The sequence below is a fragment of the Cololabis saira genome, chromosome 14 (genome assembly GCF_033807715.1).
Source record: "Cololabis saira isolate AMF1-May2022 chromosome 14, fColSai1.1, whole genome shotgun sequence".
NCBI lineage: Eukaryota > Metazoa > Chordata > Actinopteri > Beloniformes > Belonidae > Cololabis > Cololabis saira.
This window is the reverse complement of record NC_084600.1, coordinates 36,441,545-36,502,492: the sequence shown is the minus strand read 5'-3', so window position 1 is coordinate 36,502,492 and position 60,948 is coordinate 36,441,545. Positions and strand designations below refer to the sequence as shown.

The 60,948-nt window shown below is 42.9% G+C and overlaps 1 protein-coding gene and 1 non-coding gene across 2 annotated transcripts; both read right to left on the bottom strand.

Annotated features, from left to right (window-relative positions):
• Positions 1-958: 958 nt before the first annotated feature.
• On the bottom strand, positions 959-49,681 carry nsd1b (nuclear receptor binding SET domain protein 1b). The gene is made up of 25 exons (XM_061739268.1): positions 49,526-49,681; positions 47,745-48,634; positions 41,723-41,867; positions 40,324-40,493; positions 37,095-40,146; positions 35,210-35,322; positions 34,816-35,071; positions 32,394-32,494; positions 24,869-24,911; positions 23,688-23,938; positions 23,475-23,612; positions 22,170-22,293; positions 20,507-20,707; positions 20,245-20,424; positions 18,236-18,392; positions 16,012-16,217; positions 15,818-15,930; positions 13,747-13,893; positions 9,423-9,545; positions 9,217-9,333; positions 7,312-7,453; positions 6,500-6,606; positions 6,216-6,417; positions 2,624-3,172; positions 959-975 (listed from the first exon to the last, which is right to left on the bottom strand). The coding sequence occupies exons 2-25, from the start codon at positions 48,615-48,617 to the stop codon at positions 959-961; spliced, it is 7,527 nt and encodes a 2,508-aa protein (XP_061595252.1). The 5' UTR covers positions 48,618-48,634; positions 49,526-49,681.
• Positions 49,682-58,874: 9,193 nt separating this feature from the next.
• Positions 58,875-58,947, bottom strand: trnav-uac (transfer RNA valine (anticodon UAC)). The gene has a single exon. It is a non-coding gene; the product is annotated as a tRNA-Val (tRNA).
• Between the last annotated feature and the right edge of the window lie 2,001 nt (positions 58,948-60,948).

Here is a 60,948-nt window from a genome sequence, read left to right as displayed (position 1 = left end):
GCGAGAATAAAGTTGTAATATTATGAGAATAAAGTCGTAATATTCCGAGAATAAAGTTGTAACATTACGAGAATAAAATCGTAATATTACGAGAATAAAGTCGTAATATTACGAGAATAAAGTCATAGCCTAATGTTGCGAGAATAAAGTCGTAATATTATGAGAATAAAGTCGTAATATTACGAGAATAAAGTCGTAATATTACGAGAATAAAGTCATATTGTTGCGAGAATAAAGTCGTAATATTACGACTTTTACTCTCGTAGTATTACAACTTTATTCTCGTAACATTAGGCTATGACTTTATTCTCGTAATTTTATGACTTTATTCTCGTAATTTTACGACTTTATTCTCGTAATTTCCAATTTTTTTTGTCTTAGTTTGGCCATAATACTCCGTCGTACATTTTAAAACCATGCCTACTGAAAAAAACCCACTCCTTTCCAAGCAGTAAGGTGTTAATGAATTACATCTAGTCTGCTGAGTGATGTGATTTATTTTAACTAATTCAATTTGAATCCAAATTGTTTAATTTATATTGCAATTGACTTTAATTTGACCAGATCATGGAAGTGTGCTCATAGAATTCTAAGTAGCTTTATGTTGGACGTATACATAGAAAAACAGATCCCAGTACAAGGTGCTTATTTCTTTAGTTCCTCTTCTTATATATTTATAGAGCAGATGTTTCAACAGGTCAGTGGCAGAGATCTAACATGTCATAATTACACTGAAATTACTTGTCGGGGGAATTGTAAAAAGGCATTTGTAGGGAAATGTGGCTCTTACAGACGCCAAACCATTTAAAAAATATCTCAGAAGAAATACAGTCTAAGGCATTGGCAGATAACACACACAGAATATTAAGCTTTAAGACAGAACGAAAAAAAAAAACATGTGGGAAGAACATAAGTGCAAGCATCACAGCAGGAGTCCGTTGTTTCAAGCTTCTCACGCTCAGACTTTAGTTTCCCCTGGATACGGGGTCAAGAACAAGAGGAAGGAGCACCCACACCTCTCCCCCGTCACCTGTTGTGCGTCACATAATAGCATATAAATAATTATCATCAAACACTGTATACACACTGGATCCAACCTCCTGCTTTCAGTCCAGCCGCTGGATCACGAGGGGCAAAGGGTTCATTTTGTTTTGCCCTCAGTCACATCGGTCTGTGAAATGTGCAGTCCAACTAAACACAGCCCACCCTACGGAGCTGATTAATCACGCGTGAGATTTGTGTCTTTGCCACCCTAACACGAGGAACAATGTCATTCACTGAATCCACATCTTTTTTTTTTTGGCCTTGAAATTATGAAACAAGAGTCTGATGGATGAAATCCAAAACTACCGTCTATCAAAAACTGAATTGATTGAACTTGATGCATGATTTATTTTTTTTTTTTTTTCATAGGAAACCAAAAAATGACAAAAACCATCATTGTTGGACAAGTTTCTAGCAATTCCAAGTAAGTGGAATAATTATCCCTGACGGTTTTATCTTGATGGCATCAAGAAGGGCTGGCAGCAAGACATGGTTTCATGTAAATGACAACTCCCCTGTTTCAGACTGAAAGGTCCTGGATTTAAGTCGACTCGGGAGGTTTTTGTTGGCAGACGTCTGCTCTGTCAGTCCGCTGCATTTGAGTCCGGTAGAAATGTGGCGTGATGTTGGGGGTTTGAAAAGCACAACCAAAACTCACCAAGGAGACAGAAAACTCCAACTGATTTAATTATGCACAGATACAACAATGTTTTTTCTAATGTTTTTTTGTTTGTTTTGTTACAGCCACTCTTGATCTAGACAGATGTAAACACAGTATGAATCTAACTGAATCGTAACCTAGTAGAAGTCACAAACTGAGCACCGCTGTGTTTTTCTTTCGGCCCTCAAATCCTGAACTTTGTCCACTGGATATCAAAAACTGAATGTAAGATGAAATCAGTCTCAAAGCTTTTTTGCAGGCCAACCTTTCCAGACATGATGTATGATATCTAAAATATTCAGCAGCAGGTGAAGTTGGTCAACATGACACCAAACATGCTGAGGTGGAACGCGGTTAGAAGTTCCAGGTTCTACGTAGCCGTCTCCCTTATAAAGGTGCAAGTGTACAATGAGGTGATTATTAGGATAAAACTACACAATGGAAACATAAATAAACTGTGAAATTGTTGGATATTCTTTATAAATCTATAAAGTATTTTATTCTGTTTATGTTTTCATTTATAAGCTTCACAATTTATTTATGTATTTACGATTACATTTTTCCTAAAAATCCCTCCATACATCCAACTATTGGTTAAATACAGCAACAGTCTGTGATTCGTTAACTTCAAGTGCTCTTTTACTGTAGTGACTCTGAGTTTTGTTATAAATAAAAATCCTGTGCATCATTCTTCCTCCTCCTCCTCCTCCTCATCATCATCCTCCTCCTCCTCCTCCTCCTCCTCTTCTTCTTCTTCATCTTCATCCGCTTCTTCAAGCTCCAGGTATTCAAGCCCCACCTTTTCCAGTGATGCTTCTCCATCTTCCCCACTATAGTCAGATTTCTGAGTCTCCTCCTCCTCCTCCTCCTCATCTTCCTCCTCGTCCTCCTCCTCCTCCTCCTCCTCCTCCCCCTCCTCCTCCTCCTCCTCTTCCGCCAGCAGCTCCTCTTCGTCTTCTTCATCTAAAACATCCCTCTCCTCCTCGTAGGAAGAGATGGGCGAGTAGTGCGGGAGGTCGAACACGTGCGGGCTGCTGGGGGCGTCAGAGCTGCTGTGCTGAGGGGAGGCGGCGGGAGCAGCGACAGGAATGGTGATGGGTACGGGGATGGAAAAAGCAGGAAACGACTCCGACGCACACACGCCTCCCCCGCCGCCGCCCTCCGGCACGCTCCTGCCGGCCTGGGTGAGGCCGCTGGGAGCGCTGGAGGCGGCAGAGGGGATCACAGCCATGCCCAGCCCCGAGGTGAGGGTTCTGGGCTCGGGCGCGTACTCTCGGATCTCTCCCGGTTCCAGCGGGTCGGGCCCGCAGGGGTCGTGCTCGCTGCAGGACAACTTGCCGTCCAGTTTGGAGATGAAGAGCAGGCCTTCGCGGTGCTGAGCGCAGTAGGAGCTGGGGCACATCTCGCAGAAGGACTTGGCCTCCTTCCCGCAGACGTCACACTGATGCCACGGACATTCCCAGCGACCTGCGACGAAGACACACAAATTTAGAATTTATTAAAGGATAGCCCCTTGAGATGTAACATCTCATTTTCATAAAACATACAACATTACAATATATCACATTACAGTACAGACATAAATGACATAAAACAAACACTGACATCTTGCTCAGCCTCCCACACACAACCCCTACACACTAGGGATGGGCGGTATGGACTAAAAAATGTATCACGATAATTTCTGGCATTTATCCCAATAACGATAAAAATGACGATAAAAAAAATACCAATTCGACTCCACCTTTGTAACTATAAATCTATCTCACTCTCAGATCCGGCAAGTTTGTTACACAAAAACATCATCAATTTATCCTTTTTTCTTTCTTTCTTTCTTTCTTTCTTTCTTTCTTTCTTTCTTTCTTTCTTTCTTTCTTTCTTTCTTTCTTTCTTTCTTTCTTTCTTTCTTTCTTTCTGGCTCATTTCTTTCTTTCTTTCTTTCTTTCTTTCTTTCTTTCTTTCTTTCTTTCTTTCTTTCTTTCTTTCTTTCTTTCTGGCTCATTTCTTTCTTTCTTTCTTTCAGGCTCATTTCCTTCCTTCCTTCCTTCCTTCCTTCCTTCCTTCCTTCCTTCCTTCCTTCCTTCCTTCCTTCCTTCCTTCCTTCCTTCCTTCCTTCCTTCCTTCCTTCCTTCCTTCTTTTTTCCCTTCCTTCCTTCTTTCCTCCTGCTTTCTCCTTCCTTCTTCCCTTCCTCTTTTCTCCCTTCCTTCCTTCCTTCCTTCCTTCCTTCCTTCCTTCCTTCCTTCCTTCCTTCCTTCCTTCCTTCCTTCTATCCTTCCTTCCTTCCTTCCTTCCTTCCTTCCTTCCTTCCTTCCTTCCTTCCTTCCTTCCTTCCTTCCTTCCTTCCTTCCTTCCTTCACATACGTTGTGCGTCGATTTAACGCAGAACCATAAATCAGCTTCATACAAAAACATCATCAATAGGAATTTATCGTTTTTACCGCGAGATGACAAATTCTTATCGTGAGGAATTTTTTTGACGGTATATCGTGAACGGTAAAATATCGCCCATTCCTACTACCCACATAAAGTTACAAAGTAGGCTAATTGAAGAACCGAGACAATGAGATAAATATAACAGAGAGAAAATAAAATAAATGAATAAATAAAATAAATAAAAATAAATAAATAGAAAAAAGGACACAAAAAAATGGACTTTATTTCCGTCATACAACAGAAGAGCATCTCGCTTCATGACACCGTGTCCTAACTGCATGCGACGCAAGCGAGCGTCAGCGTCAAAAACAATTCCATTGCTTTATTTTCTATTGGACTGTCCTAACTGGCCGCGAGCGACGCAGCGCGCCATTTTGAGCTGAACGTTTTGTCGGACGCCCTGCTTCTATTTTCTTCCTGTCGCTCGCGGTGAAAGCCGGTTGAAAGCGCTGTAGGAAACAGTCATTTCAATAAAAGAACCTCAATAAAGTGGCAGCTGCTGGAGGGAGATCGCCAGGGAGCTGGAAGATTCTGATAAGATAATAAGATATAATAATAAGATAATATATAATAATAAGATAATAATAGGATAATATTTCTTTCTGACACTTTATTGAGGTTTTTGTAGTGAAATGAGGAGGAATCATAGAGATAACTTCTCATTTCAACTAACTGGATCAGCCTCATCCATGACTGTTTCCTACAGCGCTTTCAACCGGCTTTCAATGCGAGCGACAGGAAGAAAATAGAAGAACATTTAAATATCACAATATCAAGCTTGTTTTCTGTTTAGAACAGGGGTGTCAAATGTGCGGCCCGCGGGCCGCGTGCGGCCCGAGAGAGATTTTCATGCGGCCCGCGAGAAGTTTACAACGCAAAAAAACAAAATGTTAATTTACTAAAAAGGAAGGCATAAATAATTGCCATGAATCGCAGCATATCCGATAATATATTTCTTCTACAAATCTATCGTTATTCCACAAAGAGAGCAGTTTTCGAAATTTTTTTAGTCTTCTAGAATGCATTTGCCGATTTTATTTATATTAACTGACTACTATTATATATTTTCGCAGGAAAAATATCACTGCTAAAAAAGATGATAGAAGATATTTATTCTGAGAATTTCAGTTTTGAATACGAGGATAGTGACAAAGTAAAACAGTTAAAAGAGAGAAGTGCTGACTTTTTCGGCACACTGGCGTAAATATCCGCGCCAATTTTTAAAAATAAATACACTTAATTGTACTGGAAAAATCTCTAAATCACAAAGAAACACTCTCGGATGTAATAAGAAAGATTTTGCTTTTAATTAAATTTCCTATAAAAAAGCGAAATATAAAAAAAACATACTTGTTTCTGTTTATCTTTGTAAAATTATATTAAAAGTATCTTACATAATTTGAAAAAAAACAAGAAATTTCAAGAAAAGATCCTGAAGAAATATATTTTACATAATTAGAGTGTAAACAAATTGCATATTTACTTTAAAATTAACTAAACTGATATTGGATTAGATAACAATAGTAAAAAAAAAGAATTAGAAAAAAAAAGGTTTTGCACCGTTTTTGTTATTTTGAGCGTGCGGCCCGCGAGAAAAAAATTGGTCAAATCCGGCCCGCCAAGCAAAATGAGTTTGACACCCCTGGTTTAGAAAGTACAAACGTAGGAAGATTACAAGTACTCACCCATCTTTTACTTGTCTCTTTACTCTTTTAGGAGTTATTTTAGGAGTTTCTTTCAGGAGTGCACGGGCGGGTAGTGCGGTGAATAAAGGCTGATTTATGGTTCCGCGTAAAATCGACGGCGTAGCCTACGGCGTAGCCTATGGCGTAGCCTACGGCGTATCCTACGCCATAGGGTCTGCGTTGGTGTAACGCGGAACCATAAATCAGCCTTTTAAAAAGCGAGTTTCAGCTGTCAATCAAAATAACGCAGGGGCCCATAACGGTTTCAGTGTGGACAGAGAGCGTCCGATGCCACGCAGTGCGATGCGATAGTCGGACGCTCGCGTGCAGTTAGGACAGGCTGTAACGTGTCCTCATAAATACACACTACCCGGCGGGTAAAGCCACTAACCAGCGGGCCTCTTGGTGAGGTTCAGGCAGTCTGCGTGGTAAACTTTGGGACATCCGGGTCGCTTGCAGGAAACCATCTGTCCTCCATCTCCGCAGCTGAAACACTCGTCTTCCCTTTCTTTGGTCAACACCACCTTTTTCTTCTTCTTGCCGTGGCCTCTCCGCTTGAGCTTGCGGCCTTTTTCGTCAGACGGAGGGTTGTTCTGTTTGGGGGGGGAGCAGTCTTTGTTAGCGGTCTCTGCTGTACGTTAGAAAAGCCACCACGCGCCGGCACGAGGGCCTCACCTTTGGCCGGACACCCAGAAAGCCGCTGCAGTTTGGCGCTCCACATTTACACACGGTCTTCCCGTTCCCCAAGCACTCCAGGTTGTAGTTGAAGGTCAGCTCTGTGCCTGGACAACAAACGCAAGCCGACAGGTAAAGCCGGGGGTGTAAAGTTAGCCATTTGAACAGGGTTAGTACTACCATATTTTCCGCACCATAAGGCGCATCGTATTATAAGGCGCACCTTCAGTAAAGGGCCTCTTTTAAAACACCCTTCATATATAAGGCGCACTCCATTATAAGGTGCACTAAATATATGGTAAAATACCGTACTATAGTGGCTGGGGTTGAGTTACGTATCTACCTGATGGAGCTGCGCTACGGGAAATGCTACAAAATCCTAAAGCAAATGCAAATGCAAAAAAAAAAACAAGAAGAAAAGTACCGTATGTCAAACTTTATTGACAAAATAAAAACCAGCTTTGCTCCGTCTCGTCAAAGTCGCCATTATGCGAGTCAGTGTCGCTGCTGTTGTCTTGAACCATGTATTTTGTGACGATTCCTGCTGTTTTTAGTGCCATTACTTTGGCGACACCAACTACATTACCCACAATCCCCCTGACTACAGTAACAGAAATTACCGTAATGATCATATATAAGGTGCACTGCATTATAAGACGCAGTGCCGGTTTTTGGAAAATCAAAGGCTTTTAGGTGCGCCTTATAGTGCGGAAAATACAGTAACTTACAGATTTAGTGACAACAGTTCATCACATAGCTGAAGAGTTTTTAAAAAGAATATTTTAATTTGTAAAATAAATGAAGCCACTGACCCGCGCTGACGTCCACCAGAGCGAACAGTCCCACCCGGGTGTCCCCACTCACTGTCCACTTTTGGGTCTCACAGTTTGGCTGACAGCAGTGGTTCATGAAGCGAGCTTCGTTCCCCTTCGGCCCGGCATCGATGATCCGGTCCTAACACACACACACACACACACACACACACACACACACACACACACACACACACACACACACACACACACACACACACACACACACACACACACACACACACACAAAAACGAACACACATGTAAAGACCCAGTGCTTCATTCAGCACACTTCTAAACCTGATGCGTCCATCCCTGACGAACAGGGAACATCTGTATTTCACAGAACCTCTTCTCCACTACCGCTCCCTTTACAATTGATACCTTTTTTTTTTAAGATAAGCCTTAACCACAAGTGGTTTTGTCAAGGCTACACAGCAGTTTAATCCAAATAGTTTCAATTTTCCTCAGTTTAGAGCAGGGGTCGGCAACCCAAAATGTTGAAAGAGCCATATTGGACCAAAAACACAAAAAACAAATATGTCTGGAGCTGCAAAAAATGAAAAGTCTTGTATGTATAAGTCTTAGAATGAAGGCAACACATGCTGCATGTAGCTATATTAGTTATAGCTGGGGGAAGATTTTTTTTTCATTATGCACTTCGAGAAAAAAGTCAAAATGTCGAGAAAAAAGTCGAAATGTTGAGAAAAAAGTTGAAATGTTGAGAAAAAAGTTGAAATGTCGAGATTAAAAAGAAAAGGAAAAAGGAAGAAAAAAAGAGAAAAAAAGGAAAAAAAAAGAAAAAAAGGAAAAAAAAGAAAAAAGAAGAAAAAATGAAAAAAGAGAAAAAAAGGAGAAAAAAAGGGGGAAAAAACAAGAAAAAAAGAGAAAAAAGAAAAAAGGAAAAAAGAAGAAAAAAAGGAAAAAAAAGAAGAAAAAAAGGAAAAAAAAGGTCAAACATTTTTGAAAAAGCTCCAGGGAGCCACTAGGGCGGCGCTAAAGAGCTGCATGCGGCTCTAGAGCCGCGGGTTGCTGATCCCTGGTTTAGAGGAAAGACTTCATTTATTACACTATTGACCCTTCTGAAAAAGAGCAACATCTTTCCCACAACCCCAGCATGTTTCTTCTGCCGTGGGTGTTTACAGAATGAGAATCTGCTCCCTGCATCAGTAAGATCACATTCTGCTAAAGCTGACACAAACTAATTACTGGAGTACCTTCCCAGTGGGAGGCTCTTAACTATTTGCTTAGTTAAACCCAGGTGGTTCCTTTTTTTGCAAAGCAGGATGCATTAATTTTAGGATTTTGTGGCACTAGAGGCTTTTATTTTGGAAAGCACAGAGGAGAAAATGGGACAGAGCGCAAGAACTAACACAGTCCCAGGACTGGCTGCATGAGGACTTCAAACCTCCACCCAACCAGTTGAACTGCCTGAATAGAAAATTACTAAAATATCAATTAAAATTTGAGTAAGAAAATTAGAATATTGTGATAAAGTTCTTTATTTTCTGTAATGCAATTAAAAAAACAAAAATGTCATACATTCTGGATTCATTACAAATCAACTGAAATATTGCAAGCCTTTTATTAATTTAATATTGCTGATCATGGCTTACAGCTTAAGAAAACTCAAATATCCTATCTCAAAAAATTTGAATATTCTGGGAATCTTAATCTTAATCTGTAAACCATAATCAGGTAGGATATTTGAGTTTTCTTAAGCTGTAAACCATGATCAGCAATATTAAAATAATAAAAGGCTTGCAATATTTCAGTTGATTTTTGTAATGAATCCAGAATGTATGACATTTTTGTTTTTGTAATTGCATTACAGAAAATCACAATATTCTAATTTTCTGAGACAGTCCTGTATTGTAATGTGAAACGCTGCTGCTGTGGCTTTACCTTGTCCAGAGTTAACATGTAGAAGTTACAGATGTCATGTTCTTGAGCGTGTCTGATCCTTGACCGGCACTCTTCCTCATCAATCACCTCCCCTACATACTCGCTGACAAACTGGCCCTGATAGAAACAGAGGGGAAAAACATCTGCAGTTAATTTCTAGCTCAGCTCCAACAGTCAGAAGCAGCAGCAGAGACAGGATTTTCCACCTTCTTGATGTCGTGGACACAGCGGAGTCCCCACCCTCGAGACAGCGTCCTGAAGATCTCCACCTGGCTGTACTGGCGCTTAGAGAACGCCTGGTTGAGGCATCGCTCTCCCGCCGGGCAAACCTGTCATTTCAGAACCATTTGTTTGTTTACAAAAGAGGAGCATCAGTCATATCGATAAGATACAAAACACCAAGCTGTTACAGGACACAATTCTCACCAGGGAATATAGCCAGCAAACATGACACTTTAAAATCATACTGACAGAAATGATATGTTAGATTAAATCTTTAGAATGACCATTTAATTAAAATATACTTCTGTTGATCAAAGACATTTACAGATCACTTAAAATGGACATGAACAAAAACATGTGTATTAAAGCAGCACAATGTAACTTTCAGCTTTTGTTGAGTTTGGCGGCTCCTTTGGACAAAAGTGGTAGTGCTTTACCAGAGAGAACACCACATTTCCCATGAGCACCAGCGCGTACTGCCGGAAAACTCCTGTCCCCATCGTGCATTTGTTTTGATGAGAAGACGGGACGGACTTTCAAAACTACTTTTCTGTTTTCAGCGGTCGTTTTTAGGATGGATAGCGAAGAGGTAATGTATCTATTTTTGGATAAACAATATAATATGACGATGTTGAAAAACACTAAGTTCAACTTGGTTTTATTAAGTTGTTTCAGCGAGATTATGCGCCCTACAAACTCATACGCTCTGCACCTTTTTCCTGTCACGTTTTTTAGAGGGACTTCGTCATAAATTAGTAGTCCAACATACTTGCTGACAAAATAAAAAAATACTTTATAACCTGTGAATAACTGAATGCCCATTCCTTATATTTTGCAGATCAGCCCTGTACAATTTTACAGTTCTCAGGAAAAATACTAGAACCCAAGACGAATCCCCTGTATGTGAAAACATTCTAATTTTGATTCTTATTGAACATAGAACTCTACATTTACATTTGTATCATAACAATTCTGTCTCTTGTTTTATCCCCATAAATCCCCATCAGTCGGATATCCCTCCTCGTCTTTCAGCTCACGCCAGCGAGTGAACGCCGGGCCAATGTTTATTCTTGTCCGGGCATTTTTTTTTTGTCCGGGCATTTAGCTTGTTACTCTCCCGCTTTCTTTTTTTGCCTCCTCCGATAAAACTTTTATTTTCTTCGTTTTTTTCGCTGCTTCGGCCATGATACCAGCTTCTGCTGAGCTCTGCGCTCCACGCCCAGCCCAGCTTTGGTCTGGACTACGAATCGGGAAGGAGGGGGAAGTGACGTATGCCGTAAAGCAGTCAAAGCCGTAAAAATATGTAGTTTTTTAGTGTGGCAGGGTTCCTACCATGCTCCTCAAAGTTACATAGTGCCAGTGAAGGCGATACAGACCCCTCAGACCATGACAGAGGTTCATTAAACCTGTTGGAAGTTGATGTACCATCACAATGACTCTGGAAATATCATATTAAGGTGGAAAAGTTACATTGTGCTGCTTTAAGCAAGTGGCTTTTGGCCACACCACAGCACTGAGTTTGTCCTAGTGAAGTCTTCAATGACGTCCGTTTGAACACAGATAGTGGCAACATCTTAGTCCTGGATCAACAATAATATCAGTCAACCAAAATATCTAAATAGTGGTTGAAATAACTGGGTAAGACTCCCAGGAACAGTACTTAACTGGCACGAGTCCTATTTAAAAGTTGGACTTCTTTGTGTCTATTGCGGCGACTCAGCACGCTGAGTCCGAGATAAGTTTTATGGCGTTTAATGACAGATGCTCAGCCACAACGGCTTTCGGATTACACTCGCTTAATAGGTTTTAAATGTGTACACTGCAAAGTGTAATCGGGGTGATCAGTAAAAGGCGGTCAACAAAAATTACGGCTACCTAACTCTCCTCTCTCCCAGACAGTGCAGGTGATTGGATACTTATATAACCTACGGGGATTACCTATGTGACCCAAACTTCCTTCATCACCGTGGCAACCAGATCAAACAAATGAAGAAGGAATAATCAATATATGGCTCCTACAGTGTCTATAGGCAACTATAAATCTGAGCCAAAAAAAACTGTGGAGTTCCCCAAGGCGCCATCGTGGGGCTTCTGCTGTTTAACATCTACCTGCTAACACTTGGTCAAATTCGAATAAAATGTGTAACCATATTAATACAGATGACACACAAATCTCCCCGGGAGACAACAGTCCAATTCAAACAACGGAAAAAATACACCTATCAAATCAGAGACTGGATATCCTAGAACTTCCCCTCAGTTAAACAAAGACAAAACTAAAATGACAGTTTTTGGAGCCAAGAAAAAGATTGATTCAACCCACGGTTTAAAGCACTGATCTTAAAACCCAACAACCAGGCCAGACATTTGGGGGTTGTCACGGACCTGAATTTCAACAGTTACATTGAGCAACTGGAACTGTAAATTTTAATAACACAATATAATACTGGACCCGCTACAGGATCTGCATTTTTTTCTTTAAAAAATAAAATAAAATGAGGTGCTCTTGATTTATTATCGCCTTGAGATTGTATAAACAGCCAACACAAGTGTTGATATGTTAATGTCCCATTACGCATATAGTCTATTGATGTCCGTCCCAGATTTGACCACATGTGCAAGTCATTACATCTTGTATCAGAATTATTATGGCTGCAGCCTACTGCCCAGACTTAAAATGGGCTTTCCCATCTGTGACCACTTCTCTGTATCTGAAACATATTGTTGCTATTATCCATAAATAAAATCAGCCATTGTTGAGGAACTTCTTTATTAATCAGAACCTTCAAACACAGATTCATTCCAACAAATGAAACATGAATCATAGCTGAAATAATAATAATAATAATAATAATAATAATAATAATAATAATAATAATAATAATAATAATAATAATAATAATAAAAAATATTAAAACAAAAGACTATGTAGGACAGTTGGCTAAATTAAATCTGCGAGGGGACCTGGCATTTGACTTAAAAAGAAAAGAAAAAAGTGATCTTGTTCCCTTGCGCTAGGAATAATCATGTTGCGTCTGAACCTGAACATTCAAACATTGATGATTCATCAGACCAACATATGAAATATAACTCATGCATCATCTTCATTTACCATTTCCTATTTTTCCCTAACTGTACTTTTTACGTCCGTGTATCTTAATGTTTTCAATTCCCCTGTCTTCAACTTTTCCCCGACTATCACCATCACCTGCCTTGTGTCAAGCACGCCTACAGGGAAAGCTCGCACTGCATCTTTGTGCCAATTACCCGTATTTATGACTTAAAGTTGCAATAATTATTCTCCCTGGCGAAGGAAACTCCAAAATATCCCCAACCATCTATGGGAATGCAGCTGTAGTGTTCCACAACCTGAATCTGATCTTTTCATGCATATAACACAGGGCTGGGCGATATATCGAGATTTTAATATATAGATATATTTTCAAACGCGATATGGTACGAGACAATATCGTTTATATCGATATAGCAAATTGACTGTACATCAACGCTGACCCCTCGCGCTGTCAAAAAAGTACCTTTGTGTGCTGAAACCTGACAGTGTTGACAGGTTAGTTTTCCTGGCACAATTCTTTAAAATTTGTAAAGTTACTTGTCCTTGTATGTATTTTCTTTTATATGAAACTGAATTTATTTTTCTGCTGCCATCCTGACCAGGACTCTCTGGCAGAAGAGATATTGTATCTCAATGGGACTTTCCTGGATAAATAAAGGATAAATAAAAAAAATAAAATGTACAGTAGTTGACTTGTTGAAAGAGATGCAATTTCTGTTTACATGTTTTATTTGAGATTTAAACAAATGTTTTATTTGCATTTGAACTGTCAACCTCAGTGGAAAAGTCTGCCTGTTACTGTCTACATTGTATTAATTGCACAGTGTATTTTAATTTAATTTTTATGCAGGAAAGGGATATTTGTTTTATTTTATTCAAGAAGCATTTTTATTCTATATATGCAGGCAGTTTATTTGGTATGGGGCTTTGTATTAAAACTGAAAAACAGAAAAAAATGAAGCCAACAGAGATGCTAACAGAGATGCTATGCTATAATGCTTTGGGGGAAACCCCAAGTATGTCACAGAAGAAATATCGATATATCGAGTATCGCCATTCAGCTAGAAAATATTGAGATATGACTTTTGGTCCATATCGCGCAGTCCTAATATAACATTGATTTTATATTCTTGGTGCAGCTATGTCAACTTTTATGAAACTGGACTAAAAACAACGGAACATCCATGGTTGTCACAATAAAAGAAGTGTGTGTGTTTGCTAGAGGAGGCCAGTACCTGCGGGTGGCATTCATACAGCAGCATGCGGTTGATGCACTCGGAGTCCATCCCACACGGACTCTCATCCGCCGCCTTGCAGTTACACCGGGGGATCTCTGACAGGTCAGCTGTGAAGATCTGAACCTTTCCTATTGGCCGGTTCACCTGAATGAATAAGAAAGATGTCCATCAATCCAGGAATGCTAAACTCTCAAGAGCATTGTACAGTTCCTACAGGTCTAGTTTTCTTTCTCATGCTGGGTGAACGAGGCTTTGGGTAGAGGTGCTCAAGGTTAAATGCAGCCAAGTGCGAGTAGGAAGTAAGGGGAGTAATCTAAAGTAATTTAAATCTTGGGATTCTGGGAAAAAAAATCTAGCTGTGTGAACCCGAGAACTGCAAAACATCATGTGAAGGGACGGCTCAAAGGGTTTTTTTTTTCCAGACCTGGGCATTTTCAGTCTCACCTCAAAAACTGAAGAGAATAAAAAGTTTCGCAATCAAAATGGCTTTCAAAAAAAATCAAGGATAGAGTTAGAGGACATTTTTACAGCAAAAGGGATGACGTGCCATAAGGCAACCAAAGTGCTGTACAAAATAAAACCATAAAACACAAATAAAAGCAGTAAGCAAAGTCGTGAAAAGACAATGACCGGACCGGCCCACTGATGATACTCACCGGAGTTATTAGCCAATGTAAAAAGATGAGTTTTTAAAAAGAGATTTAAGATCCTTTTTACTTGCAGGAAGAAAAAAACAAGTTGATGGATTTTGTTGCAGCTCCGGAGCTGAGATGTAAAGACCTGGAAGATTATGATGAACTCAAATCTGATGGAAAATAATGGATCTCAATGGTATCGATGTGCATTTCACAAAGAAAATGCAGTTAAATTGCCACAGATTAACATTCCCCAAGTATTTATGTATTTGGTGACTGTTTGTCAATGGTCAGCTGACAAGCCAAAGACATTCAGGGACCACAGTAATTACTGTATGTGTACAGATTCAGCTTCATCTTCCAGGTCTTCATACCTCGGCTCTGGAGCCGCAACAAAACTCTTGTACCCCAAGTAACTGTAAAACGTCCTCTAAATCTATTTTTGATTTGCTGAAAGTCAGTAAGCTCTTCTTCAAGTCTTCTTCCTCTCTTCAGTTTTTGAGGTGAGACTGGACACGCCCAGGTCTGCTAGCTCCCTTCTGCCACAGTCTCACGTGATGATTTGCGGTTCCTCAGGTTGCCCGTACTAAAGGTCTAAATCAGGGGTGTCAAACTCATTTTGCTTGGCGGCCCGGATTTGACCAATTTTTTTCTCGCGGGCCGCACGCTCAAAATAACAAAAACGGTGCGAACATTTTTTTTTCAAATTTTTATTTTTTTTTACTATTGTTATCTAATCCAATATCAGTTTAGTTAATTTTAAAGGAAATATGCACTTTGTTTACACTCTAATTATGTAAAATATATTTCTTGAAATTTCTCGTTTTTTTTTTAAATTATGTAAGATACTTTTAATATCATTTTACAAAGATAAACAGAAACAAGTATGTTTTTTTCATATTTCGCTTTTTTATAGGAAATTTAATTAAAAGCAAAATCTTTCTTATTACATCCGAGTGTTTCTTTGTGATTTAGAGATTTTTCCAGTACAATTAAGTGTATTTATTTTAAAAAATTGGCGCGGATATTTACGCCAGTGTGCCGAAAAAGTCAGCACTTCTCTTTTAACTGTTTTACTTTGTCACTATCCTCGTATTCAAAACTGAAATTCTCAGAATAAATATCTTCTATCATCTTTTTTAGCAGTGATATTTTTCCTGCGAAAATATATAATAGTAGTCAGTTAATAAAAATAAAACGACAGTCTACAAAGAAATAAAATCGTCAAATGCATTCTAGAAAACTAAAAAAATGTCGAAAACTGCTCTTTGTGGAATAAAGATGGATTTGTAGAAGAAATATATTATCGGATATGCTGCGATTCATGGCAATTATTTATGCCTTCCTTTTTAGTAAATTAACATTTCGTTTTTTTGCGTTTCTACTGAAAGCTCAAAGACATGAGACCAAAATGCAAAAGTGTTGTCCCCGACCTTGATGTGTTTGTATGGTGGTGGTTTCCTGTCATTTTTCCTGTCCTCTTGTAGCTGGCGAAGCTCCTTCTCTGCCTGCAGCTCCCGAAACCGCACAGCTGCCTCCTCCAAAGCTGCATCACAAAGCACATGTAAGCAAATGAAACAACATGGCTTAAAGGTTGAGTCAGCCTCTGCACAAGAAGCTTTTTTACCTTTCTTGTAGGTCGCATCGACACCTTTCCCCATCTTCTCTTTGCTGTTAGCATCCACGTCCATGTAAGGGAAGACTCTGGCCTGGTAGGTCCACAGGTAGTCGTTGGAGCCAAAGAAGTGAACAGGGAACTCCCCGACATCGTGCCGCATCCGATGAATGTTGTCTGGGATTGTTTTGGGATGACTGACCTCTGCCGGCCACCACCTTTATATACAAAAGTAGAACATGAGAGGACATTCTGGTTGATTGTATGTACGTCTCATTTTTAAAGCGACACTACGTAACTTTTCCACCTTAATATCATATTTCCAGAGTCATTGTGATGGTACATCAACTTCCAACAGGTTTAATGAAACCTCTGTCATGGTCTGAGGGGTCTGTATCACCTTCACTGGCACTATGTAACTTTGAGGAGCATGGTAGGAACCCTGCCACATTAAAAAACTACAAATCGTTACGACTTTGAATGCTTTACGGCATACGTCACTTCCCCCTCCTTCCCGATTCGCAGTCGAGACGAAAATGGGCGGGGCGTGGAGCGCAGCTCCACAGAAGCTGGTAACCCGTTGCTGAGTTGTGGCTGCAGCAGCTCCACACAACAGACGTGGGGGAAAAGATCCTAATGGTTTAACTTTTCAACGGTTTCCTGCTCGGAGGCAGAACCACGCAGGCCAAGTATCTGATATAACAAAGTAAAAGAGTGAAAGAGTCGTCGGCTCGCTTTGGATCGCGGCTGTAACGACCAAACACACAGTAAAGCATGATTTATGGTTCTGCGTTAAATCGACGCAGACCTACGGCGTAGGGTACGTGGCGACACGCAACGTACGGTGCGTGTCGCCGCGTACCCTACGCCGTAGGCTCTGCGTCGATTTAACGCAGAACCACAAACAGCCTTAAACCACAAACACTCACACAGACAGGTCGGATCAAAACGCGGGTTTTATTCCCCACTTCTCCAGCTAAACGCAGTTGCTGGCCAGCTCTCTGCGGTGCAATTAACCCCAATCTTCAGATAAAACTAGTTTGTTGAGGAAAATATATTAACTCTTATTTGTAGCGGCAGAGGAAAAAATAATCTCACGAGGAAACCAAAAATATTGCTCATTACGCCTCGGAGTCTCTTCACCTTAATATAGCAGTCAAAAAAAAAGAAAAGAGAAGTAAGAGGGATACAAAACATGTACTGTATGTTGTACTATTATACAAATTTATTGAAACACATGGCTCTTCAGTAGGGATTAATTATTATTATAATTAATAATAATTAATAATCATTATTTTCTCCATATACCGCTCCCTGGCTTCCTTGTTTAAGGTATCCCGGTAAATTCCAGTTCCTTTCCAGCAGTTTAACATCTTTTTTTGCATTCTGTCTGTTCACTTGGTGAAACAGAAAAGTGTCCCGTCTCCTCTCATCAAAACAAATGCAGCGATGGGACAGGAGTTTTCCGGCAGTACGCGCTGGTGCTCATGGGAAACGTAGTGTTCTTTCTGGTAAAACAATACCGCTTTTGTCCAAAAGATGCCGCCAAACTCAGAAAAGCTGAAAGTTACGTTGTGCTGCTTTAAGTTAGCAATCAAGATTTATGAGTCCTGAGGTTCAAAGATTCAGCAACATGTTGGACCCGGTATGCAGATGTGGCATAGGGATGACTTTCTATTGAACCTTTAATTAGTGATCCACCGAAATGAAAATTTGTGGCCGAAACCGAAAATAATAATAAACACTTGGCCGAATACCAAACAATACCGAACAATACAGAACATGGTTTTTCACAGTTTTTCATTTATTTTGCCAATTTTTTCACCATTGCATAAATCAAATACATTTGATTTAGGCATGCTTTTCAAAGAAAAAAATCTTTTACAAAATTACAAGGTAGAAAATATTTATTGAACATAAAAAACATTTTTTTAATTTTCCATTCACATTATGTTGTTTTGGTTCCACCTCCTGGTGAATGTTAGGTAAAATTCTTATGTGGTTACTTTTTGGTTGGCCAACGATTTATGTTTGTGGTGCGCAACGGTTACGGGAGCTGCGAGTCTATTTCCTTATATTACAACGCCGTTATTAATTGTTCGTTTTTTCCCCCACTTATTCAACCGAACACCGAAAGTGTTTTTTTGCCATTTTTGGCCGAACAATTTCGGTTACCGAACATTCGGTGCATCACTACCTTTAATCCATTCAACATTCCCTGAATTTCATCACTGACCTGTATCGTCCCACCTTCACCCAGAGGATGTCCTTGTAGCGAGGCTTCTTCCCAGCCTTGCAGTCGTTGCAGTACCAGCTGCCTTTTGGCATCTCGATGTTGAGACACTCGCGGTGAAACGCAGCAGGGCAAGACTCGCAGCACAGCAGGCTCCCCCCTACATCACACAAGGAAGGAGTACACTTCAGTTAGTCTCAGTTTTTAGTTTTTTTTGGGCTCTAGTGGCCCTTTATTCAAAGTATACAGAGAGGAAGGGGGTAGAGAGAGAATTATGGAGCCAAATCAAGGCCAAAGGTTTTGCTAATTTGAAAATAAAATTTGAACCTGAAAATTATTTTTTACAGTTTCAATTTTTTTTTTCAGTATTAGATCTTTTTTTCAGTTTCAGATCTTTTTTTTTTCAGTTTCAGATTTTTTTTTTCAGTTTCACATCTTTTTTTTTCCTTTTGTTTGATCCTCCCGGGCAAATTTTATTTTCAAATTAGCAAAACTTTTGGCCTTGATTTGGCATAGAGAATGGGGATGACATGCAGCAAAGGTGTGCAGGCCGGGATTCAAACCTGTGACCTCTACAGGAGGACTGTAGCCTCAGTATATGAGCCGCTGCTTAACCCACTGCGCCACCGAGCGACTCATTAGTCTCAGTTTTTATGTGAAACCCAACTACGTAATGTTTAAAGCTACTCTATGTAGCAAAACCACTTCTGGCCTCATGGTGGCAGCATTTCACAGGAAAGTTCCTGTATCAATAATTGCACTACTTCAGGTAAAATTATAAAGCAATAAAGAGATGTATAATTAAGGTCATGGTCTTCTGGTTGATGGCAGGCATCGCTAATGGAAAACTGTCTTCACTTTTGCATTTAGTAGTTAGCACTTCTGACCTGTGAATAAAGACCTAACAGAGGCCTATCCCAGCTCTATGGGGCCTCGCTCCCCCATCTCGGAATGCCTTCGACTGCCATACCTAGCCCTGTTCACATGTCAGGCAACAATGTCAGGCTACAATCTGCGTACAATCTGTTTTTGTATTAGTGTAATGTAGGTTTTTTTTTTTTTCTCTGCACATTTATATATTATTTTGTACAGCCATGCAATTGTGGGTGGGTTGGGTTGCCTAAAAAATACAAATAAAAAGATTTATAAAAAAAAAGACCTAACAGAGTTAGGTCATTCAAATTGTAAAAATAATATTGTCATGTGGTGAGTGGGACGGACCCAAATGCAGGAGATGAGACGGCAGGAGTTTCAAAACGAAAAGGTCCTTTAATGAACTAAAGATGCTACACATGCAGGAATACAAAAGCGCCCCCTGCAGGTTTGGAGCACTTCCGGTTGTAGTGACCGGTTATGAAGCGTTTTTCTTTTGAAGATGGTTTCTTGTTTTATATCGTTTTGTGCTTTGCATCGTTTCTCTATTTGCAGCGCGTTTGATGATGTTGCATTTGTCTTTTTGTTTTTTTGCAGCACGTTTTTTCATTTGCACCACGTTTTGAGTTTGTGAATTTGAATCGTTTCTGTACTTGAAGCTGTTTTCCTTAACTGAGATGCATTAGGCCGTTGCAGTGCGTTTGGCCCTTGTCGGCCACCGTAGTTTTGCCATATGGCGAGTGAGAAGGACCAAAATGCAGGAGATGAGACGGCAGGAGTTTCAAAACGAAAAGGGTCTCTATTAAACAAAAAATGCTGTTCTTACAGAAATACAAAGTAATGTAAAACGAGTTTTAACTAATGCTGTACACAACTCAAAACAAAAATAGACGCCATTAAAGGGGACGTATCATGGCAGATTCAGTCTTTTAGAGGTTAAGCGTGAAAGTTTGCTATCTGTGCCACCAATCAGAGCATAAATGAATAAACCGCTCAGTCTGAGTCTGCTGCCCCAGTCAAGACACGGAATTGAGTGTTTTTGGTCTTGTATGTATATCATGCCATGAGTCATTACACTTCCTCCATTTTAGCAACAAAAGAAAAACTCAAGTGTGGGTTCCTCAAATGGGTTCTGGTACCTTCAGTGCAGACGAAGCACCAGCTGACGTTGACGTGTTCGTGGTTCTTGACACCACGGCGAGCCGTGAAGTGATTGGGGCAGATGATGCTGTTGTTGGAGAGCACGACGCTTCCCGCGGCCATGCAAAGGTCCGTCGCGTGGTAGGCTACCGGGCAGCGCACACATCGCACCAGGCGACCTACGGACAAAACACGACGGGACAGACGGTCAGAGTCCCGAACACGTGATGAACAGCAGCGTTACCTGGAGGCTCTCATGACCTTTAGAGATGGAGGAGCTGTTGGGGTTGGCGATGAAACAGGTGAGGCAGACGTGGATGGAGCAGCGGAAGCCTCGGTTCACCGGTGCGGTCGCGGCGTAGTTTGTGATACACTCCCCATGATAGAACTTCCCACACACAGGGATCATGCAGCGTCGCACATCCAGGCTGCGTTTTTTACACACAAAGCAGGTGTGGCTACCTGAACGAAACAGTAGTTTGTCAATCAAAGCAGAGGTCACCAAGTGGAGAAAGCTTTTGAAATCTATATGAAACAATAAATATCTAGTTTCTTGAGGTCTTAATGAAAGTTCCATCACACCTCCCTTAAAGGTATAGTCCTTGATTTTGGAGAGCTAGCAAGATTTGAAAGTGGCACCTCCTCTAAGCCCCGCCCCCTCCTCCCCCTCCCGTCAGCGCTCCGTCCAAAGCCACGCCCCCACAAACTTTGGGGAACGCGCATTTGCAGGAGTCGAGTTTTCCAGGACATTTTGGACAGCACATTTTCAACAAAACTACCTGATATCTCATTCACCTGTAAGCGAGGCCGGTTTTAGGGGGGGGCAGGGGGGGGCTGTGCCCACCCAAACGTGCATCCTGCCCACCCAATCAAAGTTATAGGGATCCTTTATTTTTTTTATAATTAAATTTTTTTATAAATATTAAAAAAATATCACAGAATATCTGTACCGTTTCTGATTGGGTGGGCACTGCGCATCATTTTTAGACACAACAATGGACGCATACCGCAAAAGTTGTGTCTCGGCGGAGGGACCTGACGTCCCAGCAAAATGAGAAACAGAGAAGTTCAGAACAGCACACAGAGCACACACTGAAGGCTGATTTATGGTTCCACGTTACACCAACGCAGAATGGTGCGCGTCGCTGCGTACCCTACGCCGTAGGATACGGCGTACCTTACGGCGTAGCCGTGGCAACAGAGCCTGCACGGCAGCACAGCGCACCGCCACCCGCACCGGCGCTCTCCGCCCTCGCCTCACCCCCAGTATGGGGGTCCGTGGCAGACCCCCAGTAGCGGACAACCTGCGCCGCATAATCACACTTTGGCTTTCTTTTTTTAGCCTTTTTAGCAGGGCGAGCCGTTACATTCGACGTGACCGCCCGACCGCGAGCCGGCGGTGAAGCCGGGTACGGCGGGGGCCCTCCGATGTCAGGCCGCGGTTGCCAGTCGGTCTGGAGGAGCGGGGGGGGGTTACACTGGGACACTCTGAGCCGAGGAGGACCCGTGGGAAGTGGACACGGGGGCTGGAAGCAGAGTGACGTGACGAGTGCGCGCATGGGACAGAGGGGGGCATGGGCGGGACTTAAAATGAAGGCATCTGATTGGTTCTTTCCCCCCTGCCAATCCTCTGGTCCTATGACCAATCCGTTTCATTCGGTGCGCAAAAAACAGATTGTTCAGAGTTTTTACAGGATTAAAGCTTTCAGAGAGGTCAGATTTTTTTCTTTCCTTTTTCTGAACACATTATTCACTGGCTACTCTCAGGATGGAAGGACCATTTCACCCAGTATAACAATAAATGTTTTTGAATACGATCACAGACTATACCTTTAATGGATAGATATTTTTTTGATACCTCAAGTGAAAACATGAAATGAGCTACACCACAGAACCTAATGTCACTACTCCCACACAAACTCACCCGATTTACACTCTGGACAGACGAACTTCCCCTTCGGGGCCTTAGCCAGAGAGATGCAGGGCAGGTGAAAGGCTCCACAACACTGTCCCTCGCAGAGGAGCAGCTCCCCCGTCTTCTCACATACCTGCAACAAGAAATACACCTTATTTTTCCAAGATGAGCTTAAAATAAAGGATAATGAGGGCAGTGTGTTGAGTTTTATGGTTGGGACTGAGTTTTCTTTGGAGATAGAATGTTAGTTGAAAGACTGAGTCCATGTCATATTACACAAAAAAGATCATTCCTTCAGAAAAAATGAACTTACTCTAAAACTGAATTCACTGATAAAAACATTTTACAAGTTTAAAGCCACCCTACGTAACAAAACCACCTCTGACCACAAGAGGGCGTATCAATCTTCAGTGAGCCACTGACAATACTATGCTAATGTATGAGGACTGTTTGGCACGTTTTTTAAAACCACCGTGTCCTACGAGAGGTGCATTTCAACCAGTCTTATGTCAACGTTGTGATATGCTGCCTCCATGTGGTCACGTCTGGTATTGCTACATAGTGTGGCTTTAATTATTATTTACAATATGACTGAAGGGAGAGCATGGCAGTTATGTTAGAAACAGAAGTGTTTTGCAGTTTCATTAGGTAAAACTGTTCATTTTGATTTATTTGTATTTCCCTGCAGTTTAACAAATTATTCCTCCACCCTCAGCCAGTCCAGCCCGACCCCGCCCCCCGCCTTTACTATATTTATAATATAATGATAACTTCATTATCATGATTAATGTTCAGATTAAAAATTAATATTTAAAAAAAAAAAAAGATTTAGTTGTGATGATGGTTTGATAATAATAGCAATGCGAACCACAACAGTAGTAATAATAATGATAATATTCACAATCATGATCTTAATCAGAACCAACATGTATATACTAATAATTTCACTCATCAAAAATGACAGCAACAATTATTGTTATCATCACAGTCATAATCATGGTTGTAATAATGACAATAATGTGATAATCATAACAATATGACAAATTATTTAATTATAATAATAATTCATTTATTTCAGGTCACCCAAGGTCACCTTACAAAAGATACAAACACACATACAGTATATACACATTATAAGTTAAAATACAAAATACATATTTATATATATATATATATATATATATATATATATATATATATATATATATATATATATATATATATATATATATATATATATATATATATATACATATATAATATTTATTTATACAATTATGTAGTATTCCAGTAGTAAACTGGGGTGAATCTCACCTGACAGATTGTCTCTTTCATGGAGGCGGGGCCTCCTCGGTCTCCAATTATCTTCCTCGCTGGTGAAACTGAGTCGTCACATAGCGACAAGTCTTCCTTCACCGAGGAGAAGCTGTGGTCGAGGCCGGACTGGTCCCCCTGAAGGAACATGGAAAAGCTGTGTAGCAATGAAGGGGAAAAAAAAGATGTATAATAAAAGTGAATAGAACTGACCTCTGTCTCCGTCACATCCTTCGTGTCTTCCTGAATGTGAGTGTCATCAGGCTGATGAACATCTGTGTCTGCTGGTGCCGTTTCCACCTGTTTGGGTTCAGGTGGGAGTGGCGCTGCCGTGGAGGGTTCTGGAGCGCTGGGACTGGTCTGAAGGGGAGGTGGGGGTGCACAGGGGGAAACCTCAGGGGAGGGTGTGGAGGTGAACGCCGGCTCCGGGTTACTCTTCAGTTTCAGAGGCGCCGGCGCAGAATCTGGGTGTAAGACGAACGTTCAAGAGTCAGTTTACAGAGGATGACACGGAAAAACTAAAAGGGGGGGAGGCCAACAGACGCAGGAAATTATTAAAAAAAAAGGTTTGACAACTGCCTGTAAATTCATTTCCACAATCAAGTAAAAAAAAATCAAATAAAACAGACAGATGATTGTAAACCAGTAGATGAAAAAGTAAGTTTTCACAATGAAAATGTAAAAATCATCTTCAGGGAGCTGAAAAACAGCAGTTTGTAAAAAAAACCTAAACATCTAAACATAAATCCCGATTTCATTTGGACCTTTTTTTTATTTTTTATTTTATTTATTAACATACAGTGCAAACAACGACAAAAGACGACATCAGTTTGTGTGTGTGTGTGTGTGTGTGTGTGTGTGTGTGTGTGTGTGTGTGTGTGTGTGTGTGTGTGTGTGTGTGTGTGTGTGTGTGTGTGTGTAAATAAGATGATGAAAGTAGATACATAAATTGAGAATATTAATTTGAGAGTAAATAAGTTAAACAAATAAATAATTATCATATAGAGTGGTGTAGCACAATATAATATAAATATAGCATAATAATATAGTAATATCTTAATATAACATAATTTTTATAAAATATTATAACATATAACCAAATTATATCACCATACTATAATATATAACAATATAATAATACTATAGTTTAACATTCCATGAGATTTCATAACTTAATATAATAATAAACTATGAAACAATATATCATGATAATGCCAGGAATGATTATTAGAGTTAGAATTGGTAATTTATGTATTGCAATGAGGGGTGAGGTCAGACCGGAGCGTTCATCTGGATCTTAAGTTTTACTATGTATGTGATGAAAGAAAAAAATAGCAAGAACCGTGATGACGAAGTGCAGACTAATGTAGGGGGACATAAAGCGACTCACTGACCGGCTTGAGGAGAAGCATTCGAGTTCGATTTCAGTCCTTTGATCTGCAACACATAAAAGATATGATCAGGAACTATTCATTTTAAATCTTTACCCCGCTGGTGATATTGTGTCGACACCCCCTTTCCCTGTGGTTTGCATACTGGGACGGACTGAACCGCATCTTCTTCTTCTTTGGTAAATTTAAGTCATTTATATCCAGACCGATTTGATCTAAGCCTCTGAAAAGCATCTCAAAGACCAAGATGATTGAAAATCAATCTTAAACAAAAGAAAACCCCCCCCCATAAAAAAAAATCCAGCCAACCTATTCCAACCTCATGCAACACTCTCAGTCATAGATTATTTTTCATCATTGCTAAAGTCTGAAAGGGGGTTTCCTGAAAACACTGTTGCTGAAAGTGTTAAATCAAATGTTACGTCACTTTAAAATATACTCAACAGCGTTCTCAGCCTGTCACTAACTTTAAAAAGAATCTTGGAAACACGCCACCATACTTCCTCTTAAATAAACCCCACGTGAGGGAGGATTACGCATCTTTCTCCTGGAAGGTCTGGAAAGGTTTGAGGCAATGCTTTTTTTCACTGCAGGTTTAAAGAAACAAAACCTTCAAAGGCTCTTTGAGTTAATAAATTAGTAACATGTTTTACTCTTACACTCGACATATTGGAGCTTAGAGTAGACTGCGGCTGACAGCCAGGAACAACAGCTCTGAGGCAACAGTTCAATGGAGGCAAAGGCAGAACGGCATTATTAGATGAATGACGCCAGCTAAATGCAGCCCTTTGAAAGGGAAACTAGATCCTGTTCAAATGTGAGTTTTTAAGTATCAGAATATCTAGAAAATGAACCTTTTTTTCTTACGAGATCATCAAATTAGGTTAATGAAATCTGAGAATACGAGCAAACACGTGGCACGTCATTTGCTTCACAAAACCAAGGACAAAATGCAGAAACATCCTTCCATCCATCAACCATCTAGACCAGGGGTCGGCAACCCGCGGCTCTAGAGCCGCACGCGGCTCTTTAGCGCCACCCTAGTGGCTCCCTGGAGCTTTTTCAAAAATGTTTGACCTTTTTTTTCCTTTTTTTTCTTTTTTTCCGTTTTTACCCTTTTTTTCCCTTTTTTCTCTTTTTTTCTTCCTTTTTCCTTTTGTTTTTAATCATTTCAATATTTCAACTTTTTTCACGAAATTCTGACTATTTCCTCGACATTTCGACTTTTTTCTCGTCATTTTGACTTTTTTCTCAAGATTGTACTTCAACATTAATCTCGACATTTCGACTTTTTTTCTCGAAATTTTGACTTTTTTCTCAACATTTCAACTTTTTTCAAGAAATTCTGACTATTTCCTTGACATTTCCACTTTTTTCTCGACATTTCCACTTCTTCTCGACATTTTGACTTTTTTCTCAAGACTGAACTTCAACATTAATCTTGACATTTCAACTTTTTTCTCAAAATTTCGACTTTTTTCTCGACATTTCGACTTTTTTCTCAAAGTGCATAATGAAAAAAAATCTTCCCACAGTTCTAACTAATATAGATATACTGTATGCAGCATGTGTTGCCTTCATTCTAAGGCTTATACAAGACTTTTCATTTTTTGCGGCTCCAGACATATTTATTTTTTGTGTTTTTGGTCCAATATGGCTCTTTCAACATTTTGGGTTGCCGACCCCTGATCTAGACCCCCTTCCTGCTGTTAAGGGTTACGGGCGTATGTATCGCAAAGAAAACCATTTTAGTAAATTGGAAACAAAAATCCAGTTTATGTATCAACCATTTTAGGAATCTTTTATCAGATCATATTAGTAGTGAGATAATGTCTGCCTCCACTGAACAACATTCGGCTGAATTGCACTCTCTGTGGTCCCCGTTTATTGGCTTCGTTACCTAGTGGGGGCGGGGGGGTGGTGATCTCGTGGCCCTTGGGGTTGGGGGTCGGCTTGGGGGGTCTGGGGCGCGGGCCTCTGGTGGCCCCTGGGGGGCGGTGGGGGGGGCCGCGGGGCCCTGTCCCTAGCCGGTGGGGGCCTTGGGGGCCTGTGGGGGGGGTTACCTCATGGCGGTGGGGGGGGGTGGCTGGGGAGGGCTCGGGCGGGGGGCTGTGGCTGGGGCGTCTCCGGGCCTCCCGGGGGGGGCGGGGCCGTGGACGTGGGGGTCCCACCCGGAGGGCCCGGCCCTGCCTGGGTGGGGGGTGGCTGTCTGCGCTGGGGGGGCATTGCTGCCTTGGTCCTCCGTCGCTGGGCGGGGGCCAAGTGCCCCTGCGGATGTGGGGACTCCGGGACCCTTGGGGTGTCCGCCGGGGTGGCCTCGGGGGGGGGTGGGGCCGGGTCCGGGGAGCGGGCTTCCCCTGACCGGGGGGTGCACGGGCGGGCGCGACGGCGGGGTGGCACCATTCCCAGGTATCTATGTCTTATGTTGTCAGTATGAATGGGAGGATGTTGGACCGTTTCCTCCTCCGTCTGGGGGCTCCGGCGGCGCCGGGGGCGCCCTTGGAGGTACGGTGGGGCCCTTGCCCGGCTCGGGGGGCCGGCCCCCGTCTGCTGGACGGCCGGTGGGGGGACGCGGGTGTCTTATCAGGGCCGGCTTTGCTGGTCCTGCCTCCTGGCTTCGGCCTCCGCTCCCCCTCTTGCCCCCCCTACACGATTCATACGCACATAGGCGAAAGGCGGGGGGTCCGGGTCGTGGGGGGCACTGTCCCGCGTGGCCCGGCACTCCCCGCCTCACGGTTTTAACAGCAAAATAGACACTGCACATTCAACACTTAATAAATACATTTGACAAGGACACGTAGTTCGGGAGGGGGGGGGGTCTGTGTCATACTTGGCCCTCCCTCCTCCCTGTTTTTATGGCATTAATCACATGCACTCAACACAAGGGGCGGGAGGGGGTCCCACATCACCCGCGTTCCCTCACCGGCCTGGGCCTGGGACGGGTGGGTCGGGTTACCCGGGCCTGGCGGGGCCCGCCGTGCAGCCTGGGGTGCCTTCTGGCGGTGCTGGATCCCCCCGGGGAGGGGGAAACGGTGCGTGATTGTATGTCTGTGTCGGTGAGAATGCGGTATGGAAGGGTCCTGCCATGGAGGATTTGAGCCTCCATTGGCAGGACATCAAAAACTTAATAATTTATCAATATTATATTATACAAAGATGGTTATTATTATTAGTATTATTATTAGTATTATTATTAGTATTATTATTAGTATTATTATTATTATGTATAGTATATTATATTATTATTAGTATAGGTATCGGATAGGTGAATGGATGAATGAATGGGATGCCTGGGTCTGGGGCCCTCCGTTGTCGGGCCTGCGCGTGTGTCGCCTTGTTGGGGGGTTCCCTCTCTCCGGGCCCGTCTCCGGTCCCCCCCGCTGCCTCTACGGCGGGGCGCCCCTCTGGTCTTGGAGGGCCACTTACGTGGGGGACGGGTGCGCCTGCCCGCGTCGGCGGCCGGGGCGGCTCTGTCTCTCCGGGCGGGCTGGCCCCCTGCCGGGTGGGGGTCGCTGGCCTGAAGGGTGAGGGCCTCCTGGCCGCGTGTCCGGCCCGGACCGGGTGGCCGGGGATTGCCTGGGTCGCGGTCCGCCGCCGCGGGATCCCTGGCTGCTTCTTTCCGCGCCGTGGGGGCCCCGCCCGCGGGCCCCCTCGGCCGCCGCCGGGTGGGGGGGGGGGCCTCGCAGGCGGTGGGTTGCCTCCCTCCTACTTCTCCCCTCTGTGGGGTTGCCGGTGGCCTGGGTTCCGGGCTCTTCCTTGTCGGCCTCTGGTCTCACGGGTGGCGGGGTTGCTCCCCCCCCTCCCCCACTATAGATACACTTCAGGTGGAGCTTTGTTTGGTTTATTACACACATACACACACACACACACACACACACACACACACACACACACACACACACACACACACACACACATATAGTAATTTAGTCACACGCATACACACACACACACACACACACACATGCATGATCATATACATACACACACACACGCATAGACATACACACTGGCTTGTTCACCTGCATGCTGGCTCTCTAGTTTTTGGGTTTAGGTAGCGGTAGCGATAGCTTAGCTCAGACTGCGATCAGATCTCAAGATTTAGGTCGATTGCTGTTCGTGTTTTGGATGGCTCCGTGCCGGTTTCGTGCTTTGTTTGTGGTTTTTTTGTTGCAGATTTCCAGTGCTTGACGTGTGTCTCCGTGTGTTCCTGCTTCCTGGATTGGCAGTGGATGTCGTCACCACCCCCCCCCACCCCCTCCCCCCCCAAAAAAAAAAAAAAAAAAAAAAAAAAAAAAAAAAAAAAAAAAAAAAAAAAAAAAAACACTGGGTTTGTATGTGTATGTTTATGTATGTGTACGCATATGTGTGCGTATATATATGTATATATTACATATAGTAATAATGCACATATATACACTTTTGGTTTCTACCGTCATGGTATCAATCAATAATATGTGTGCAGACAAGGTAAAAAAAAAAAAAAAAAAAAAAAAAAAAAAAAAAAGGGTTACGGGCGTCTGCTGGAGCCCGCACCCAGCTGCGTTTGGTCAAAGACAGCGGTTTGTTCTGCATGGGTCGCCAGTCCATCATAGCACCACGTACAGACAAGAACACCGGCTTCAGCAGCCTAGCGTGCCCGTTTCTGGGCTGCGGCAGGAGCAAAGTGGAGAAAATCCATGCAAGCAAACAAGCGAAGTACACACAGACACCACCCCAGCTGTGCAGTGTTTGCAAAAACCATTATACATCATGATTCAGTAGCTTGTAGAAGCACTTTAAAAAACTATTTTCTGGAAAAGTGGCAGTCTAACATTTCTCCTTGGCGGAGGTGGACATTCACTCAGACACTGTTGTCACTTTCTCTCTTTTTTCAACAATGCTGTTGTAGACTTGCTGGCTTGTTCTCTGTTGGAGAGAAAGCCTCGCATCTGACTGCTAAAACACTGTTTATGATCGATTTAATGGCTGCGAATTGTTCAGGTCCTGTGGCTGCAGCGTATGCCCAGATCATCACCCCACCACCACCGTGCTTGACAACTGATTTATGTATTTTGTATTGTTTTGATTGATTGATTTTGATTGATTTTGAGTTTTATTTCGGTCCATTTGGATACAACAGTGGTTCTCAAACTTGGGTACGCGTACCCCTGGGGGTACGTGAAGACACTCCAGGGGGTACGTGAGATTTTAAAATATACATATATTTAAAAAGTAGCATCCATACAAAAATCCTTTAAAAATAAATATTTCATGAATAATTGAGGAAAATATAAGTCTAAATTCTCAAAATGAATTTTATCTTCAGGAGTAGGCTATTCAACTTATTATCCTAAAACCGCAGAGTATCCCCCACACCAGGATGGTTCCACCTAACCTGTCAATCACCTGGCTTCACCTGTCAATCACTTGGACCAACGATGGAGTCGTGGTTGAAGCGTAGCAGCAATATTTTTATGTTTAATAAATCAGTTACTGATGGCACAGTGCTCTGTTTTAGGTCTTTTTTTTACAACCAAAAGTGCTTTGCGCTGGTTAGGGGGTACTTGGCTGAAAAAATATTTCACAGGGGGTACATCACTGAAAAAAGGTTGAAGACCACTGGGATACAACATACGGTAATACAACATAAAAATAGTCCAATATTTTAAATGGCACCAAAAAGGTATAGGCTGAAGCCAAGGCTTATTATGCCTATACCTTTTATGAACCCCAACTCAGGAGGTTTTATACAAAACAAAACTAGTAATTTGGATTCAAACATTGAAAAAGAATGGATATATTGGACAAGTAACAGAGGTATCTAGACAAGAAGCAAAGACAAAAAAAAAAACAAAGACAAAAACAAAACAAAAAACATACTATAAATTACAAGGAGTGATAAATTAAGTGGTTTTTGGCTAGAGACTGTACAGCACGGAGAGCAGAGGTTATGAGTAGGGTGTGTAAAAAGAATTTAAAATACCAAGTGGCTTACAGGGACCTAGTATGATGTGGTGCTGCTTCACCACATTCCTCGGCTAAACGGCCGCGGAGAGCAGTCATGCAAACACATGCTTCAAATTGCTACTTTCATGGTATTATTATAATATTATCATATCAATGTTTTATATTTCGTTAATATTTTATTTTTGAACTTATTTTTGAATTTGGTTACAGTAGTGCATAGTTTTAGTTAATTTTCTAAATTATTCCATAACTCGACCCCCTTTATTGATACACAGTTGCTCTTCGTATTGGTCCGTACACCCATTTTCTTAAAGATACATGACCGCCTAAGTGGATATTTAGACTCCCTAACTTCAAACAGCTCCTGCATGCAGGGTGGGAGTATATTATTGTGTGCCTTGTACATGATTAAAACTGTATTACTGTCCACTAGGTCCTCCAATTTTAGGGTGTTTGTTTTAATAAAGAGTGGGTTGGTTGGAGCAAGGTAGTCTGCATGGTTTATGATTCGTATTGCTTTCTTTTGCAGCATGTATAATGGTTTGATGTTTGTTTTGTATGTGTTCCCCCATACTTCCACACAATAAGTTAAGTATGGAAGTATGAGGGAGCAGTACAGTATGTAGAGTGTATTGCTGTTCAGTATATGTTTCATTTTGCAATTGATTAAGAGATTTTTGTTTTTGTGCTATTGATGTGTAGTTTCCAGCTCAGTCTACTGTCTATACCAGGGGTCGGCAACCCAAAATGTTGAAAGAGCCATATTGGACCAAAAACGCAAAAAACAAATATGTCTGGAGCCGCAAAAAATGAAAAGTCTTTTGAATGAAGGCAACACATGCTGCATGTATGTAGTTATAACTGGGGGAAGATTTTTTTTTTCATTATGCACTTCGAGAAAAGAGTCGAAATGTCGAGAAAAAAGTTGAAATGTCGAGAAAAAAGTTGAAATGTCGAGATTAATGTTGAAGTACAATCTTGAGAAAAAAGTCAAAATGTCGAGAAAAAAGTCGAAATGTTGAGAAAATAGTTGAAATGTCGAGAAAAAAGTTGAAATGTTGAGAAAAAAGTCAAAATTTCGAGAAAAAAGTCAAAATGTTGAAAAAAGGTTTAAATGTAGAGGAAATAGTCAAAATTTCGGGAAAAAAGTCAAAATGTCGAGAAAAAAGTAAAAAGAAAGTCGAGATTAAAAAGGAAGAAAAAAAAGGAAAAAAAGAAGAAAGGGGAAAAAAAGAAAAAAAAAGACAAACATTTTTGAAAAAGCTCCAGGGAGCCACTAGGGCGGCGCTAAAGAGCCGCATGCGGCTCGAGAGCCGCAGGTTGCCGACCCCTGGTCTATGGTAATTCCCAGAAATGTATGTTCATTTACTCGTTCAATCTCTACATCATTTATTGATAATTTGGGATGTGTATTTATTTTTTTGTTGGAAAAGATGATGTATTTGGTTTTGGTGAGGTTCAGTGACAGTTTGTTTACATCAAACCACAGCTTGAGAATGTTAAGTTCCCTTTCCACTGCATGCAGGAGCTGTTCGAGGTCTTTGTGAGTTTCCAGTCCGTAACACGGCCCTCGTGTTACCTTTTTCTTGGGGCCCAGTGACGCCTCTGCCTCCAGACAGTACTCGAGGATCTTCTGAGTCGGTTTCCTCTTCCGCTTCTTCTCCAACACCGGCGCACGGCCTGCGAGTCGAAAGTTACAGCCACATTATTATGGAGAGAAAATCGACTCAAAACATTTGTGTGTGCATACTACTTGATTTGTGTGTACTACTTGATATGTGTGTGCCTATTATTAGATTTGTGCGTATTATTAGATTTGTGAGTATTATTAGATTTGTGCATGGGTAACTTGCTCAAAAATACGGACAAAACGATAATTACGAATTCAAAAAACCTCCTACACACACAAATCGTTAAATATGCATTTACAAATCACTTGATACACACTCATAAAGCTATAGATACATACAAATGGGTTTGAGACTCTTTTCACGCTTCCAAGAAGCCTCACAGATTCGTCCATACATGGTGCATTTAAGTGGCGGGGGAAAGCTGGGTCATCTGAATTTTGATCTGAGCCAATCCTTATTTCCCTTGATACTTAAGTTTGTTCTAAACGGTTCATGAAAGTTTTACGTCAGCAAGACTCGTGCGCCACAAGGATCGAGCAACAACGAAGAAGCACAATTTGACCTCAAGTCCGCTACGATTATGAAGCTACCATAAAAAGCTCCTCCAGCTATTTCTTTACGTTGATACTAGAGTTACTCGTCAGAAAGCTGACCATCAGGTGTGGACTTTTCAGCTACTGTTACTACAGTAAGTCACTGCCCATAGATCTGCAAGCTTTGACCAGAAATTCACATATTTGGCACACTCAGGTATACAGGACTGTCTCAGAAAATTAGAATATTGTGATAAAGTTCTTTATTTTCTGTAATGCAATTAAAAAAACAAAAATGTCATACATTCTCGATTCATTACAAATCAACTGAAATATTGCAAGCGTTTTATTATTTTAATACTGCTAATTATGGCTTACAGTTTAAGATTAAGATTCCCAGAATATTCAAATCTTTTGAGATAGGATATTTGAGTTTTCTTAAGCTGTAAGCCATGATCAGCAATATTAAAATAATAAAAGGCTTGCAATATTTCAGTTGATTTGTAATGAATCCAGAATGTATGACATTTCTGTTTTTGTAACTGCATTACAGAAAATCACAATATTCTAATTTTCTGAGACAGTCCTGTGTACTATAACAGCCAGCCATCCATCCATCCATCCATCCATCCATCCATCCATCCATCCATCCATCCATCCATCCATCCATCCATCCATCCATCCATCCATCCATCTTCTGCCATCTATCATCTTCTACATCCATCGTCTTATCCGGGCTGGGGTTGCGGGGGCAGAAGCCTAAGCAGGTAAGCCCAGAGTTCTGTCTCCCTGGCCACTTCGTCCGAGGCGTTCCCAGGCTAATAGAGAGACATAAGCGTGTCCTGGGTCCTCAGAATAAATTAGACAAGCTATAATTATTTGTTCACTGTCAGTGGTTGACATTCCCCCCCGGTTGGTTTCTGTTTTGCCCCGCCTGTGTCCCATCTGCCCTGATTGTCTGCACCTGTGTCTCGTTATCCCCTGTGTATATCTGGTCTTGTCATTCCCTTGCTCCTTGTGGTTCCGTACTGTGCTTTCCTCCATGTGTCCTGTTTTTGCTCCAGTTTTTGATCCCTGTTTCCGTGTGTTTTTGATCCTGCTAAGCAGCGCTTTTGTTTTTGGTTTGTAAAATAAACCCTTTTTGTTGCAAACTCCTGCCTCGCTCTCCTGCATCTGGGTCCTCACCACACCAGTCCCTGACATTCACTGCATGAGCTGTTGCAATTTCTTCCTTTTTTTGCACTTTAAATGGATTATTTATTTCTTAGTTATTTATTTCAAACAAATAACTTTTGGATTTTTTTTGTTTATGCCCAAAAAAGGGATGTTTTGTTGGACACGAGAATAACTATTGCCATGTTTTTGCCTTTAAATCTGCTTAAAAGTATGAAAACTTTAAAGCTTTCAGTTATAATTGCATAAATTGTCTATATTTCATTACTTTATATACTGTCTGGGGATTAAATTAGCATAAAATGCTAAAAAATAAGAAAATGGAAAAAATAAAAACGGAATGTGGGAATAAATAAACCGATTTCATAGGGCCTCTGTTTGCTGCCCTGGATCTGTTTGATAATTCTGCCACACACAATGTTTCTGAAAACAATTATATCAGCATACTGGGAGGGCGATTGGTCCTTACAGCCATCATTGCTGCCAATACTTGCTGTTGAATCGAATCAAGTCGTGATAATCGATACTGAATCTTAAGAATCAATTTGAATCAATCCCCACGAGATAGTTGAACTCCTCCACTTGTGGGAGTATCTATTTACAATGACGATTTTAAAGTTTTTTATTTTAAGTTAAAGGAAAAAAACCACAGACCCTGCCTTACCGTTGTTTTTGACAAGCTCTTCTGGTAGCAAGGGCTCAACTTCTGGAGGAGGCGTTAGCGTATCGATGGAAAGCACTGGCGTATCTGGGGGACATGTGTTTTCAGTGCTGGGAATCTGTATTTCAGAAGGAGTGATGGTAGCGATTTCCTCGGGAGGCGGGGTCTGTACTTCAGGAGGTAAGGCCGTGGACGGGAGGTCGTGTGCATCCTTGTCCGACCCCGGATCTTCAGACAGGGAGGTAATGGGTTGAGTGACCTGAGAAAACAAACTGCGTGAGTATCACGCGTGGCTACATGGGCTTAAAACGGCTGCTTAGCGACATACTATGATACACATGTTAGAATATGCAAGAGTTATAAAGTCACAACAGAGCTTACTTTGGAAGAGTTTTACCTTTCCAATCAACTGGAGAGGCTTTTTGGTTTTCTTCCTCGTGGAGAAGATTTGGTCGTACTCTTCGGTCCACTCTATCAGTCTCTTGCTTGGTTTTCTGATCCGTTTATGTGCTGAGAGCCACACAAGAGAAGACGGTTTCATACCACGCATACCAAAGCGCCGCTACGATTTAGATTCATGATGGAATATACCATGGCTGCAAAAGAGAAACTGTCAAAAATGTTTCTTTGTCTTTGACCACATGATTCAAAGCCGAGCGTTGCCAAGTAGCAACCATGTCTGGTGGAAGCCCAAATTTCAACCTATGTTAAGGTTTAAAGTCAACCAGAAACACTGATTTCCTATTTGCATATGTGTGTAATAATGTTTCAGTCACATTGGTCAAATCCTACATTAATAACGGTCGTTAAATTGGTTTTATGCCATTTTATAAAACAGTCACACACAGTCTGCAAACGACCACAGCATCACGAGTGGATTGTGGACTCATTCAGCATGAATGCATCCTAATGTTACATTCAAACCTACAAATTATTTGTTGGCAAGCATTTAGTTGGCACTCTGGTTTTTGCCCATTCTTGCAATCTTACAGACTTGAGAGGTTTAATGTGATTAATATTTAATCTACAAAGACTGAGGTGTTTTGGTGGGAGACTACTTTACACAGCTCAACAGATGAAATACACTTTACTCTTTGTGCATGACAATAAAAAATGTCACCAAAAAGCTGGGGTCTGCGATGGTATGGGTTTGTACTAGAACTTGGTAAAGGTTATTTACATTTCTGTGATGATAAACAGCGTTAATGTAGAAAAGTATTTTGAGATGTTAGTGTGGCTGATGTTTCATGCAAAAGCAACTCAGTTGGTATCACACATTTAAAGCTGTAGACGATGATGACAGGGGTCCTGAACTGGCCTGCCTGCAGCCCTGACACGTCCCCGGTGGAGAAGGTGGGAAAATGTGACAACAAACTTTACACTGTTGCTCTATCTAACACATTTGCAGGAATGTGTTTAAAAAAACAACAAAAAGCTGACAAGAAAAAACAATATCCAATTGAGTTCATACCATCTACATTGAAATACAAGTCAAAGTTTGCATTTTCCATACTTTTCCAACTTTTTCTGATTCGGGGGATCATGCTGTGGGATTATATAACATGTTGCATTACTGATTTCTGCATCGCATCGATGCAGTCTGTCAGCTCATTGTGCACCATTGTGTAGGTTTGTGCATTAGATCCTGCATCACTACTTTTGGCGCTTTTGCACTAGTACCGCCTCAGCCCGGCTCAGCTCGGCGCGGCTCGTCGCGGCTCCACCCGTTTTGTCCCCGTTTGTTTTTCCACAGCCAGGTGAGAGGTGGGGGGGTTTGGGTGAAGCTGCTGTGACGTACTCGATTGCGCAACACCTTTGTTTGTGTCGGCGCTGATCAGAAAATCAGCTGGAGCCGCGAGCGGGTGAGAAGAAAACAGCCCGTCTACATCCCTTTTTTAATTTTCTCGACAGCCACCAGGTTTATGAACATCTGCACCTCAGAGTTGGATCACCAAACAGACGTTTGTGCTGTATAATAAAATCGCTGCGAGCCGCGAGCCGCTCTCGCGCTGACTCCCGCTTCCTGATTCAAACGTTTGACGGCCCCGCCCCCCGACCAATCGGTGGCGAGGAGGGTGGTGACGTCAGATCAAATAGTCCCGGCTCAGCCCGGTTAGAACCCCGACAGAATGGTTACAGAAAAAGTATCTGCTTGGAGCGGCTCTACCCGCCTCAGCCCCTAGTGCAAAAGCGCAAGACGGGGCCGTGGCGGGTAGATGCGAGCTGAAGTGGTACTAGTGCAAAAGCGCCATTTGTGCAGGCTCCCATTACCCTGTCCTTACCTCCTGGAGACTTGTCCACTCCCCCGGCTCTGCCAATCAAGCTCCTGGTGTCATTAGTGCAGTCTGAAACAAGGCTGTGAGCCTGCTCCAGACACAGACCTGCCGCACGCTCCCTCTTTTCCAAAGGCACTGTGACTTGGAGATTCTCCTTCACTCTGCTCAGCCTCTCCTCCTCCTCGGCCCCAGCCGCTCCCTCGCCACCTCCGGCCCGTCTCTCCCAGCCGCCACTCTGGATTTCAAGCACTCTTGACGAGCACTCCACTTTCGAGGCTGATGCTGACAAGGACGCCATTCTTGGCAAAGACTCCAGCCCTGGGAAACCTGGTCCAGACCTGGCGGGACGACAAGGTACTCTGCAGTTGGGTTTCCTTTTAAACCCAACAGAGCCAACCTTCCTTTTATAGGGCCTCTTGGGAGTCTGACCTGTGCCACATTCTTTTTGCGTGACCAAAGTTTTGTCTCGACTTGCACTTGAATTGCCCAGAACATGTTTATTTTGTGGATCTTGCCCTGCAGATGTGGCCTCTGTTGGTATCACTAAGGGTTCCTCCTTAACATGCGCGCTTGGTTGCCCGATCTCCAGTTCGAGGGGCGTCCCTTCTCGCTCTCTGGTGTCATGCAAGTCCTTCAGCATCATGAGGAAAGTGCTGAACTTGTAGTTTGTGTCTGGCTTGAAAGAGACGGGTTTACCATCTCTTTCATTCGTCACAGACTGGAAGGAAACCTCTTCCAAATTTTTGAAGGCATTGATGAAGGAAAATGGGGAGGAAGATGAAGATGAGGAGTACATCCTCGAAGATTGAGCTTCATGTTTTGCTTTTACTTTTGACGTAAGGGGTATGAAGTCCATGGGTGGCGTTGAGGATATTGAGAGGTCTTCCTCCTCACTCTTGACATCGGTTTCACGGTCATTGGAATCAGAACGTAGAGAAGAAGGAGAGCCAGACTTGGAGAACTTGTCCCGGTTACATATGCCATTGTCAACGCAGTGAGGTTTCACAGGTTTTACGTTAGTGCAAAAGCCTACTTTGGCCTCTGGATTCGGCGCAAGGTCCTGGACTTTCCTGACTGGGCCCGAGAGCAGTTTCTGTTCGGCACGTTTCCGGGTTTTTTCACGCTTCTTTTGGCCCGCCTCACGCATGGCCTTCAGCGCTCTGGTCATGAGCCGATTGCTGGCCGGAAGGTGCGCAGGCTGCTCTCGAATGACTTTTTCTTCAACTGAAACCTGCTTTGATCTGAGAGCGGCTTCCTGGGATTTCCCAGAAGACGAGCCCTCGGGCGCCGGAGGACTCTCACATGGCAGGTCTCCACGGTGGTGAGAAGGCGACATAGTCGCAGCGGAAGATGTGGCCGGCGAAATGTTTTGCTCTAAACTCTCCACCTGCTGAGAACTCGAGGGCTCGGCTGAGGACTCGGCCGTTGCCTTGGAGATGGCGGTCCTCTCGCGTTCTGACTTGTCCGTCTGTTTGGGCGATGAATGAGTCTCCTCGCTTGGGCTTACGTCCAAAACCGAAACCTGCTCTGCTTCCGTGTTCCCCAAGTCGTCTGCACGTGCCTTTGAAGCTGCAGTACTGTTCCCATGTGACGGCTCTGATGAGAGATGAAGCAAACCTGCCCCCTTACTAGCTTTGAGTTTCTTGACTGACACCTTTATGGGTTCGGAAGTCACTGTGTGATCTACGGAGGCCCTTGCCTCGCTGTCTGTCCGGTCTGATTTATGCAAGCATGTTTTAGCGGCGTCTTTGTCTGGGGCTTTCTCCGTCTTTGTGCATCCAGTTTGCTCGGCGGCACAAACAGTCACGCTGGAGTTCAGGTACTTCCTATCCTTTATCTCCTTGCGTATTAATTTAACGAAGGGCAGCCTACATTTGGAGACTAGAATCTTTTGCTTTTCTAGTATTGATAAGGAATCAGTGGACTCAGTTTGCGAGCGAGTTGTTGACGTCTTCTTCTTACCGTTCTCTTCTTGGTCACAAATCTTCTCAGTCACTTTAAGCTTATTTTTCGTAGCTTTCGCAACTGGATGTTGAGCTAGATTGGTATTTTTTACACTCTTTGAAAAACTAGGCTGTCCAACTGTTTCTACTTTCTTCGAGGGCTCCAATTGCTTGTTAACAACTGGCGGGCCAGATGACGGGTCGACACCAGCATCAGCTGGACGACTGTCTGTCTGTCTACTCTTTGAAGACAAACTCTCAACTGACGCCGGGGTTTTCTGCTTGTCCGGAGATACAGGCGGCTCAGCAGAACTACCACTCACATCGAAAGGCTTACTACCAGCCGGTTTGTGTTTACATTTCAAAGTTCCACAACTTTCAGCTAACAATTTGGTATCGACTGTCTTGTTCTGGTCGGACGTCGCTGCCTGGTCACTGGCCGCCCCGCTGTGGGAGGAGGCACAGGGAACCAGTATCTTTTTACTCGGAGCGGATGAGTTCTTTTTCTTGCAGGGTGTTTTACTAAATAGGGAGCGGTCCGGCGCTGGACTGGTTGTTTTAGGTCGTCTGTCTTTGCCTGATTTACTGAACCAAAGACCCGTCTGGACCTCGGGCTGTTTCTTTTGCTCTTTGACGACGGTGACGGACGGCTGCGAGGAAGCGAGGCCGGACTGACGCTCCAGCGCTTTAGGACACAGAATCTTGGGGACCGAGTCGAGGTCAGAGTACGGGCACTCTCCGTTATCCCCGGTTGACTGGCCAGAGCTGTCATGCGGAGTCTTGTTAGAGTGTTTACAACCTGTGTCCTTGGAGGATTTAGTCTGTTTCTTCTTGCCAGAAGATTTTCTTAAAGTGCTTGGCTTGGTTGGATCCGTAGCCGGGGATGGATCTGATCCGTTAGGTATGTGCAATGTTTCAGAAAGGGTTGGGAACGGTGACGTGGGAGGAGGAAAGCTCGCAGGCTGAGGCTCGTTCTCCCTCTCTGGGGGGGGCCTGCAGTGTAAGGGATCGTCTGTGGTTGTGGACTCGGAGGAAGCCACTCTGGGTCTCGCCAGCAGAAAAGATTCAGCCTCCGCCACGCTGCAATTCCACGAATCCTGAAAGCGTTTAGGAATCTGTGGAAAGATAAAACAGATGCCGCTCAATCGCCGCACACGAAGAAACAACTCACTGCTTTTAAGATAATCTTTCATCCGTTGTCAAACAACATCCATCCCACACTGACACGTAAGACCAACCTTTCCATCAAGAAAATCTACTCATCATTTTGTAAGTCGCAAAATAATATTTACAGTGCATTTATTATTCTGCTCCCTTTGCTTTCCCCTTCGGTGAAGATGGAGTTGATCAAATTCAAATCCTCCTTTAAAAATGTGGATGGATTTTTCCTCCACCCAGACCAGCTCCTCGGGCTCCCCGAAGGTCCTGACATGGTAAAGCCGACAGAGGCGATCGCAGGGCTCTGTAACAGCGACAAATCATGAACTACAATCTTATGAGGTGGAAAGCAGAGCGTGCACGCATCATCATCTCAGCAGTTGTAAGATGGAAGAAACTTACAATCAAATGTTAAAACCTCTGACTACATTTCGATTGTAACAAATATGGAGCTAGAACAGTCTCATAATTCGCAAATGCACACACCGTTTCACAAATGCGCAGGACAAGTTTCACAAATGCACAGAACAATTCACACGTGCGTAGGACAAGATATACAAATGTATTTTTGATGCACACACAAATATAACCTGATTTAGAAATGTTTTTTTTTGTCTGTGAGCCTCGCTGGATTTGCATGTGACTTTTGAGACTCCCCTGACGTGACTCGATCCACAATTACGTTTTTTTTAACACAGAAGGATCTGAAACCAATCAGATGTCTTCCTTTGTTTCAGCCAATCATAAGAGCGCACCCCACGTGGGAGACGCAGAGCAGTGGATAAAACACGACTTACTCGTAAACCAATCAGATTAAAGGGGCGGATACACCTGCTGTTTGAACTGCGTTAGCGCCGTTCGAAACGGTGTGTGCATTTGTGAAACTTGTCCTGTGCATTTGTGAAACGGTGTGTGCATTTGCGAATTATGAGACTGTTCTAGCTCCATAAACAAAAGCCAAAATGTTAAACATCAGTGTTTAAGTGAAATCATGAGAACCAATACTTTAGATCAAAGTGGAGCAGCTATCCTAATAGCTATAAGTCTACTTATAACATGTAACACAGATGGAAGCACACATGACCACAAGAAGCGCTAATAATCTTAGGTGCATTCCTACCAGCCCCGTTTGGTTCGCTTTAAACGGACCAGAGTTCGTTTGCCCGGAAAGTCCGGTTCCTTTGGTGAGGTGTGAATGTGCCACTGAACTCTCATCTGGGTGAAAGACGTCAACTCTGGTCCGCCTAAATAAACTCAGCTCTCGGTCCACTTCAAGTGGATCAAATGCAGAAAGTGGACTACAAAGTGGGGTATTGTGGGTAAACACAACCTAAACAAATGTGTGTCTGTGTGAAATGTTTTGCAGTCAGTCAAATGAACGATGTCACATATAGAGATACAGCGTGTAGATTGATAAGGGGCTGAGTTGCAGACGATCACCGACCTACAACTGTGTATTTTGTAATCAATGACGCTCCTCTACAACGCAACCGTCTTCGATATCAGAGCGAATAGGCACTGTTTCACACCCACCTTTGAGTTTGTGATAGACGTCCTGCACAGGGTCAACAATCACCTCACAGGGCCACCACGGTCTTCGATTGAACTTTGCCCAAACAACTTCCCCCACCGCAAACTTCAGAGGCGGCAAAGACTTTCTCCTCTGGCCGCTCGGCTGCTGCGGAGGAATAAAGGATGTTTATTTCCTTTAGCGGCACGAGCATACGAACGAACAAAGACAAATGTGAAGTTTCATGAGTGAAAAGAGTTGATCGTCTCATATGTTCGGTCCTTGAAGGATCACAGATTTCACTTTAGTCTTTTCAGTTTTAACTGGTCACTTCTAATTCAATAAAAGGTTTCAAATCACGTCGAAAAACCACAAGAGCAAAAGCATGTGGCGCTAGCAGCCGCTCCATCCTGTGTGACATGGCTGAGTGGACGAGTCACTAGTGGGTCCAGGGCGGCTCTGAGTTATGACTGGAATGTAACATGACTGGCCAGAGGGCTGCCACCGGCTCCTGCTATCATGTTACCCCAGAGAGACGTTTTAGACAAATAAACGCACATTTTTGTGAAATTAGTTTATCCACATTGCATCAGGGGGTAATGATGACGACCGATTCTCACCAAATGACCACTTCATAGAGTTGTGCCACGTAGTTTCAGAAGGTGAAGAGGACTGTGCCGCTGGAGTAACTGTAAATGTGGCATTATTACGAGCAAGTCATCAATGCTTTTCCTCTTTGTTCTATTGATAACCTCGATACTTCAAGACAACACAAAAAAAGGCCTACCGTTTTTCTTTTTTTATTGCACAAATGGTTTGGTTTATCAAAGCAGAAACCAATAACAGTTGGTGCTATTTCATAACTCTTCCGCCGCATAATAAGCTCTTTATTCTGAACGCTCAGTAGTCCGATAGATGCTCACTGATCTGCCATTGCTCTGGGATTATATCTCGTTATTCTGAATGTATATGAATCCCACCACTCCAACGTCCCCCTGGACCAACACAAGTATTTACATTGGGAATATACAGGACTCTCTCAGAAAATTAGAATATTGTGATTTTCTGTAATGCAATTACAAAAACAAAAATGTCATACATTCTGGATTTATTACAAATCAACTGAAATATTGCAAGCCTTTTATTATTTTAATATTGCTGATCATGGTTTACAGTTTAAGAAAACTCAAATATCCTATCTCAAAAAAATGTGAATATTCTGGGAATCTTAATCTTAAACTGTAAGCCATAATCAGCGATATTAAAATAATAAAAGGCTTGCAATATTTCAGTTGATTTGTAATTAATCCAGAATGTATGACATTTTAGTTTTTTTAATTGCATTACAGAAAATAAAGAATTTTATCACAATATTCTAATTTTCTGAGACAGTCCTGTACAGCATCATCACAATTTGGGACTGTGCAGACCTTTGAAGGGGTAGCATCGATACTTCAGTGAAGACAGACTATGTTTAGGCCTACTTGTGTCCCATTAGGTCTGATGGGGGTTTTCTAGAGATACTGTAGCCACTTTTTAGTCATTATTATTATTATTATTATTATTATTATTATTATTATTATTTCCTCGGGAAAGCAGCTGACTGAGCTTTCCAGAAAACAAATAATAACCCAAATATGGATGATTGGAGGTGGAAATGTTAAGGATATAGAAGAAAAACAAAACAGAGAGCGAGAAGGAGGACATTTTAAACATTTAAAACCTAAACTGTCATGACTGAGATCTGACTGAGGTCTCTGGCAGAGCAGAAAGACTAGAGGAGGAGGGACTGCAGTGCTCGTTAATTCCTAGACATATCTCTGTGAAGTGATGTCATCAGGTCAGTGGTTACAAAGCTGAAGACATGATGACGTTAGACATGTCAGTGAGCCTTCTCTCTCTGCTACACCTCCAACTATACTTTATATTAGAAAAAGAATTCACTATTTGCAATATAGATATCCTTCTGACAGATTAAACACTATAGCACTATACCCGGCTGCTACAGTTTCGGGGTGCTGGCATCGTTCATGGCGGCTAAGTGTCGTCGTTTGTTCCAACTTGCTGCAGCTAACGTTACTGGGAATACTGGCAGTTTGTAGTGTGCTTCATTTACCACCTACAACACGTCTGCAATCAGTGGCTGTGACAGTGAGGAAGAACATTCTTTAATCCAGATATGTACAACTGCAGTGAAACTTGAGATTGACCGATTCTCTCAGTAATACCAGGTCCATCAAATCTAGTTTACTTGTGCAGCGGCAAATTCACAACAAAGTCCCCTCCAAGTTTACACATTTAAAAATAACGCTTATCAAAGCATGCTCCCCTTTTGTGCGATGACTCAAAGGTGTCCTACCATCAGCTGTTGGAGGGACTAACGGCTGTGATGTGTCCCTTTTAACAGTTAAACACGTTTGCAGACTGACGTGCAGGGTTCGCCCCCAGCTATGACAACACTGATACGTAAACACTGTAGTCCAACCCACTAAAAATTATAAATACGGATTATTTAATACCTGTTTGGAGTTATTTCCTCTTTGTATTTATTGCTAAATGTCTGCACAAGGATTTACCATGTTTTGGGATTTCCCTACTTATGATAGTTCACCAAAAACCTAGTGCCCCTCTTTTTATTCCCTAGATTTTATTGCATAAAAGCATGATAGTGGATCCTAGTATTAGGCAAAAAAAAACTAATTTTTTTTTTTTTTAAACTGTGAGGTATTTATTACCGAAGAGTATTAGGGCTAGGCAGGAGAAAAATAAAAATAATATTTTAGAGGAAGATTTTTTTTTCATTATGCACTTCAAGAAAAAAGTCGAAATGTCGAGAAAAAAGTCGAAATGTTGAGAATAATGTTGAAGTACAATTTCGAGAAAAAAGTCGAAATGTTGAGAAAAAAGTCAAAATTTCGAGAAAAAAGACTAAATGTTGAGATTAATGTTGAAATACAATTTCGAGAAAAAAGTCAAAATTTCGGGAAAAAGTCGAAATGTTGAGAAAAAAGGCGAAATTTCGACTTTATTCACGAAACTTCATCGGAACATTAACATTAATCTCGACATTTCGACTTTTTCTCAACATTTCGACTTTTCTCTTGAACTGCACAATAAAAAAAAATCTTTCCCTCTCAAATATTTTTTCTCTTGCATGGCTCTAATACTCTTCCGTAATTTATTCACCAAAAATTAAGACAAAAAAGAAAATAATAATGTGAACAATACTAAGTACCTCCCTAACGTGCTGTAAGAATGAGGACAGTCAGCTGCAGCCTACATCAGCAGGTGGGCAGAGCTCTATAAAAGTTTGCTGGTCTGGACCAATCATGAGTGTGTTAATACAATGTCAAGAAGGAAAGATATAAGCACTCGTCTTGGAGAAGCAATTACTGCCACACATCAATCTGGAAAGGGCCATAAAACCACTCCCAGACCAGAGCTCCATGTTCAGAGGTGGGAAAGATCCTTCACAGGAGGAAAGCAGTGAAGACAAGCTCCAGTCTTCCCAGGAGTGGACTCCTAGGGCCAGATCATTCAGTGGTCTGACAAATACAACAAAAACCCCCATGCACCCTGTCTCAGACCCTAAAGAGAGCATGTTTAATGTAAATCTCCATGGCAACACAATTACAAGTCTGAACACATAGGTCTGAAAGGGCTGCCGGGCCTCTTCTGTCCAAAAACAAACACTGAGGTTCAAAATACTAGATCTGAACAAACCACCAGAGTTGTGGGACAAGGTCCTGTGGACGGACGAGGCCAAAGTAGAGTTGTTTGGCCTCAGTGTCCCGCTCCATGGTTGCAGAACTCCCAACACGGCATTTCGGTGGAAACATTGCTCACCACGGACAAGTACGGCGGTGGAGGAGTGATGGTTTGTGTTTTTGTTTGCTTGTTTTCTTTGCTGCCGCAGGACCTGGACAGCTCGCAGTCACCGAGTCAACCACAGACTTCTACGTATGCTCCGCTTGGTTGAAATTAGGTCATAAAACAGCACAATGATCTGAAGCTGACGGGTAAAGCTGCATCTGAATAACTGGAAAATAAGAGATTCACGGTGTTAGAGCCCATTTTGTATTGTGTTGTGTTCCCCATTTAATAGCTTCTTTGGGTGTGTCAATTGTTGTAAAGCCATTTTTGCACAGTAGGTGGTATATGGAGTTTGGGGGAATAGGTTTCATAAAGGTGAGGCTAATCATGGGCAGGTGTGCTGGTTTCCGGTGAGCAGTTTTTTGACCGTCTTAACTTTGGCGTCGCCTGGAAAAAATAAGATGCACATTGAATGGGTGTACAGACAAATTCTACGCTACATGGGCCCTTTTTTTCTCTTATATTAAGAAGCTTGATTTCCCTGCAGTTCCACAGTAATGTTATTTCTCCTAGTTCTGTGCGGATATTTTTATTTTTTATTTTATGTTTTACTTGTTTTTACTCTGCCGGATGGATGTGAAGATTAGACAGTCTAGTAAGGATCATGATGTGCGCCTATATGGCGAATAGTCTGGTTAGGAGGATTCCGTTGTATTATCTGGTCGAACTGTAGGTAACTTAGTCAAGGCGTATTGTTGATGTGTTTCTTTTTTTTTTTGTGTGTGTGTTTTGTTTTTTTAGGACTGTTTTTGTTAATGTCCTTTACTTAAGCATTATAATTCATTTGTGCATTTATACTGTTAATGTTTGTTGTGCCAAAAATTCAAATAAAAATGATTAAAAAAAAAAACTTTGGCGTCGCATTGTTGCAGTTTTTGGTCTTACAGCTTTACTGATTTCATGCAAGTTATAGCTTTATAAGTGCATGTAGTTCTCTGCATAGAAAGGAGCTCATGCGTACAAATAAAAACCCTTTTTTGAGCATCACAGAGGATGTTTATAGACAATCATTCATTCAGCTGACATGCTGCCGAAAGAGACGTGTCATCGGTAAATCAGCGCCTCAGTGACTTGTAGGTTTTTTCTTGTTTGTTTGGGTCAAATCAAGTCAAATCACAACACAAGGTTTTGGAATTGCCTAGTCCAGTGGTTCTCAAATGGGGGTACGCGTACCTCTGGGGGTACGTGAAGACACTCCAGGGGGTAGGTGAGATTTTGAAATATACATATATTTAAAAAGTAGCTTCCATGCAAAAATCCTTTAAAAATATATATTTCATAAATAATTGAGGAAAATATAAGTCTAAATTCATAAAATTAATTGTATCTTCAGGAATAGGCTATTCAACTTATTATCCTAAAACCCCAGAGTATCCCCCACACCAGGATGGTTCCATCTAACCTGTCAAATGCCACCTGGCTTCACCTGTCAATCACTTGGACCAATGATGGAGTCGTGGTTGAAGCATAGCAGCAATATTTTTATGTTTAATAAATCAATTACTGATGGCACAATGCTCTGTTTTAGGTCTTTTTTTTACAACCAAAAAGCTTTGCACTGGTTAGGGGGTACTTGGCTGAAAAAATATTTCACAAGGGGTACATCACTGAAAAAAGGTTGAGGACCACTGGCCTAGTTGAAGTCCAGACCTCAGCACGATTGAAATACTTCGGCAGGACCTTTTTAGGGGGTAGGGAAGAAAAGAAGGGCGAGTGAGGGAGAATTGGGATTGGGCCTAAGAGGCCTGGGTGTACAACTAAAACGCTCAATGTACTGAAGCAATGTTGCAAAGTTGAATACACCTAAATTCCTCAACAAATAGCTGTGATTTGAGAGACTGAAGTCCCACAGGACATGGCGACTGTAAATTATTCAAATTTTTCAAATTTTGTTTGCTTAATTTCTGTTAAATAATGGAATCGTGAAAAAAGTTGGACGTCATCTGAGGTTGTAGTTGCCTAGTGGTAACACCCACTACAACATGTATAAGAACATGACAACAAGACACGATTAGTCTTTAGTTATACAAGATCAACGTCACGAGAGGTGCTCAGCATCCTGCAGCGTGCTCGTCGTGGTGGTACGTCTTTTGTGTGTGTCACATCTCAACACAAAAGAAAGCAGCACATTCAAATCAGATAAGTTTACTACGGGTAATGAAGGTAACTTGCCACTGAGCGCCTTGAAAGACTATCTTCAAACAGGAGCAGCTCGGAGTCGCTTTCCCACTCGTCCTCCGAGCCGTCCCAGTATCTCCTGCGCTGACCGGACGACTGGGAGCGCGTGACCACCTTGGCCGATGACGGCGCGGCGTCCTTGGAGTCCGGAATGACATTGTTGGGAGGGGACTGAGAACCACTCTCCGTCCTCTGGTTTTTGTTCGGCGTGCCTCCGCCGGCTGACGCGGCTCCTCGTTCTTCGTTGTTGACCTCATCCTCAAACAGAGAGGACTCAAAGTGGAGTAATCCGTTCGCAAAGGGGCTGCTGCTCTCCAGGGAGAAGGCCGGGCTCGGCGGGCCTGAGAAACAACCCTCGCTCTTTTTCTCCAAGGCGGCAGAATCGGTACAATTCTCCCCGGTTGCGTCCGTATTCCCATTTTGGACCTCGGCTTGCTTTCGTCCGGAAGGAGAATGAGCAAACTTCTCGTTTCCGGGAGTAATCAGAGAGCCGGGATAATCTCTGCAACCATCCCACGAGTCCCTTCCCTTCCCCTTCTCCTTCTTCCGTGGCCCCCACTCCCAGCCCCGCTCCGGCTCCCTGGCCGGCAGGACCAGGTCGGGCTGGCTCACCATGGTGGTGAGATGCTGCAGCCTCCTCAGAGGGCTGTAGGAGGAAGACGAGGGGGACAGGGAGGAGTGGTCCATCTGTGAGAACCCATAGACGGACGTGCGCTTGAGGGAGGAGGCGGCGGCGGACATGCTCAGGCCGGTTGCGTGACCATGTCTTTCTGCGGGGCCGGAGTGGGCGGACAGGTCACGGGGAGAGGTCAAAGGGCAGCCGGATTGAGGAGTCTTCCTTCCAGGGCCTGCGTGAGGCCCACTCATGCTGGCATCGTTCCTCCCTGAAACATGAAAAAAGATCAAAATAATGCATCACCAATACATGTCAATGTTCCTTTAAGACCTACAATTACAATTCTGTAAGTACAGTAAAATAAGAAAATGCATGTTTCTATCATTTCCTGTTAATTCAATAAGCTGTCACAACATCGCTGCAGAATCATCATCATCATCAATGAGACATTTTCCGAAGTGGGATAAGAGAGGGGGGGAAAAAAAGAAAAAGCAGAGCTCAGACAGACACAGACAGACATGGAGACTGCTAAACAACAACCTGTACAAATTGATGTGAAAATAGAAAGGGAAAGAGGCTCACTGGCGTCGCACTGGTCGTCCTAAAGTGAGATTTTTAGCCGCACCGAGCCGCGGATCCTCTCACAAATGTTATCGCGATACGATCAAAAAGGAGAAAAAATGACATCCAAACGCGATAAGGTCAGCGTGCAAACCCAGCGACATGGACGCGGCGCGCACACGGCGCTGAGCGGCAGCTACGCGCTTATTACGCGTCATGTTAGAATAAAACCCGCGGGGACGCGCAGGGACGCGCTCCTGCGTGTGCGCGTCTAACCTCGCGAGTGCCCGACACTGTCTAATTGCTCTGTGTGTGTATGTGTGCACATATGTGTGTGTGTGTGCGTGTGTGTGTGTCTGTTGCATGCGGTGGCGTAATGATTGCACGACACACACACACTCACACACACATGCATAAACGCCACAGGCGTCATGCAAAAGCCCACGACACACAACAAGTCCAATGCGCACGCACTGACACTGACAGACACGCGTCCGCGGGCTCTCTCCTCCGACCCACTCGGGGCTATGTGTGCAGAAAAACGAGAAAATCAGCCACAAAAAGCCACAATCCGTGGGATCCGACGCGAGAATCTTACCATTCCGGCGTCGCCCACCGCGCCGGCGGCCCCCGCCCCGCTCATCCTGCCCTCCAAAGGGGCCAATTTCAGATTTTTTGAAAGCGGATGAGGAAAGTCCCAGCGGCACTACTACTAGGCCTGGATCCTGTGAAACGTACCCACTCTCCCTCTCTCTCTCTCTCTCTCTCTCCCTCCCACCTCCTCCTCTTCCTCCCTCCTCCTCCTCCTCTTTTCTACATGCGCTAAACCCCCGGACCAGCGGCCCCCTGGATTAAAAATTCAGGCGTATTGTGCTCCTCCGGTCGACACTCCACCCTGCCTTTGGCTTTTTGCTTTTTTTGCAATAAGTACAACTTGAATAATCCCTGGTCCGCGGACGGATGCATGCATGCCCTGCTGGCTGTTTCCTGCCTGCAGACTCAGGCTTGCCTTGCCCCCCTTGAAAGTCAGTCTCTCTGCTTCTGCTTGTGCTGCCTGTGCGCACTGTCAGTCGTCACCACTGTCTCCCTCCCCAACCGGTCCACGGCGTGGAGCACAAGAAGGGGGCCGTAAATCTCTTTTTGCAAGAAGAAGAAAAAGGAAAAAAAAAAAAAAAAAACCCCAGCTAACTGAGCTGACAGTCGCCAAAAACCAACACCAACAAAAAACCCACCACACGTCACCTTCATGCATGGAAGAAAAATAAAGAAGCGGCCCCGCCCTTCTCCTTAATTAGAAGCATCAATTATTCACCTAAACCACGCTGCCGTGATATGATCAATTACATTGTCATATGCCAAACTTGTGGCAACAGCTGGCGTTTTCCTCCACGCCACAACCACCAACCTTCACCCATACCACCCCCCCCTAACCCGAGACTCTAGGCGCACGCATGCGCCTGGAGATGAGAGATTAGAATAGACAAATTAGATCTCTCCAAAAATGTCCCCTTCCACCAGCAACCTCGCCCGAGATATAGCAGTGAGATGGTTGCACTCTACCCGGAAAAAAAACACAGATCCTTTCATGAGGCGAGTTGCTGTGTGAGGCTCTGGCTGCATGCACACCCGGTCTCGTCAAAATGGAGTCCTCCAGCCTTAGGGGAGAGGAAAGAGAGAGAAAAAAAAAAAAAAACAGGCCACAAAGTGTTAATATATGCTCGATATAAAGTTCACCCATAAGCCCCGACTCTCTGAGCCATAAAAACGCACCTCTCCTTTTTTTCTGTGGAGCCCCCTCAGCCCGCTGCTGTGCGTCTTTTTCTTTACATGTCATGCATCCCAAAGTCACTGTCTTATGAGCGTTTGTGCCACGACAGGAGAGGGGGGGACCGAGGCTCTGTTATACTGGGCTATGTGTGTGTGCAAGTGCGTGCGTTTTATGTGTGCCAAACGCAAAGTCTGACAGATAAAACCACAAAACTCAACCGTCGATCACCACAAAAAACGGTTCGGTTGTGGGGTTTTTTTTAGTGCAGGTTGGAGAAAAAAGCAGCCTGGCTGCTGAGACTGAGAGACACGGAGGTGGGAGCTGGAGCAGGACCGACGCATGCAGCCGAGCTGCGGGATTCCTCTGGCACGGAAACCCCTCCGTGTGTGGAGGTCCTTCATATGCGACATGTCACCGAGGGCAGGGAGAGTGGACGTGGGGCGTGTTGCAAGTTTTTCTCAGTGTGAAAAATACCAGCCCACACACACATGAGCACATTCACACACATTCACACGCCACCGTGCAGGCGGCGGGTGGCGGTGTGGGAGAGACGGCGGCTCAGCCCGACATGGCCGCACAGACTCTCACTCAGACCGGGCAGATCTGATCATGAGGTGAACCTCGGCCACTGCAGGGTTCGGCGGGGTCATCGACGAGACACGCAGGGCGACAGAGAGCAGACAAAACCAGAAAAACCCAGCCAAAACGATCGTTTTCGTTTTTGCAGTTGAACACACGTCCCAACAACCTCCTTCCACCCGCTTTGATTCTGGGGAGGGGGGGTCGCGGAGAATTTGGGAGCGTTTTCACACGTCGCCTTTAAATGAAAAAGGCGAGCAAAGGCGAAAATATGTATAGGTTTTTACAGAAAGACAGGAAAGACATGTGGGGAGTGACGGCCGGACGGGACTAGGCCTGCTGCGGGTTTGCGCAGCGCAGAACAGCGCCGCGCTCCGGCGGCGCGGCGGGTGCGCTCCGGCCGCCGTCACCGCTTTACAGACGTTTCCTCTCATCACTTCCTGCTGCCGCATGTCGCACAAGCAGCCTAAATACATTATAATCCTAAACAATATTGTTAATAAATATTTAAAACAGCTCACATTCTCATTGGTATTTGTCATTCTCATGACAAATACCCAGTAATACAACTTTGGGAGATGAGGGGCAAAATATCTGCAAAAATAATGCAACAATGCATTTTTTGGCTCAGTCAGTTAGTAACGCCCCGGTCTGACCTCACCCCCTCATTGCAATACATAAATTACCAATTCTAACTCTAATAATTATTCCTGGCATTATCATGATATATTGTTTCATAGTGTATTATTATATTAAGTTATGAAATCTCATGGGATGTTAAACAGTATATAATAGTATTATAATAGTATTATTATATTGTTATATAGGCTACTATAGTATGGTGATATAATTTTGTTATATGTAATAATATTATAAAAATTATTATGTTATATTAAGATATTAATATATTATTATGCTATATTTATCTTATATCGTGCTACACCACTCTATATGATAACTATATGATAATTATCTATTTGTTTACTTATTTATTCTCTAATATTCTCAATTTATTTATGTACTTTCATCATCTTATTTACACGCGCACACACACACACACACATGCAAACACACACTTAGATACATATCTTTGTAACTGATGTCGTCTTTTGTCGCTGTTTGCACTGTATGTTAATAAATTTAAAAAAAAGAAAAGTTAGTAAAACATAGTCTTTGCCACACAAGTAGCTGTTATCTTCCTTTCCTTTCCGGTTATATATATATATATATATATATATATATATATATATATATATATATATATATATATATATATATATATATATATATATATATATATATATATATATATATATATATATAACTGAAACTGAAATCAGATTCAAACTGAACTGAAATCAGAACTTTGCAATTTTAATTAAAGTGACATAACAGTTAATTGTATTTACTTATGGAGTAGGAATATTTGATTAATGCAAAAGAGACACACAAATAACCAACTATCAGCCAGTACCAGGTTTGTGAATTATTGATAATAATTAATAATCACTGACAGGGATCTGATACAGCTCCCATTCATCTGAGATTGGGACACTGAGACACTGAGATTGGGGATTGGGGTATTTGGAGCAGCACGGGGCTCAGCATCCGATCCAGGGGCAATATGGCTTAAGGCTGAATTATGGTTCTGGAGATGGGATTCATGTGGTTCTATACCCTCTTCACAATGGGGAACACAAAGACCCAGTGCAGATAGGAACAGTTGGAGTACATAAGGCCTTTTAAAAATCTCGTGCAGACACATGAAGTTGGCCTTGTGGGGTGATTAAATGTGATGTTGACTCTTTTGATTCATGAATGATGTCTCACTTATACTGAACTAATACAAGTCTTCATAATTGGACACACCATTATATGAAGACCAACTGTTAAATGGTGTTCTTTGCAAGTGCATGTGTTTTCATGACACGTATTGAATAAAATTAAAGGTCAAAATAATGCAGCGTTAAACCTTTGTTGAGACAAATAAGTCTCTTTCACGTCTGAAAACCTTAAATTCCTGTTGGATAAAAAAGAATATTATGATGGTTGTTAAAAACTTTGTCAGCCTTCCATGAAACTCGTACTGTGTCATAAAGTCAGTCATATTTGTGCTTCACTCTGGAATTGTACATTGACTGCACTTGCAGTCAATGTACAATGTGCAGTTTCTGGTTTAAAGGTATAGTTATTGATCGTATTCAAAAACATTTATTGTTATACTGGGTGAAATGGTCCTTCCAGCCTGAGAGTAGCCAGTGAATAATGTGTTCAGAAAAAGGAAAGAAAAACATCTGACCTCTCTGACAGCTTTAATCCTGTAAAAACTCTGACCAATCTGTTTTTTGCGCTCCGAATGAAACGGATTGGCCAGAGGACCAGAGAATTGGCAAGGGGGAAAGAACCAATCAGATGCCTTCATTTTAAGTCCCGCCCACGCCCCCCTCTGTCCCATGCGCGCACTTGTCTCTCTGCTTTGGGCCCCCGTGTCCACTTCCCACGGGACCTCCTCGGCTCAGACTGTCCCAGTGTAACCCCAGTATGGGGGTCCGTGGCAGACCCCCAGTTGCGGAGCGCCGGTGCGCCGGTGCGCCGGGGCAGAGCGCCGGTGGGGGTGGCGGTGGCTGCGGTGCCCTGCTGCAGGCTCTGGAGCCACGGCTACGGCGTAGTCTACGGCGTAGTCTACGGCGTAGTCTATGGCGTAGTCTACGGAGTAGCCTACGGCGTAGGGTACGCGGCGACGCGCACCATTCTGCGTTGGTGTAACGCGGAACCATAAATCAGCCTTCAGTGTGTGCTCTGTGTGCTGTTCTGAGCTTCTCTGTTGTCCTCATTTTGCCGGGACGTCGGGTCCCTCCGCCAAAACACAACTTTTGCGGTTTGCGTTCATTGTTGTGTCTAAAAATGAAGCGCAGTGCCCACCCAATCAGAAACGGTACAGATATTCTGTGATATTTTTTTATATTTATAAAAAAATTAAATTATAAAAAAATAAAGGATCCCCCATAACTTTGATTGGGTGGGCAGGATGCACATTTGGGTAGGCACAGCCCATCCCTGCCCCCCCCTAAAACCGGCCTTGCTTACAGGTGAATGAGACATGGGGTAGTTTTGTTGAAAATGTGCTGTCCAAAATGTCCTGGAAAACTCGACTCCTGCAAATGCGTGTTCCCCAAAGTTTGTGGGGGCGTGGCTTTGGACGGAGCGCTGACGGGAGGGGGAGGAGGGGGCGGGGCTTACAGGAGGTGCCACTTTCAAATCTTGCTAGCTCTCCAAAATCAGAGACTATACCTTTAATATGGGGGTAATGTGATTGGAAGAATGAAGGCAGTGAGACATATGAAACAGACCGTCTCATGCCAGGGTTTCGGGTTTTCTTCAGCATGCAGATTTGCAATGTATACAAGTAAAATTGGCGGCAGACCGCAGAGGAGATGTTGCTGCACCAGCAGACCCCTGCATAAAAGATTGCTGAAGCCACCACCACCGAGACATAAAAAGGTATTTTGTAGTGCTCCCTGCACTCAGAAATACAACCGGTCTGTAGTCCTGAAGTCTTCTGGGCAAGATGTCCCACACAGAATGTCTTCCCCAGTTGGGGAACCTTCCCCAGCTCCAGGACAAACATGCACAGCAATATGCTGCACAGCTGGTCCGCACATGTCTTATGAAGCCTGCAGCTAATGCCGTCTGGGCTTGCAGCCGTCCTTGCCGTGGTCCTGCTGAGCTCCTTCCTCACCTGGGATTCTGTGAGGGGCGATATGGGGTGAGGGGAGCGGTAGCTGGTGTGAATTGGTAGGGGGGATGTGTTGTTGAAGGGCGGGGAGCTCAGGGCCATGCAAAGAGAGGTGTGGCTGGAACAACTGGCGGTGGGAGCAGAGAAGGGGGTTGCAGCATTAGGGAAGGTTCCCTGGTGTACCGTTCATCATATCTGCTCCACATGCAGAAGGACCTGGGTTTAATTCCCAGTAGAGGCTCTACTGGGCAATGGCTCTACTGTAGAGCCATTGCTTTGGATTAATGAATGTTGTTTCACTTCAACTGAACATACAAGAGTTGTAATTGGACACTCAGCCATTGTGTGAATACAAACTGTTAAATTATCTGTTTTACAAATTATATTATTTTCACAACACCTATAGAACAACATTGAAAGTCAAAATAATGCAGATTTAAACTGCTGATGAGACAAATGCCATTCCAATTCAGAAAGTCTGAATCTCCAGTCAAATAAAAAGGTTATCAACTTTTTCAGCCTCACATCAAAATCATACTGTCTCATAAAGTCAGTTTGACTAGCTTTTCCCCCCTGGCACCCTGGCATGTGCAGTTCATGCATCAACATCAGGCTGATATAAGACAGAAGACCAGGATCAGGGCAGGATCACACTAGGACAAAGCTGCAACATGGGTTATGGCATAAGTTACAAGGCTACAACACTGAATAAGTAACAATGATAATTAAGATAACTAAATTGTGCACTCTGGCACAATGAAAAATTTTAAATATAAGCATAAGGACTCGTTTACTTGACACTATATGGTACATGCCAAATTTACTGCCTTGATAGATCTATGGGAGTGATGAATTATCAGCATCTGATACTAATAAATGCAAATGTAGACTCTAGGATTACAACTTTCTGACTAACACATGTTTTATATGAGCAATTTGCAAATTTGAGGGGATTATGCACTAAATAAACTACTGGGGATTGAACCAAGAACCTGACCGCTACACTACAGACCCCAGGGCAAGGTCACACATTTAATCCAATAAACCCAGAATTTGAACTTCAACTACTGGCATCAAATTGATGTGAGGTTGAAGAAGAAGGTAAAAATCATCATGAAATCCAACATCTCTCACTGGGGTTTCAGGTTTTCAGTCTCTGGCAAGAACCTGGCATACTCAGAAAGAGATAATGTCTGGAGTCTCATGTCAATGATGTTCAGACACAAACGGTGGATTGTGGGTTCATTGAATCAAATGTGTGACTTCATCACTATGAGATTCTGTATAAAAAGTTAGTAACCATCATCGTAACCCTAACCCTATCACAGGTTTGTTTAAGTAGGACAACATTTAGGTCTGTAATACACATTTTGGTAGAATATGATTTTAACGCTCCTGACAAATTAATACTCAGGTGTCTGACTAGACATGCCCATATTTTTGTTTTTTCAACTCATCAATGGCTGCTGTTAATTCAATGTGATCAGGGGTAATACAAGAATGTAAACCTGTGGTTCTATGTCGGCAGGACATCACATCAGAGTCAGGTAAACAGAGTGAAGGAGGTGTGTGTGTCATGATTTACTCAAATTGGGGTTCGGACTTTACTTTGCACCTGGAGTTTTTGCCTGTGAAAGTGTGCCCCTTCCCCAGGAATACAGCTCGGTGATCATCGCTGTAGTTTATATCCCTCCGCAGGCTAATAAATCTTGTGCTCTGGACAAGCTGTTTGAAATAACAAGTGGACTGTTGAATGATGGGCCTAAACCAGCCATTATCGTTGTTGGAGACGTCAACAGGGCTAACATGAGGAATGTTCTGCCCAAGTATCACCACCATGTGAAATCTCACCTCCTTCCTACTCATCCCAAGCTGCAGGCAAAGACTGAGACAGGAAAAATCAACTCTGAGGTCAGTGGAGAGAGGATTCTGTCTCCCTCGCTCGGCGCTGGTTTGAAACTACGGACTGGCAGATGTTCTGTCCTGTGGCTGAGGGTGACATCAGTGGATAAACTCATACCGTTTAATTTCAAATCTTCTGCTGCATAGAAAACATCATCCCAAGGATCACCATTAACACTTTGCTAAATCACAAGCCCTGGGCCAATGGTGCCAAACACTTCTCATGCACATTTGAGTTTAAAGGTATAGTCTGTAATCGTATTCAAAAACATTTATTGTTATACTGGGTGACATGGTCCTTCCACCCTGAGAGTAGCCAGTGAATAATGTGTCCAGAAAAAGGAAAGAAAAAAATCCGACCTCTCTGACAGCTTTAATCCTGTAAAAACTCTGACCAATCTGTTTTTTGCGCTCCGAATGGCACGGATTGGTCAGAGGACCAGAGGCTTGGCAGGGGGGAAAGAACCAATCAGATGCCTTCATTTTAAGTCCCGCCCACGCCCCCCTCTCTCCCATGCGCGTATTCGTTACGTCGAAATTCTTGCTGGAAAACTTCACACACTCGAGTCATGTTTGCTGAAGAATGGCGCAGAAAACGAGAAAACGCAGCCAAAAATACCACCTCCCCAGTATGGGGGTCCGTGGGGATGGAGGCGTCTCCATCCCAGCGAGGGCGGGGCGCGCCGGTGTGGGTGGCGGTGCGGGTGGCGGTGTGGGTGGCGGTGCGGGTGGCGGTGCGCTGCCGTGTGCTGCCGTGCCGTGCAGGCTCTGTTGCCACGGCTACGGAGTAGGGTACGCGTAGCCTACGGCGTAGGGTACGCGGCGACGCGCACCATTCTGCGTTGGTGTAACGCGGAACCATAAATCAGCCTTCAGCGTGTGCTCTGTGTGCTGTTCTGAACTTCTCTGTTGAGCTCATTTTGCTGGGACGTCGGGTCCCTCCGCCGAGACACAACTTTTGCGGTATGCGTTCATTGTTGTGTCTAAAAATGATGCATAGTGCCGACCCAATCAGAAACGGTACAGATGTTCTGTGATATTTTTTTAGATTTATAAAAAAATGAAATTATAATTATGGGCAGGACGCACGTTTGGGTGGGCACAGCCCACCCCTGCCCCCCCCTAAAACCGGCCTCGCTTACAGGTGAATGAGACATGGGGTAGTTTGGTTGAAAATGTGCTGTGCAAAATGTCCTGGAAAACTCGACTCCTAGAAATGCGCGTTCCCCAAAGTTTGTAGGGGCGTGGCTTTGGACGGAGCGCTGACGGGAGGGGGAGGAGGGGGCGGGGCTTAGAGGAGGTGCCACTTTCAAATCTTGCTAGCTCTCCAACATTACAGACTATACCTTTAAATGTTGAGACGCAGATGCGCTGAAAATCTTCAAATATGGCTACATTCTCTCACATTCACGTCTACATCTCATTCTCTCCCCTCCTCTATGGCCCGATGACCTATGACTGCTTGGCCAAACACACTGCGGAAATTTGCAGATGACACCATTGTCTTGGCTCTCGTCTCTGACAACAATGAGACTACAGAGAGGAAGCTTGTGTCAGGATGACAGCCTCCCATTCAATATAATGAAAACAGAAAGTGAAAATAACTGGCTACTTTTAACCTTTAAGTCTGTATCATAAATGTCTTTCCACTAAAGAAAACCTAAAACTCCGGTGAGGTAAAATGGGTGTTAGATGATGGTTATGCATCAACCTCATACTTGCTTTTCACTCTGTACCTGCAGTGAAATACAAGCAGCGATATATATTTTTTCTCATAATGTCCCTCTTCATCAAATATAGTCAGAGCAAAATGATTCTGCTACAATGAGTTGTGTGAGAGATGGCTGAATGTAATTTAGAAATAAAGATCAGGAGAGACAAACCACAGGGAAGTTACTGTGGTTCCCCTCCTATAATACCTTTGTAGGGCCACGTTAAGAATGTGGCCAGACAACAACAGATTGGTTCCACTGGGGATTGAACCCAGGACCTTCTGCGTGTAAAGCAGACGTGATGACCACTACACTATGGAACCTTCACACAATCAAATCTTAACCACAATCAAACATCAGGCTGATGTGTGACTGAAGACGATGAGGCCATCCAATTTCTCTTATTGGGTCTTCAGCTTTTTTTTTCAGCATGCTGATTCATAGATGGATCACACCCAACTATGGTGAAGCTACAACATGTGCTCTGGCATAAATGAAAAGACTACAACACTGAAGCATAAATGAAGGTGTCACATCAGCATTTAATTGTAAGAATTCAGCCCACACAACAAAACTGACTGTAAGAATAAGGGCTCAAATACTTGAAGATATAATACATACAGATTTCATCTCAAGGCTATTTTACAATACAGTTCATTCATTTAAAATGATTCCAATTAATGCAAATCCAATAAAATTACAAACATAATTATTGCTTTAAGGAAATCGACAAATTGTATCAAAACTTTTCTTTGATACAATCCCTTGTCCTGAGCAAGCACCAAGCGACTGTGGAAAGTAAAAACTCCCCTTTAACAGGAAGAGACCTCAGAACCAGACTCAGGGAGGGCAGCCATCTGCCTGGACCGGTTGAGAGGACAGGAACAGATCAGGAACACCAGCAGGGAAGGAGGAGCACAGGTTAGAAACTACAGCAATAATATCATTAATATAGGTTGGAGTAGAAGATAATGAAGACAGATGGATCACGGGAGGTCCTGCAGCCTTTACTATCCACTTTACTATCCAGAACTGATGCAGCAGCTTCAGTTATGCTTCAGAGTGTCAGCCTTGAAACTTGTGCCATAGCACATGTTGTCGCTTTAACAATGGTAACCACTAAGCCAAAGTGCTGCCCTAACTTTATATTTAGTCTTACTCTATTAATCGTAAAATGAGCCATCAGATATACTGCAGCTTGTGACAAAGCTGAATAAACCTGCATCAGCAACAACTATACGTTTGTATATTAGCATTAGCTGTATCTTAATCCTGCAAAAACGTTTTATCAAAATGATTACATTCTCCAATAGACTTACCCCATTGTTCCAATCCCTTAGTATTCTCCCTATTTCTGCTGTAAATGTTTTTCAGATTTGTCTTTTTGTCTATCAATCCATCCACAAGCTACTTCCAACCTGTTTTCATTCTTTATTTCAATTCAATTCCCAAAATTCATCACTTTAATACTAGGTCTGCAAACAATCTCCATCCCATCTTTTTCAGGAGTACTTTTTCTCAATTTTCAGTTAGGTTCAGAGGTCCTCTTTATTGGAACACCTTACCACTCAATTTTAGAGAATGCTCGAGCACAAATAATTTCAAAAAACAAATCACAACTTTTTTGCTAACCCAGTTTAGCAAAGCTTAACAACTAATTTCCAGAATTTATCTGCACTTCCTCATCAGATTCCTGTTTTTCTATTAATTTAGCTTATTCTCCTTAGTTGTCCTATGTTTTACATATCTCTGTAGATATTGTTTGTTTCCTTATAGGAGGACCACTCGACAAGCCCTTATGGGTTTTTTTGGTTCCTCCTGCACATTTTTTTCTGTTACATTGTATTTCTTTTTTTTGTTGTTGTTTCCTTTTTTTCAACATACTGTTTGTCTGAATTTTTGGAGGTTGTATACTTTTATATGTGCAAATAAACTAAAACTAAAACTAAAAAAAGCATTCATGTAGCCGTGTAAACAATGAAATGCGGCTTTGCCCCAGTGCTCCATAGACTACTACCTGTATCACCTGTACCAAGAATAGGCTCTGCCGTGGTTTACCTGGGGATTGCACCCAGTATACCCAGTAAGCAGCAGTATATCATAAATATACCATATATCCCACAGAATGAGCCTGAGCGTAAGCATAAGAGCTTAAATGGAAATATGGCACGTACACCAACTTTATTGCTTTGGTTAATCTATGTTAATGATCAGTTATCAATATCTGATACCAATAAAAATGCTGAACTGACCAGGATTGCCAACCCCTGATCCAGCTGTATGTTAAATCTGAGCAAGCTTGTCACTTACCCAACACATGGAAT

Excerpts from the sequence above, each read along its gene's own strand:
- nsd1b (XM_061739268.1), bottom strand. The coding sequence starts at position 48,617 with ATGAGTGGGCCTCACGCAGGCCCTGGAAGGAAGACTCCTCAATCCGGC. Across the intron at positions 35,323-37,094 it reads AGTGGACAAGTCTCCAGGAG|CACATAAACGGATCAGAAAA; the intron begins GTAAGGACAGGG and ends TGTGGCTCTCAG. Across the intron at positions 32,495-34,815 it reads AGAGCTTGTCAAAAACAACG|GCCGTGCGCCGGTGTTGGAG; the intron begins GTAAGGCAGGGT and ends TTCGACTCGCAG.